The 72,089-nt window shown below is 37.6% G+C and overlaps 5 protein-coding genes across 5 annotated transcripts in view; 2 read left to right on the forward strand and 3 right to left on the reverse strand.

Annotated features, from left to right (window-relative positions):
* The window catches only part of LOC116145371 (probable ADP-ribosylation factor GTPase-activating protein AGD14), a 9,449-nt gene extending 4,855 nt beyond the window's left edge, over nucleotides 1–4,594 (forward strand). Inside the window, exons 7-13 of the mRNA XM_031430827.1 lie at nucleotides 1–64; nucleotides 231–347; nucleotides 437–553; nucleotides 643–729; nucleotides 3,185–3,314; nucleotides 3,491–3,536; nucleotides 4,453–4,594. The exon at nucleotides 1–64 is cut by the window's left edge and continues 605 nt beyond it. Of these exons, the coding sequence (XP_031286687.1) occupies nucleotides 1–64; nucleotides 231–347; nucleotides 437–553; nucleotides 643–729; nucleotides 3,185–3,314; nucleotides 3,491–3,536; nucleotides 4,453–4,507 (616 nt within the window). The 3' untranslated portion in view covers nucleotides 4,508–4,594. The remainder of the gene's footprint in view (nucleotides 65–230; nucleotides 348–436; nucleotides 554–642; nucleotides 730–3,184; nucleotides 3,315–3,490; nucleotides 3,537–4,452) is intronic.
* A 31,487-nt stretch (nucleotides 4,595–36,081) lies between these two features.
* On the forward strand, nucleotides 36,082–36,423 carry LOC116145444 (classical arabinogalactan protein 7-like). The gene has a single exon (XM_031430900.1). It carries the CDS (start codon nucleotides 36,082–36,084, stop codon nucleotides 36,421–36,423), a length of 342 nt encoding a protein of 113 aa, XP_031286760.1.
* An 877-nt stretch (nucleotides 36,424–37,300) lies between these two features.
* On the reverse strand, nucleotides 37,301–37,867 carry LOC116145314 (classical arabinogalactan protein 9-like). The gene has a single exon (XM_031430761.1). It carries the CDS (start codon nucleotides 37,850–37,852, stop codon nucleotides 37,514–37,516), a length of 339 nt encoding a protein of 112 aa, XP_031286621.1. The 5' UTR covers nucleotides 37,853–37,867; the 3' UTR covers nucleotides 37,301–37,513.
* Nucleotides 37,868–50,293: 12,426 nt separating this feature from the next.
* LOC116145315 (classical arabinogalactan protein 1-like) lies at nucleotides 50,294–50,771 on the reverse strand. Its single transcript, XM_031430762.1, has one exon. The coding sequence runs from the start codon at nucleotides 50,727–50,729 to the stop codon at nucleotides 50,358–50,360; it is 372 nt and encodes a 123-aa protein (XP_031286622.1). The 5' UTR covers nucleotides 50,730–50,771; the 3' UTR covers nucleotides 50,294–50,357.
* A 1,649-nt stretch (nucleotides 50,772–52,420) lies between these two features.
* On the reverse strand, nucleotides 52,421–57,556 carry LOC116145355 (bifunctional riboflavin biosynthesis protein RIBA 1, chloroplastic-like). Its single transcript, XM_031430808.1, has 7 exons — nucleotides 57,400–57,556; nucleotides 56,086–56,437; nucleotides 55,755–55,976; nucleotides 55,134–55,456; nucleotides 54,269–54,398; nucleotides 53,385–53,681; nucleotides 52,421–53,073 (listed from the first exon to the last, which is right to left on the reverse strand). Exons 1-7 carry the CDS (start codon nucleotides 57,438–57,440, stop codon nucleotides 52,798–52,800), a joined length of 1,641 nt encoding a protein of 546 aa, XP_031286668.1. The 5' UTR covers nucleotides 57,441–57,556; the 3' UTR covers nucleotides 52,421–52,797.
* Between the last annotated feature and the right edge of the window lie 14,533 nt (nucleotides 57,557–72,089).

Below are 72,089 nucleotides of genomic sequence, written 5' to 3' on the forward strand. Positions count from 1 at the left end.
ATCTGATCTGTGGTTTGATGGTTTAAACAATGTTCAAGCTCCCACTATGGCTACTAACACTCAGGTAAGCAACCTTTAATTTTCCAATATGCCTTTGTAAAATAGTTTAGGAATACTCTTTTTGTTTTAAGTTTTTTGTGCTCCACTAGTTTCAATTTGCTACTTTGTGCCATCTTTTGAAATTTATGATTTGGGGTATGTAATCAATTTTATCTATTATTTCTTAGCAGTCATGGAATGCTTTCAATGATTCTACCGGCCATCTTCCTTTGGAGGGAGTTGAGCAAAATTTTGAACCACAATTAGCAGCTAATCAGCCTTCATCAACTACAGATCAGCATTTCAACGTAATAATTTCAAGAGTTGCTGTCTCTGCCTTAGAATTTTTGTAAAAGCCCTGCTTTTCTGTTTCATTCTTACAGATTTTTATTTGCAGGACTCTAATCATGGTGGAAATCACAGCGCTGTCTCACTACATGGACCACAACCAATGAGTGTACCGTCACACATTGATGTGGGGCCACTATGTACACCATCAGTGCTTCCTCTAGTGGTTTGTACTACTATTTTTCTGTGTGATATTAGCCATTATATTATTACTGATTTATCTGTATGTTTATGAATATACATTTTTATATGCAGGGAGAGACACAAACACAGGCCACTGATCTTAAATCAACAAACCCGTTTGATTTTCCTTATGATTCTGATTTGGAGCAGAAGAATATGGTATGCCATAGATTTTCTTTTGTCAAGAAATAGTAGTACTGATCTCTCTTTTAACTGAAACTGGAAATATATTTACCTTTACGTTTAAATCCTATTACTCTCTTTGTTTAGCCTTGCTAGTTAAGAGCTTGAGTGACATTCTAGGTAAAAGTAAGGATTTGCTGACAGAGGAGGAAAAGTGTGATGTTAATATGTAGCATGGTTAGAGAAGAAATATATTCATTAGCTGTGGCTAAATCCCCGTGTCTTATTAACAGACAACTAAGAAGTCTATCAGCATTAGGGAAAGTAACTTGATGGTTATTGAATTCTCTGCTTGTTGCTGGTTCAGTAGTAGTTATGTTTATTTGTGCAGGGAGGTTTAATTATATACTATGTTTAGCTATTGTTAAAAGTTCCTAGATATTTTGCCATGCTGACCGGTGCTATGTTAATTTCTAAATTTGATGTCAAGACCACTAGATTCATAAAGTAAGGTGCAAACAATTGAATCTTCATTGGAGGAGATAAGAGGAAGCTAGGGAAGGTTGTTGACTTTTTTATTTTCTTTGTGTGCATAATTTGTTGGACTAGGTTGTTAGGATCCCACATTGAGAGGGAAAAGGGGTGGGCATGTGGTTTATAAGGGCTTGGGCACCCTCCCTTGACAAGCCGGTTTTTCAAAGAGATTTCTACCCAAGCCCACAAAAAGACTATTGTCCAGCCCAATTCTTATCAAAGGCTCACTGTCCAACCCAATTTCTATCAATTTAGGAATGAGTTTCTATCAAATGGTATCAGAGCAAGCCCCACCTTCCAAGCCCACGTAGCAGGGCCTAGTGGGCCCCCCAAGGGGCTGAGAAGGAGAGTTGCTGATAGGCTTCTAGGCGAAGTAAGACCTGAATGGAGGCAGTAAAGCCGATGAGGTCGGGGTAGCCGATGAGGGCGGGCACTCTTTGGAAAGAAGACCAACGAGGGCGTTGGGTCTTGAAGCGTGGGGGAATGTTAGGATCCCACATTGAGAGGGAAAAAGGGTGGACATGTGGTTTGTAAGGGCTTGGGCACCCTTTCTTAGCAAGCCGGTTTTCCAAGGATAATTCTACCCAAGCCCACAAAAAGACCACTGCCCAGCCCAATTCCTATGAATCTGGGAGTGGGTTCCTATCACAGGTCAAGTTTAACTTTTGAAGTCTTCCAGATCTGGTCCAAGTTCAGTCCCAATGCTTCAATCAAACATTTAAGTTATTTAATTTATATTCCTTTGACTTCAGGAATCAGTCATGATCTCTTTTATTTATTTTGAAGTCTTACTTTCATGAATCAGTTCCACTCTTATTATCCTCCAAAGCATGCATGTATCAAAAACTTTGCTATATACTGGATTCAATAAAGTTATTGATTTGGAGATTCCTGGTTTTTCTAAAAGATAAATAATTGTGAAATTGCTGAAGATTTGGTACAAATGTTTTAAAGGAGCATTCGGTAGTGTTTTGTGTCTTCTTGTTTTCAAAGAATGAACTCAAATTGAAAATAGAGAACTCAAAATGAAAACAGAATTTTAAGGGGGTTTTCTTATGAACTCAAACCCACTTTTCCACTTTTTTCGTTTTTTTGTCTTGTAGAAACTGAAGACTTTGTTTATCATTTATTTTTGCTATTTCCATAACACAAAATTCAAATACTAACTGTTATTTAAGTTAAATTTGTCGAACTTTTTTTTGTAGAAACAGAGCAGTATATTGTCAAATTTGTATAGACATACTTGATTTGTGTATCAGGGCAGGTTGGTATGATAGTTGTGCACTTTTGGGGCTATACAAAGCATTCATGTTTAGTAAGTCCAAGCATCATTTTGATTTATATCCCGGGCTTGTATGATACTAATGTTATTTTAATTTTCTCTTTCAATTCCCTTTCTGTTTCTGTCTATTGTAAGAGACTTAATGGTGTGAAGTAGGGGATTTTGGTGCAGTAGGCAGGAAGGTTCTTTGTGTCTGAGGTGTTAAGGATGGTTTAGGGAGGGACAGATGGCATTAAGGGAGTGGACGATTGAAGAATTCTGTTATGAGGAATAGAATAAAAGGGGAGACAGCTGGATATGGGGGATACTCTGGAAAAAGTAAAGGAAAGGGAAAGGGAGGTTGCTGGCCCTCGAAGTCTAGCATGTCTATGTCCATTTTTGTTATCCTTTTACTGTTCTTTTGGTTGTGTTAATTTTCATTTTTGGTTGTTCTTGTCTGATACAGTTCTCTTATATATCAATATACTTATCATCTTTCTGGGTTTTGGCTGTGCCTAATACTGTTTTGCTGGTTTTTGCTATTTTGGTTTGCTGTGGAATTGTTGCTTGGTTCAGTTGTGGAAGAGGGTTCCATCAGTGACCAGGCTGTTTTCAGTTTGTCTAGTTTCTTGCCAGAGAATTTTCAATTTTTGATTTGTCATACCTAATTTTGTCTTGCAATGTATCATTTTTCAGTTCTTGGACATGAGCTCCTTGCAAACTGCACTCCCAAATGCACAGTTAACATCCACCTTCCTTGGTGGTGCAACTCAATCATGGTTTTCTCAAGATCCAGTGACTCCTTTTATCCCTGCAGCATCACAGGGTAATTGTTCTTTGCCTCTTGCTACTGAAATATATTCTTACTTAATACAGGACTGCTGTTGTTAGTGTTGTGTTTGTTTCATAGTAGTTTGAAGCATTTTATTGGATAATGAGCAACTCTGTAGACATGAAACATCTTTGACAATGGCATTTTTCATCTTTCCATCCAATGTGCAGGTGGCTTTGCCTACATGTCTGGACAGGCACCAACCCCTCAATTACAGTAAGTTTGTAATTTGCTCTTGTTATTATTTGGGCAGTGGCTGTAATAATTGTTTTTGAAATGGTGAAATCACTTTTCTGGCAATTCTTTTGTCATCATTTTACTCAAAAGTTATGAATTGTGATTTTTTATCCCAACATTTGAATTTAGCAAGAAGTTTGGGCAGAGATTGCCTGAACACTAACATGCTTATTTGCTTGAATTGTGGTCTTATGTGATCTAGTCACTCGCTGTTCGCTGTAGTACAAACTTTTTTTAGTTGCTGTGGTGGGTATGAGGGTTTGCCTTACCTAAAACTCAAAGCAAGACTTCACATCTGTAGTGTATCCTAGTCCTGCTTATGCTTAAACCTTCATCCAAAACCTAAACATCTTACCTGTTAATAATTGAAGAACTTCAATTTATTATTCGGCTGTTGACAGCCTTTTGTGCCTCCAAACCTGGCCTTTCTAAATATTCAAACTAATTGTTACTTTTTGGTATACTTAATCACCTAATGAGCAACATGCAGAGTTTATAAGAGTCTCTCTTGCATAAGATGAGAAAATAAAATTGGGAAGGCTTCATATAAGGTGGCTATTCGATCATAATGTTCATTTAAGATGCCTCTGGATGTAAACTATTTGATTGGAGTTGAAGTTGCTTTATATCTTTGTATCTTTAACCAATGTGGGAATAGCTTTTTCTTTGGCTGCACTTTGTTGAAAGGTTTTCCGATTGTTATGAATCTACATATTATTTTCTAGAAATGTCATTTCTTAGAACATTTAACATTCTGGTTGGGATACTCTTTTTTCCAAAATATTTTCCGTGGTTCTATACTACTCAAGTTGATTAAATATGAACAGACCCTTAAGCTGTTACCATTTTGAGTATTATATCATGAAATAGCTAAACTTGGTTCCCTTATTTTCAGGAATGTCCCAGCACAAGGGCCTGTTGCTTCTGTTGGAGGAAATCCATTCGCTTAGAATTCCTCCGGCAAAACTTGTGTTCCGACTATGTCAAGTTGGTAGTGAAAATTTTCTTGTGACTAATTGTAGCGTGTTATTTATTACACTATTATGTCATTATTCTTGAGCGTATTGGATGTGAAAATAAAACCTTTATGTGAATAACTTGGCACCAAATTTGGAAGGCCGTGAAAGTATTTATTGCATCTTTTTCAGGCCTAATATTTGTATTTGAATCACGTTGTTAGAAGTTAGAACTAGTGATTGTAGCTACAAGAATTGGTTTTGTAAGGTTCTTTATATTGGATCAAAGATGTGAATACCTTTCTGGTTTTTATTACTATGATGCTCCCTTGTAAATTAAATGTCCAAGTATTTGTATTTTACTATGTGAAAGGTTTTTATTACTATGATGCTTCCTTGTAAATTAAATATCCAAGTATTTGTATTTGACTATTTTCATTCATTCAGTAGATTGAAATAATATTTTACAGATAAAAATCAAATTGTGATAAACTGTCATGTTTTACGGAAACCCCTATTTGGTTCATTTTCCTCAACTAAATTATCACAAAAAATCAATTAATACGTATAAGTATAACCAAAACAATATATATCTCGTAAAACAAGATATGGTGTGTCTTGTAATGAGCAAGCACATAACATGTTAGGGTGATTTTTGAAGATGTAATTGTCAGAATGTCTGTCTTCCCGACACACAGTGTGCAGGAATGTCTTTATTCTAGCGCTTTGTCTTGTACAAATGCAAGACATGCTCAATTATTTGCTTGACTAAATATATAGTTACAAAATCTTTAGATTTTACCATTTAAATGGAGTCCAATCCAAAACAGATGACCTCCAGTAGAAGAAACTACTATCTATTATAGGCTAAAATACAAGATAAAACAATAGTTAGACAGTACATAATGAGTACCAATTCGTCAAACACAGACTTTTCTGAACAATTGAAATGACTTATCTCTTCCATGGCCAACCAAGAGTAAAATACAATCAATGTTTAAGCGTGTTGAGAGAAATATTGAATTGTTAAGGGAGATATGTTTACTTCTTGATTTCATATAGAATCTTTTCCGAAATGGGCTAGTTTCAACATATGGGTTAAATCGGCTTTATTTAATATAATTTCCTGAAAATCATCTTACACCAACCATCTAAGAACAAAATACACAATTGAAAAATACAATTATTGATCAAAAACAAAAAAACTTCAATGATCAAACGATATTCTAAAAAAAAAATAATAATAATAAAAAAAAATTATAAATATAAGAAACCATGACATAGTTTTCTTGGTTAATGTCCAATTCCCCAAAGAAAATTTCAAATTGGATCCTAGAAAAACCATGAAAATGACATAAGAGTCATCTATATATTAGCTAAGAAGATTCAGTCAGCAGATAAATTTAGGTTATAATTTTATCTTTCAATGAAATTACTAAAGGATTAAATAAAATGAACTTATCTTCAACTCTAATTTATCTTTTGCACTCTTAATGCCTTTATCTTAGATCAGATTTTATCTAAATCTATTAGATGATAGAGAAAGAAAGTATCCCAAAGGACAAGGGACAATTCGGAAATATTAAGAAATAAATTGATATGGTTTTTTAAGAAATGGATGAATTCATATATGGTAATTACAAAAAGTAAACAATTAAAATTTCATTTCGTTTTTCCAAAAATAAAATACAAAGAGGAAAATAAATCCTGCTTTAAGCAACCTTATTCTCATCCTTGTGATTCTATGATTGTATGCATGGAATATCAATGATAAACCAAGAATGAAGAGAACTTGTATAAAGGAGAAATTTAATTCAATTATTTGAGGTAATTAAGTAGTAGCCTCTGTAGTCCCTCACATTTGCTACCCAAATCATAACAAAAGAAGCAACATATGGATATGGGATTGCCTTTAAGCTATAAAACGGTTTCAAGCCTTTACTTGCAAGCCACAATTCTCATGCTTAGCTTAGCTTAGCTTGCATTATTCCCCTCGGCGTGAAAATCTTATATACACAACTATACGACCATTTCTGGCATTTGGCCTTCGTGTGGAATGTTACGTATATAAACAATGCGGCACTTACCTCCAGCCATATTATTCAAGTGTTGTAGAAAACCAAACGTGGATTAAGCGTGTTTGAGAGATGTCTTCTAGCCTATGCCTCCAAAACTATTTTGTGTTGTGTTATATCATTTTAATGGAGAAGATAATATCTTTATAATGGTTAGACTAGAGACTAAGGTAACTCCTATAATCTGCTTTTAACCTCCCATCAAGGATAAAAAAAGCTAGTTAACTAACTCTTTTAAACCACCTTGAACTGCATAATTGTGGCATGTGGCCACATCAAGTCTTACACTTCAAGCTTTGCCACACGTTAAATCCTTTCCCCAAACTACAAAGCTTCCTAAATTATTAATAAACCTTCAATTCTCCAAATCCCGATCAAGATAACGCATATAAATACTCATTCAAACACATACTTAAAATATATTCAGTTAATTGTTCAATATGTCAACTAGAGGTTCTTGGCAAAGCTTTCTTCAACTACTTCATCGTTTACAGACACACCTCCACCTATAATTCTCCATGCCATCTTCCGGCCGGCCGTGTTACTGTCCCTAATCTTGGACATGGCTTCTCAATGCGTCAGACTCAGGGTCTCCTTTTGATCAGCAATGGCAACAATGGAGCATGTAGAAAACTTGATTCTAACATGTGATTGAATATTGCTACCAAAAATTTGTTATCACTCGTTTTCGACTACTCGAAAATAGAATATTCATGTCTAATAATTTTTCTCTTAATTTTATTGTAGGTTGAAGGATGATATAGACAAGGTTAAACCAGCACCAGTAACATCTCCACCTCCAAGGTTTAACTTCGCCCTCTGGTATGAATTTAATTAAGAAATTGTTTAATTGCATAATGCAGGGTTGATAATTCATTGTTTAGATGATTTGAATAGGCAAATAAAATACACTAAAATCAAATATGAAGAATCAACAGAATTAGTTGAATTACCATGCAGGGCAAGATGGATTTTGGGATCTATACTCTCTCTCTTGCTACCTTTCTGTAAACAAAAATGGGAGAAGCTACAAAAAGTAGAAGGTAAATTTTATGAAATTATAGATATCTTCAGAATAAGTTTTTTTTTTTTTTTTTGTCATACATGCAGCTTGTTACCACCAACTGAATTTTAAATTACCATAAACTGAGATTTCTTCATCTAATCCTTAATTTAGTGATTGGTCAAATGATATACGGATATCGTAGAGACTATGAAACGAAATGATTTAAATAATTAATATGGGCACAGTATGTAAAATGCATTTGTGCGTCTGGCCCGTCTGCCCTCTCGTATTTATAAAGACAATTAATCTTTTTGTATTTAAATATAAAAAACAATCTACAACAGAAATACCATAATTCGAGGTTAAATTTTTACAGGCAAAAGGATTTAATTAGTCCTAAAATTTTGTGGAATAAATGAAAAACATGATTATGTACATTAGAAACCTTACAGAGATTAATAAATTCGTGAAATTAATTAGTTTATAATTTGTAAATCTTAATAGGAGAGGCAGAAATGGTGGTTGAGGAGATAGAAAATGTAGCAGAGGTAGTAGAAAAGGTGGCAGAGAAAGTATCAACATAAATGGCAGATAAGCTTCACGATCATGCGAAACTCCAAGAAGCTGCATTGTAGGTTGAACGTGTTTCCCAAGCAACTGCTCAGGATGGTAAACTAACCATTAATTTCATTCACAAGGTAACCCTTTTTATTATTTATTCACCCAATTACTCAATCTAATATATAGTTATTGTCAACAAAATATTAATATATTATCAAATTGGGAAAAATAGAGCTTTATTTAATTTAACAGTTAGTCTTCAATAAAATAGAATGTTAAACTTGTTCAATTTTTATTTCATATTGCGTACAGAAACCGTGTTTCTTAACATAAGCCATAATTTTGAACTATGTTTTAAAGGACCCTAATTGAGTTCCAAACTAACCTTGCATTACTTAAACCTCCAGTACTACAGTTGTAGACTGTGTCTTGTACTAAATAAATTTCTTTGAAGAAGACGATTAAAAAATACAATATTTTAAGAAAGTTGAGATTTGACTCCTTATTTTCCCGAAAAACTTTTATAAAGGGTCACCAGGAAATGGTTGCTCAAAAGTTTATGACAATATATAAACCTAGGAGCATGAAACTGGCCACTGTACAAGATTATTACGGATTCAGGGTCAATAAAATGGTGCTTTTCAAGTAGTTTTAATTGAAGAAATTTAAATGTAGTTAATGGGGCCTGTTCAAGAATTTTGTGGTGACTAAATAACACCACTATTTTTTTTTTTTAAATTCATTCCAACGTGTAGAATAAAATTTGATATGATGGTTTCACACAATGGCGTTGCCAATAAGATTTAATAACATGAACCCCAAGAGGTTGGCCTGACGTTCAATAACGTTTGCTCACTTCCTTGAGTTTTTTGGTTCAAACCTTGGGGCCACCTACCATAATAATATTATGGTTTACCTGGTTATTTGAGTTTGTAGGATGTTCAATGGACTTTGGGGATTAATTGAGGTGCACGCAAGCTAACCTGAACACCCCAGTTACAAAAGAAAAAAAAAAAAAAAAAAGATTCAATAACATGTAAGATGTTGGATCGTCTAAATGTAAAATTTAGGATACATTTTGAATAAATATAGTATTACTTTTATTTTTCAGTTTTGATAAATATTGAAATGTATATATTGTGAAAAACAAAGAGATAATTCAAAGAATTTGAGAGAGAAAGGAAGTAATTATGTTATTGATTTTTTTGGGTTAAAGATGCAAGAAGAAGAATCATTTTCTTTATATAGTAGCAGAGGTAGTAAAGGTAAAGTAGTTCAGCTACTCAACTCAAGCAGATAACATAACTGAAAACGACAACATTTAACTTCTTAATCAAAACAACATCATTTTGAGTTTATTGAGCTCAATTGCAATGAAGTCAACAATCTTTTATTCTTGACACTCTGATCTACATTCCCCCTTAAGCTGAACCAGCTTCATTAGCTTCATTTCTTGTCACTTTGATCCACATTCCCCCTTAAGCTGAACTAGCGTTCATTTAGTGACATTATGATCCACATTCCCACTTAAACAACACTGAAGGATGTGAACCTTTCATTGAATTCCATAGGCAGATTATGGACTTTTCGGAAAAGCATACTAAGTTAGCAGAGGAGCAAGAGCCACTACAACAAGATCAAAGCAAATGCAACAGGGAATCAAGTTAAAAAAAAAAAAAAAAAAAAAAAAAAAAAAGGGCAGAACCAAGAGCAAATGCAGAGCCAAGAGTTAATTCAGAGTGGAATTTCGAGTAGTATTGTTGATGAATGTTGAGCGCTAAAATAGAAATCAAATTTTGTGCTATAGAACTAAATGCAACAACATGAAGTTTGATTTGGAAATGCTGAAACAGAACTTATTGCTGAAAAGCATTGAATGCAACAACATTAAGCTTGGCTTTTAAGTTCTGAAATTGAGTGATGGAGAGAGCCTTGGCGAGAATGTCAGCAATTTGGTGCTGCGAAGGGACATACTAAACACTCAATTTTTTTTGGAAATAACTTGATCTCTAACATAGTGAGTATCTAACTCAATATGCTTGGTTCTAGCATGAAAAACAAGGTTTGATGCTAATGCTCCTGCACTAAGATTGTCACACCAAATAACAAGAGAATTCTGCATTTTCAAACCCAATTCAGAGAACATGCTTTGAAGCCAAGCCACTTCAGTTGCTGTGTGTTCCAAGGCTCGGTATTCAGCTTCTATGGAAGAGAGAGCAACAACCTTTTGTTTTCGAGACATCCATTGAATAAGAGTGGGTCCCAAATAAACACAATAACCACTTGTTGAGCATCTATCATCCAAGTTACTACCCCAATCAACATCAGAATAACATTTAACACACAATGAGGCTGTTGGTTTGAAAAGAAGACCATGATGTTGTGTTCCTTTGAGATATCTCAGTACCCTTTTACAAGCTTGCCACTGAAGCTCAGTTGGTGCTTGAAGAAACTAACTAAGCTTGTTGACAATGAAGCTTATGTCAGGTATTGTTAAAGTCAATTATTGTTAAAGTCAAGTATTGTAAAGTCCCTATGGTGCTCCGGTAAAGAGTAGGATCCTGAAAAGTAGCACTATCAGTAGAAAAGAGCTTTGTCCCAACTGTCATTGGTGTGGGACAGGAGTGAACCTCTGACATTTTAGTCTTTGCAAGTAAATCTGAAATGTACTTAGTTTGCTTGAGATAAAGACCTTGAGTTGTTTGAGTAGCCTCAATACCAAGGAAATATCTGATTGTCCCAAGAGCTTTTAAAGAGAAATGCTCATTCAATTCTTGAATAAATTGATGGATAAATTGAGTGTGGCTACCCGTGATTAATATATCATCAACATAGATGAGAAAATAGATCATTTTACCATCATGGAGCAGCGTAAAGAAGCTAGTATCAAAGATAGAATTCTGAAATCCTTTAATTAGAAGTGTTTGTTTCAATTGATCAAATCAAGCCCTTGGTGCTTGTTTGAGGCCATAGAGAACTTTATTGAGTTTGCAAACAAAATTAGGAGCATGAGGATTGACAAAACCTTTTGGTTGCTTCATAAAAACAGTCACACTAAGAGTGCTATTGAGGAAGGCATTGTTGATGTCAATTTGTTGAATGTCTCAGCCATTGGAGACAACAAGAGTAATTCCTAATGGTAGATGGCTTGACTATAGGACTAAAAGTTTCAAAGTAGTCAAGTCCAGGAGTTTGTTGAAACCCTTTTGCCACAAGTTGAGCTTTATACTTTTGAAGTAAACCATCAGCATTGAATTTGGTTCGAAAAACCCACTTATTACCAACAATGTTCATATATGCAGTAGTTGGTACTAATGTCCAAGTATGGTTCTTTTCAAGGGTAGCATATTCAGCTTGCATGACTTCTTTGCACTTAGCACAAGCTAAGGCTTCTTGAACTGAAAGTGGTTTAGAGCGTATAGGTGTTTGGTTGGAAGAAAGTAAGGTAGTTTTTGGTTGATTGGTTGCATTGTGTTTTTGAAGTGTTTTAGCTCAGGTCATCATTGGATGAGTGTTTGTGGAAGGTTGGGAAGTGTTTGGTTTATCAAGAAACTGTGATGAAGATAAGTCAACTTCAAGATGGGAAATTGGTGGAGAGGTTTTAGTAATAGGAGAGGAGGAGGTAGACATCTGTGGTGTTGTTAAGTTTATTTCAAGGGAGTAATTTATGCAGGGTAATTTGGAAAGGTTTGGACTGTAAGAAGGATTAGAAGTTTGACTAGGTGATGAATAGGATATTGATGGCATGGTAGATAAAAAGGATTGTGAGGAAGAAGAGGAAGGAGTAACAGATGCAGTGGAGAAATTATGCTTACCAACTGTTGGAGTATGACTAATTACTGAATAAGGAATTGCAGGAGGAGCTTTACCAGGAGGTGATTCAATCGAAGAGTGAGGATTATGTGCAGGTGGTTGTCTTTTGTAAGGAAAAGAAATAAAAGGGAATTTGACTTGGTTGGCTGGACTAGGGTTTGAAACAGGAATTGGTTGGGAAGAAGAGGCTTGAGAACTAAAACTATTTGCATAAGGAAACTCAGTTTCATTGAACCTCACATTTGGGGTAATGTAAACCTTCCCATTAGAAGATAAACACTTATAGCCCTTATGGATCAAACTATAGCCTATGAACACACACTTAGAGGAGTGAAAACTGAACTTACGATGATTAAAATCCCGTAAATAAGGAAAACAAGCACATCCAAATATTTTTAATGAAGAATAAAGAGGAGATCTAGCAAGCAACACTTGATAAGGAGAGACAAAATTCAGTACAGAGGATGACATTCTATTAATTAAGAAAACTGCTGTATCAAAAGCACACCACCAAAGATGTATAATCATAGAAGCATGAGCTAATAAAGTCAGTTTTGTTTCAACAACATGTCTATGTTTTCTCTCACTCCTACGTTTTGTTGATGAACATTAGCACACAAGTGTTGAAATTTTATTCCAGTATTAGTTAGATAGGAATGCAAGCCTTTATATTCTCCTTGGTCAGATTGTAAATATTTAAGTTTATAATTAAACAGTCTTTCAACCAAGTGATGAAATTTAATAAAAACATAAGCAACTTCAGCTTTAGTTCTTAAAGGGAAAAGCCAAGTAAATCAACTAAAGTCATTTATGAATTGGACATAGTATCTAAAGCCTTCCAAAGACACTATAGGTGCTAGGCCCCAAACATCACTGTGAATGAGTTCAAGGGGATTCGTAGCTCGGGAATGTGAAATGGGAAAGGTATTTTTGTGAAGTTACCAAGTTGACAAGCATCACAAAAGGTTAAAGTTGATTTGAACTTAGATTGTGGGAGATTAGGTATTTGATCTAAATTTTTGTGAAGGACTTCAGCATAGGGATGCCCTAATCATTTGTGCCAAGTCATAGGACCATGATCATTATTATGACTAACTTGAGACACCAGAGCAAATGAGGGTGTTATAAAGGTAGGATGTGCTCGGGTCAGACTTGAAATATCTGAAATTGATGATCCTAAGGTTGCTGTATTAGGAATTAATGTAATACTATTGTCCATATGAGAGTACCAAATTTAGATGCATTATGATTATTATTATGTAGTGGAGGAAAAGTATCATGTGAACAAACAAAACAAAGGCAATTTTTATTCAATGAATGATGAGTACAATCACTAGAGTCATCCTTAGTATTAACACTATTGAAATTATTATAAGCATTAAAACAACCAGCGTTTGCATCAATACTAGCAACTGACTTATTTAAAGTAGTATCTAATAGTTGTGAATTAGTCTGTGGACATTTGGACTCAAATGTATGAACAAAATTTGTATCAATACAATTTGAATTATCAGCAACTGACTTATTTAAATTAGTATGTACTAATTGTGAACTTGACTATGGAAATTTGGACTCAGCTATATGAACATAAGACTTGTGAACAGAGGAAAGAGGCAACAGAGGAGAGATAGACAATGAGCAAATTGATGATGATTGAGATGGCAGAATAGAGGAAAGGTTCAATTGGTATAATCCAGCTTTAAGCTCTCCTTACAATAACACTATATTTGTAACTTTGTCCTTAACCAAGCAACAATTAGAAGAAAACTCAACCACAACATTATTATCCTTAGTAAACTTGGAAATACTGAGCAATTTTTTTGTAATTCTAAGGACACATAAAACATTCTTTAAGTAAAGGCATTTAGACTTAAGTGAACTAGGTAAACATGTAAGGCTAACATGAGAAATATGAAGGAACTTGCCACTGCCTACTTGAAGTTACTCAGCTGCATCATAGTTTTGACTGATATTAAGTTGATTTAGGTCTGCAGTAACATGGTCAGTTGCTCCTGAATCCATGTACCAAGCAGGGTCTTGCAATGTGGCTGGTGTGACAGTTATGGAGGCTCTATTGTTGGCAGATCTAGGGAATGGTTGATTAGCAAGCAAATAAGCTTGACAAGAGTCATTTGGTTGTTGGCTGGGAACTTTAAATCCTGGTGCAAGATTATTACCGTTCAATGGAGCAAGGTAGTGCTGAGGAACTGAATTACCACCATTCAATGGAGCAGGGTAGTGTTGTGGAACTGGATTACCACCTGACAGTACAACATCAGAATGTTGTTACTGCTGGTGACCATTGCTAAAGTCGTGTGGTTGATTAACTCTATAAGAAGAACTGTAATGATGAGGAGCTAAGTATTGAACTTGCTGAGGGTGAGGCTCTGACTGAGTAAATACAGCAAAGGGAGCAAAAGAAGTATTGGTTTGCTGAAATTGATTAGCAGAGCTGGGTTGCTAAAACTAATTAGCAGAAATGTTTGGTTGGACATTTGGACCTCCTGAAGAGGGAGGAATGCCATTGTATATTGAGTTGTAGCGATGACAACACTGTACTACAGTGTGTCCAACCTTGTTGCATACTTGACATATTGGCTTTCCTCTATTATTGTTTCCTTTACCTCTACCTCTTCCGAAAGAGTTAAATCCAGGCGATTAATTAGGTTAAAAAAGAGCTCTATACTAACCAATATGAGTTGAGTAATGATACTGATAAGTAGCTATAGGATATGAATGAGTTATTCTTGGATGAGGTACTGGATTTTGTGAGGGATAGTGTTGCTGTAAGAGTGGGCTATTTAAAGAGGTAATTCCAGAGGGATAAGTGTGCGGTATATTGAGTGAAGATGGTGAATTAGGTGGAGGTATTGAATTATAGGAGGCATTAGGTAAACTCAACTGTTCTCCTGAATTACTGATAGAAGCAACATGAACTGAACTATTTTGAAAGTCTACCAAATTAAATTTTTCAATCCTCATCTCATATTTTTGAAGAAGGTATTGTGCTTCTTGTAGAATTACTGAATCGATTTGGACTCAATCCTAGACATCAAATTAACAACTACAGTGTCAAATTCTGGACCGAGACCATCAAGAATGAGTTGAAGTAAATCCTCATCAGAGATTAACTGACCACTTGTTGACAAATTTTCAACTATTCCCTTCATCTCCTTAATGTACTCACTAACATTCAAATTTCCTTTTTGAGTATTTTGCAATAAACTTTTCAAATGAAGAGCTCTTGCCTTCGAATCATTCAGAAACTCACTTCAAGGGTTAACCAAATAGCAGTTGAAGACTGACATTTTGACACATTTCCAAACATGCATTTAGAAATGGAAGCTAACAGCCAGGTAATTAGGAACTTATTAGTTCATTTCCATGCAACATAATATAGATTCACTATTTCTTTAATTGAACAATCCTTTGAACTAACTTCTTTTGATTCAGTAACTACGTTATTTTCAGAACTGATTAAAGGAACAGGGCAAGGAATCAAACTTATTAGATGGTCTTCCAACTCATGAGCTCCAACAGCTAAAAGTACTTGAGATTTCTAGAAATGGTAGTTATCTTTGTAGTTGTCTCGAGTCAATTTGGGAGTAATGACTTGTAGACTTGATGGGAAAGCTGAGGCAAAATTGTTGCAGGAGCTATAGAGCATTTTCTCCATATTATCGCTGGACTGGTTTAATCTAGATGATTTAGCCATTGACGTGAGTCTAGGGCTTTAATACCATATGAAAAACAAAGAGATAATTCGAAGAATTTGAGAGAGAAAGGAAGTAATTCTATTATTGAATTTTTTTGGTTAATGATACAAGAAGAAGAATCATTTTCTTTATATAGTAGTAGAGGTAGTAAAGGTAAAGTAGTTCAGCTACTCAGCTTAAGCAGATAACATAACTGAAAACAGCAACATTTAACTTCTTAATCAAAACAACATCATTTTGAGTTTATTGAGCTCAATTGCAATGAAGTCAACAATCTTTTATTCTTGACACTCTGATCCACACTCCCCCTTAAGCTAAACCAGCCTTCATTAGCTTCATTTCTTGTCATTTTGATCCACATATATAAGATTTGTGTTTTGTGATTGATAATCATTAAATTAAATATTTATATAATAAGCATGCATTAATTTGTTGTATCACATTACTAATGTAGTATCATTATAATGCTAGAAATTTTCTCTCATATATAGATTACATCGTAGGTTTACTAATTTTGGTCTAGATTAAGTACAGGTTGATGCATTGAAGGAAGACCTTAATGACTTGGAGACAATGGTTGAGCCAATTGTTGATAAGATCATTAAGCAAGAATCCGAAGGAAAGTAATAGATATAGGTAATTCCTATATATTGTGCATGTAAAGCTGACAGAACATATGTTATCATGGAGTTCATTGATTTACTCAAGCCTATCAAATTTACATCTTGATGATAAACTTTCTAAAATTTATTTCATACATTTATTATTCATAATTTTAAAAGTTCAAACCCAATTATAGCAATATATGCCCGTTAATTTAAGTATAAATAATATAGTTTCAATGAAGAAGGAACTACATGTATCCAAGGACAGACTTAAGATTAATTTTAGACCGTCAAATTTAAAATAATATAACATAAAATAGGAGAAAAGTAAAGGAGTAGGGTCAAATCTAAGAATACTAGTAAAAATATAGAATGGCTAAAGTAAAAACCAAACAAAATTAATTAAAAAAAAAATCTAAGTGGGGTAACCAGCTCCACTCGTCGTTGAGTAGGTCTGCCCATGCATGTATCGCATTGCTGACTTCAAAACATGATGACAATACCACTACGAGACTGCCCTCAAACTTTTGAGTCCAATCGTAGTCTTATATCACAAATTTGAGTTATCTAGCTTGAGGAGTAAATTACACTTAAAGAACCCTAACATTTGTCAAAATAACTTTAAAAATGTCGTATCTTACAAACGGTAATATGCAATCAAGAATATAATATATCTTAGATTAGCTTGTGAGATGATGTATCCAAACATATGAGATTCGCATAATGAACTTGCATAGTGTCAAATTTATAAATAGTTAATTAAAGTGGATGGATTTTATGAATTAGGGTTTTTGATTCTCTCTTTTAAATGTAAGGAATTGCAAAACCAAAATTTAAGAACTCATCACATACCATTTTCTAAGAGCTTGGTTAGCAGATTTGCAGATTAAATTTGACATTGTATGGTCTCAAACAAGCACTAAGAGCTTAGTTTGAGAAGCTAAAATCAACTTTTCTATCCTAGAGATTCACTACTTCAATGGCTGATAAAAATCTCTTTGTTTATAAAGTGGATCAAAAAGTTATCTATATGTTTATTTATGTTGATGGCATACTTCTAATAGGCAATGATTGTTAGCTTATAAATGACTTGGTTCAACATCTTAATAAGAATTTTTTTTTTTTTTTTTTTTTTTTTTAATTATTTGGTACTCTATGTACTTGTTTTTTAGTCCACGTTGCAGCATGAAGTTAGTTAATCAATTTGAAGATTCTTGGTTACTTGCATTATATTTTTGGATTTAAGGTAATAAAAAATTCTACTAGTTTCATCAAAGACAAAAGTATGCAAAGGATCTCCTACTTAAAGCAGGCATGAATGAAGCAAAACCATGTGCTACTCCTTTTCTAACAAGTACTAATAAACTTGCCCTTAAAGATAGTGCAAAGTTTGATCAACCCCCTGTATATAGAAGCGTGATGGAAGAACTTTAATAACTCACTCTCACAAGGCCAAATGTTGCCTTCTCAATAAACAAGTTGAGCCAGTTTTTGTAAAATCCTACTTAACCACTACATTGGTAAGCTTGTAAAAGCTTTTTAAGATACATTAGAGGTACTCTTGATTTTGGGCTGATTTTTTTTTTTTTTTTCCCAACAAGTAACATATTGTATCTTGAGTGTTTTGCAGATGTAGATTGATACGTGCTTGAAAATACACTTATACTTAGTGGCTAATCATGATTATTTGTGGGAAATTAGGCTTAATTTGTGTGATTTGACTTAATTATTTCATAAATGTATTTTATAGGATAATGGGTATGTTTTGTTTGTTTTCATGTCATAAATGCTTAAAAATACTATTTAAGTGAAGATGTTGGTGACAAAATTTGAGATGACTGGGAACAAACGGTTCAGGAATCGGAGTTGAAATGAGGAAGTTATGCCATGTTGAGTACGAATTGCAAATCTTTGAACATGCTTGAGTCTAGAACATGCTTCAGTATTGTGATGATAACTTGAGATATAGACCTTAGATTCGGATGATTCTTGGCCAATTGGAAATCTTACTCGAAGGGCTACAACTCATATGCTTACTACTTTGCCAAATTCAGACTTTATCATTCTCAAATTTAGACATCTTCATCATGGCATTCAAATTCTTTAGCCATGACCTTGGAGTCTCGGGTCAAACTAGAAGTAATGCAATTTTGAGCACGCCATGGCATAATAAATTCTCTACCACAACACAATTCCTAAAGTCCAAATTCTAGATGAACTTTTTTAAGTTTTTAGCCTAATTTTCTTATCCTAGTTTGAATAGGATTATTTTAATTATGCTCCTAAAACCCTAGCACTATAAGATGTTGTAAAACCTAAATATGGATAACATTCCTAAGGGGGGTGAACATGAATTAATAAAAATTATCGTGAAACAAAAACTATCACCACAAGCATGACTAATGATGAGTTTAACAAATCAATGTTCAATAAATAAACTCAACAACCAAAGAACATAGACACTCTCAAAGATTTACACTATGAGTGTAAGTGACAGTATTTGATTTGGATTTTGAGCTCTAGGGATTATATGAGAATGTTCTCTAATTTTTTTTATAAGCCTCTTCTCTCTCTTTTACATAAAGAATTTGAGCTTTTATATCCCTTCAAATTTAAGTCGTTGCTTCATTTAATGTAATTCTGAAAAGTCTATAGAACTTAAAGGAATGGTCGTTCCATAATTGCAAACGGTCGTTCTTGACACAATAGATACTTTTTCTCAGATCTAGGGTTCATGGAATGATCATTCTATCACACCGTATGATCGTGCAAAAGCATCGCATGATCATTCTACCACGTGGAACGATCTGACCAAAGGCTTTTCCAAATCCATTAAATTTCTAGAGGCATGCATGGCTTCCTAGAATGTTGTCGTGCGATTAGACAAAAATATGTAGATAGGAATGGTTGTTCCACTTTTGATATTTGAGTTTTGACTTGATCTGCAAGATTGACTTTTGAAGAATAGTTAAGAGCGCAAAGGATTCTGAATTTGAAATATCTTGACTTTTGACTTGAGTGGAAAGGTCGTACCAGAGTGAGCAATGTAACTCATTTTGGCAGAGCATTGAACGACTACATGGAATGATGTCATGCAAAATGTTATGTTCATTTGGGCAGTTTTTATGATACTGAATGGTCGTGTCTTGATCGTGCATAGTCATACTACTTGAAAAATTTGCTCACGCACGGTCATGCCGCCTGACAAGTCTGGTTTGGTTATGACTTGTGTCATACCTTAGCATGTTTTGGTTAGTGATCAATCAACTTTTTGGTTAGTTTTGGCACATCAAAACACATGAGAGGCCAACAAATTTCTTTTGGTAGTTTTAATGGTGGGAGAGAGGAGAGAAAAGAGAGAAAATGAGCCATAATTTGGAAGATCAAAGCAACTATTGTTGTAGCTTTGGTTCATCAACTAGAGAAGTTTTCTTTATTTCTTTTCTTGAACCGATGTCTGTTATTTTTACAATGGTTGTTTCTTTTAATACAATTATGAACTAATTAAATTTTTTAGAGCTAAGGTGTAGCCTGATTTATGAATATGTGCTGATGGATATATGTTAGATTTTGTTACGCATATTTTTTCTAAGTTTTATTATTGTTCTTAATGTGTTCAATTCTTCTGGTACTAGTTAGTCTAAGTAATAAAAACATAGATTGAGCGAAAACTAGAGATAGGTAAACATGACTTATGTGACTCTAGTAAATTCCAAATGGCTTAATGATCCCTTAAGACCTAAATTCAATTTAGAGATATCTTGGGTTAGTAATAAATGGTTAATCCGATATTTGTTTAAGAGAAATTTATTGGAATTTCAGGGAATTTGGTCTTTAGAAAATATTTAACAATGTTAGTATAATTTGTTGAGACATAGGAGTAAATTGGTGTGAAATCTATGCCCTAGGTATAGTCATATTGTTTTACAACTAGTGTTTTATTTGATTTGCGATCTTATTTCTTTAGTTCTTAGTTTGTTTTCAATTTGATAGTTTAGTTATTTCATCCCATAAAGTTTTGTTAATCAAATAGTAATAGGATTAATTTATTTTGGTAATTGGTAGTAGTAATTCTCTAGGGTTCGATATCCGTTTACTCATACTACATTATTTGCATGATTTCTTACGCTTGCGAAACTCCTATCATAGATTGCGATAGTAGACTTCATGACTAAAGATCTAAAAGTGGGTATTGTTTATCCCCTGGCTCAAATTTGATACAATGATGTTCTAAGAAGCCAAAAATGGTTGTTTTATCTTCCACATAGCCTGAGTATAGAGCTTTAACACAAACTTACACTGAAATAGCTAGGTAGAAGTTTTTTTTTTTTTTTCTTTTTGAATTGGGATTGCATTTTGTTGTTGCTCGCATAATATAATGTGATAACCTCAGTGCTAGTTCCCTTGCTTCTAACCTAGTTTTTCCTGCCCGCACCAAACATATTGAAATTGATGCACACTATATCAAAGATCAAGTTACTGTCAAACAACTTGTTATTCAATATGTTCCATCTAAGTTTAAAATTGCTAATGTTCTTACAAAAGCCTTAGTAGCTAAGAAGTTTGAAGTTTTAAGGAGCAAGTTGAAAGTTGTTTCTCTTAGTGCTTTTGTGAAAGAGAATGGTAAGGTTTCAAATTGAGAGCTCTAAGGATTATAATTGCCTTAGTAATGGTTAGAGTAAAGGTTAATTGTGGAATTAGGTAAAGATTAAAACGATGTCGTTTACTCTTATTACTCATGTATTAAAATACACGTCAATCATATTCTATCAAGTTAGTTAGAAAATAAATCAATTTGACTTTTGCTTCTTCTCCATTCTTTCTGTATCGTTCGATTGTTCTTGCCTCCATTGGAGCAACTCTTCAATATTTTCATGGTATCAGAGCCATTGACACATGTCTTTGGCAAGAATTTAACAACTAGANGGGGAGTGAAAAGAGATAGAATTTCATGAAGAATGCAATAAAAATGAGGGCATTATGGTAATTGACTAAGGGACATAGATGGAATTTTAAAGAAAGTGCAAGGGCAAAATGGGAATATATATATATATATATATACACTTTTATGTTATATCAAATTGAAGAGTGAAACCCTAGTCACTCTTCATACATTTCACGCCACTTTCACCTCTATATTCTCTCAAGTTCTTCAATTTTTCTTCAAAGGAAATTCATAGATTTTGGGGTATTTTTGAGTGGATTTTCAACCCAAGCATTTTTAGATAAGATCCTTGCACGAATAAGTGAGTTTTAATTTTTAAAGAGTTGAATTTTGATGATTTATGTTCATAGGATTTAAGAGAAAGGGAAGTGGATCAAAGAAGATTTTTTAAAGTGTTAGATTGCTCTTATATAAGGTAAGTAAATCCTATCCTAAGTATGATTTAAGTTATGGTGTACATAATTTCTTTTATGTATACATATGTCTTATATGTAGAAATTATTGATGGATTTGGTGTTGAATGATGATTATAACTTATCTATGAGTATTTGTGTTGATGTATTGGATGTTTGATGAATGTTTGGATGAAATTTGGAAGAGTTGGAGTGGAAATTTTGGAGTGTCTATTTTGGGCATATTTGGTGTTGAATGTGGAGGGATTAATTCCCAATTTTTGGTGGCCTAGAAAAGAGATAGAAATCTAACCAAATTAGAGTTACTTTGTGCACACAAGTTGGTTGATAAAATGTCAAAGAGAAGTGCTTATATGAGTATGTTATGTGTTATAGTGAGACGAGTTTGTAGATGATAGAGAATGGCATGTTTGCACTCCATATTGCATAATTGCATTAAACATGTGAATTTAGAAAGAAGTATAAGCATGAAACCATCTACATGCATACATATTCATAAAAGCATGAAAATGCACTAAAGAATGTTAAAGATTAGATAGAAAGAAATGAGAATATTAAAAAGTTCCAAATCTGAATTTTAATTAAAGAAGTGTAAAAGATAAAAAGAAGAAAAGGTTGTTGCGATGGGGAATCGTGAGTGACAAGAAGAATTTTCCCCACATGCACGCCGCCTTTAGTGAGCGGCCTAAGAAGAAGAAAGAAGAATTGGTACAGTGCGTAAGAGTGCATGTGGATGAGGGTTGTACCCAAGAAAGAAGAATACACTCACACGGCCAAGATTCCAAATCCATGCCTCAACCGAGTCCGATCGACAAAAAAATAAAAAAATAAAAGAAGAGAAAAAAATAAGAAAGAAAAGAATGAAAAAGAATAAGAAAGAAGAGAAAGAAAGAAGCACAGAAAAGAAAGAAAGAAAAACAGAATAAGAACCGAGAAGAAGAAAAGGAAAATGCATCTTTTAGACAATTGTGCATTTGCATTTTATTTATGCATAATATCATGCCCATTATCTAAGTAGTGAGAAATGAGAATAGAAAAAGAATAGAGTAAGAGTAGAGAAAGAATAAAGAAGAATGGGGAAATGTAAAGTAAGGAAAGAAATTTAGAATTTAAGCAAAGAAAAGAGAAGGGTAACATAGCGGGTTTACTTACTGAGCAATTAGTGCTCATCCCGTTGTTTTCAATGTTTTTGCAGGTAACAGGTGAAATGCGGTCACTTGGATCATCGCGCAGTGGAAAGGGTTGGGCAAAACTGTCAAGTTAATATTTTGAGACTTATTTGTATTAGTAAAATTTTGTTCATAAAGAAAATTAAATATAGGCCCATACTTTGATACTCGTTATATATATTTCCTTATATATATTTAATGAGTTTTTACTGTTATTTTACGAGTATACTAGCTAGAAAGAGTGTCATTACATTTTTGGTATCAGAGCAAAGATTTTGAGATTTGACAGTGTCCCCCTCCCGCCGCGCTGATGTTCTGTAACCGACTGTTGTAATATTATTTCTTTCCTTACTTATAGTAGTAGATAAGTTATTTGAGTTGATTCAAGTGTGGTTATTTTGTAGATGAGACGTAGAACTCGAGCCAATAGGAAGAACGCAATGAGTGCGGGAGAAACTTCCAACCCGCCAGAACCTACTCCCCTTACCCTTGATGAGGAGAATTCATAGTATTGTACAGCAAGTGCTAGTAAAAAGTCAGGGGAAAGTTGTACCAAAAAGAGTTGAGACCCCTGTTCGAGTACCAACCACCAGGGAAGAAAGAGAAAGGTCGGTACCCCCAACAGTACAGAACCGTATCGAGCCTATTTATGGGCTTCCAAGCCAACACCAACCATCGGAGTTTAGGGGTTCCACGAACTCGTTAGAGGCTGAGGAATGGTTCAGGTCCGTGGAGCGCACAATGACACTTTTTCCCATGATAGACAGAGAAAAGATACGGTATGCAAGCTTTCTTTTTCGGGGTGATGCCCGAATTTGGTGGGAACTCATGGAAGATACCCACGATATGGTTGTGATGACTTGGGAAGAGTTTAGGAGACTGTTTGAGGCCGAATACAAAACAGTGGATCAGGTTCTTGAGAAGATCTAAGAGTTTATCAGTTTGAAGCGAGGGTCTAGTATAGTGAAAGAGTATTCTGTAAGATTTAACTCTCTCGCACAGTTTGCACCCGAGATAGTAAGTACACCGGAGTTGAGAAGAGATAAGTTTGTTCATGGGCTGAAACCAGAAATAGCTCGTGATGTGAAGGCAGGAGCTGAGCCCCCACATACTTATAGTGAGGCTTTGGAGCGAGCCTTACGGGCTGAGATCTTTTTGAACAAGCTCACCCTAGCCGATCCATCAACAGTAGGAACGAGTGAACCATCCCCCGCTCCACAGAGAGAGAGAGAGTTGATGTTTCAAGAAACAGGGAAGTGAGGAACAAGAAAAGATTCCAACCTAAGAAGAACAGAAGAGACTGGCAGAGTAAACGGCCAAGGACTGTTGAATTTCCCCCATGTCCCAAGTGTCGGAGAACTCACCCAGGGAGTGTTTAAGAGAGCTAGGCCGAAATGTTTGCTATAGGTGCCCACTGCTAGGGCACCTGATGAAAGATTGTAAAGCCCCTCTTCCACCCACAGCACAGACTCCCAGAGGTACAAATGTTAGGGTTTTTACTGTGGCACAAAGTGAAGCAGAGGCCAGTCCATCCGCAGTTACTGGTAAGTTATTATTTCATGCAGTTTCTCTTTATGCATTGATTGATTCTGGAGCTACTCATTCTTTTATTATGCATGGAATGATAGAAAGATTAGGCTTGAAACATGTGGTAGTAGATCAGCCTATTAAGATAGAGTTACCTGATGGGGTTAGTGTGGTGACCTATGAGATGCTTCTAGGGGAGTCCGTAGTGATCCATGGAAGAGAGTTACCAGTTGATTTGATAGTGTTCGATATGCCCGACTTTGATGTTATTTTGGGCATGGATTTCCTATGGAGGCATGAAGTAGAAATTGATTGTCGAAAGAAGAAAGCAAGATTTAATCTTGATGATGGAGATAAGTTTACTTTTGGAGAGGGTCATTAGTTGAGTATGTTAATCAGTAGTGTAAAGTCTAGAAAGATGTTAAGAAAAGGGTGGTCTGGGTACATTGCTCATGTGGTGCAAAGTAGAGACGTCCCACAACCAAGGATTCAGAATGTGCCAGTGGTCCGGGAGTTTTTAGATATATTTCCAGAAGATTTACTAGGTTTACCTTCGGAAAGAGAAGTAGAATTTAGTATTGAACTGGCACCAAGGACAGCACCGATTTCCAAAACCCCTTACCAGATGGCTCCAGCTGCGCTTCAAGAATTGAAGAAGCAACTCCAAGAACTCCTAGACGAAAGCTTTATCCGATCTAGTCATTCTCCTTGGGGAGCTCCAATTTTGTTTGTAAAGAAGAAAGATGGATCTTTGCAGATGTGTATAGACTACAGAGAATTGAATAAAGTGACAGTGAAGAATAAGTACATGTTGCCTCGAATAGATGACTTATTCAATCAGTTGAAAAACCGCCAATCACTACAACCGCAACGTCCGAATCAGAACTTTCAAGCCAGGCGACTGGGTTCTCCGCAAAGTCTTTCAAAACACTAGGGAGATCAACTCTGGCAAGCTCGGCCCTACCTAGGAGGGCCCCTACAAGATAGCCAAGGAAGTAGGGAAGGGCGCCTACCGACTCCAAACCCCTGAAGGCAAAGACATCAGCAACAATTGAAATGCAATTCACCTCAAACGTTACTACTTTTAGTCTAACTCTTTCAGCGACATTTCTACTTTCTTGTTTCTGCTTTTAAAAGGATGAGTGGGCCTATCCACTTCCTTCACTGTTAGTCAACCTCACGACCCGAATTCAATAAAAGTACTATTTAGCGATATAACAGTTTACACCTTCAATCGGCCCAGACCAATTTATAGATTTACACCTTCAATCGACCCAAACTGATTTATAGATTTACACCTTCAATCGGCCCAAATCGATTTATAGATTCACACCTTCAATCAGCCCAAACCGATTTATAGATTTACACCTTCAATCGGCCCAGACCAATGGAAGGACTTACACCTCCAATCGGTGATTCATCGACCCAACCCACTAAACGGCCTAGACCGACCTAACAACTCAACAGCTTACGCATTTGGTCGATCTTATCTATACACTGCCATGACACTGACGACTCAGCCACTCGGCCTTGTCAAAATTGTAGCACAAACAGTCGTTTTAACCCTTAATACATCTGCAAATAATCAAGCAACCAACTCATCCATCCACAAGGAAAGTAGCAAAACAGAAACACAAGTAGAAACACAAAAGCCACTAATGGATAAATGTAAGATAAAAGACCCTCAAGCAGCTAAGTATCAAGTACAAAAAAGGCACACACGTCATGGAAGGGCATCGTAGGCCCCAAAAATATATAAGTAAAAATAAACCTAAGGGGCATCATGGCCCACATCATCAGTGCGAGTCGTCTCACCCATCTCTGACTCAGTCACCCTATCACCGACCCTAGTGCCTTCCCCCGCAGCCTAGTCACCTACATCTTCTGTGATTGATCGCCCTGGCTAGCTAGCAAGGTTGAATATCTGATCATCGAACTGCTCCTCCGTGCGCCCAGCAACCTCCACCTCTTCCATCTCCCGCAGAAGCTAGATGCCCTCATCCGGGTTCCAATGGGAGGTGTTCCTAGCCTTGTACTCCAGCATCAGCTCTCCTTTAGCCCTGATGATGGCGTCGTCAGTGATACGGAAGCACTGTTCCCTCAGGGACTCGACCTCCGCATTCTTCTCAACCAACTCTCTCCTCAGTTGATCTAGCTTTGCCTCAACCTTTCTCAAACACTGTTGGCTCTCTCGCTCGGCTTTCTGGGCCGCCGCCTCTCTCTGTCACAGACTGGCATTTGATTTGGATACATCATGTATCCTCTTCTCCTACGACATGATGGACTTCCTCAGGTGCACGCTGTTGGTGAATGTCTGCATGACAAAACGACTTGATCAGTATACAACCACAATAAACACACTAAGGTAAAACTCTGGCTCATACCTAGAAAGCACAAGAAACCCCCCAATTAGCAGTCGCGACCGCACCTATCTAGTTCAGACAGCTCTCGTCCGTCAGAAACAGGAATAAATCAGCTAACTGGCTCATGGAAGCCGTGTCCAAATAAGTCGACACAGAAGCCATGATGCTAAAAGTAAGCATCTCAGTCTCCTCATCCAAGACCTTGGATGACCCAGCTTCGGCTGCAAGTTGATGACTTGGTGGAGTCGCCACCACATGCTTCGCTTTCCTCTCCTCTTTGGCCGAGGAGTCCCTCCTCTGTTTCTCACAACGTCTCGCAATGGACTCGCTCGCACTTGGGACGGTCAGCTTCTTCATTAGCTTTTCTGCAATTGCAAACTCTTCAACAGTTAGTGGGTTCAGCCTCGACTTACTGGACAAAATATGATTGCAGTAATGGATGAGCAGCACAATCCAGGTTTGCTTCTACGAAGGGAAGAGGATACCTTGCTAGATCGCACCTACTCCACCCCAAAGATGAATCATCTTAAGGTTAGCTTTCTCCAACACTACCCGCCAATTGCTTTGCGCTTTTGGAATGGCTAGAATCTTCTAGGTCTGCACGTCTAAGCCGTCCCCACTCTGCCCGGCTTGGTTGAATTCAAGATCTGCAAAGAAAAAACACAATAAGATTTTAGTAATAAAAATCCAAGGTAAAGACAAAGTTTCTCACTAGTTGCTTGCCAAGTGTAGGGAATCTCGCGCTAGCCTCTCTCCCTGAAGACCGCCTCACCCCTCATAAAAAAGTATTATTCCTTCCAATTCTTATCACTCGACCAGAGGTGAGCCCAATCATGACTAAGGTTGATCAGGTATCAACCTTTGTCCTCGTCGCTTTCCTTAAGGAGATACGAGTACAACAACTCGTGCAGCCCAAACATCACCTGGTTCCACACACAAAGGTCCTCCAGAGCCATTAGTAACCTCCACCCGTTCGGCATAATCTAGGTCGAGGCGATCATGAAATGGTTCAAGACCTCTCAGACAAGGCGAGGGATGGGAAGCCTCAGCCCGTCGTGAAACCATTTCTCATAGGCGCTCACCCAGCCTTTCGCCTCCTAGTCGACCCGCTCGTACGACCTCGGCGCCCTGATCTCAACGGACTCCGAAATGTGATACATCATCTGGATCTACCACACATCGTTGTCCTTCAACAAGGGCGGGTAATCCCGGCTCAATATCCCACTACCTGGATGACTCAGCTCGTCCTCGGAGCCATGTTGGTAGAGGGTGAACTCCCATAATCACCAACTCTATCGGAGTCTTCCCTACTCCTCCCCTGCCTCTCCCACTCATCATCACTCAGGGTGGCACCACTCGGTCCAAGGGCAGCCACGTTCACCCCAGTTGCTATACCGATTGGAACGCCTCCACCTTCAAGCATCATCACTATGGTTGGAGCATTCTCATACTCATCTCCGACCTCTGCCTCAGCCCCACTCGAACCGTTCCATCCTAACCTCAACATTGAGTGTTTTGTCCACTCGACCCAGGCGACCGATCGACTCCTTGTCCAAAATCCAACCCCACCTTGATGACTACTCGCCGTGAGCAATCGACCGATCGATCCTCAAATACCAAACTTCTCCAACTTCCATGCGACCTTCGGCTCGGTCCAGATAACCGAATACTAGCCTAGCTCAAACCTCTGACCACTCAGTCTAGAAGACCGATCGACCCAAAAAGGCAATACCAAAAACTCCCCCAACTGAACACTGCACTCAACTCGGTTAGGCAAACCGAGACGAGCCAAATGGAAAACTTGTATAAGTCGACTCCATCTTCTAAAAACCCAAAAAAATCCATAAAAAATACCGTAAACCCAAAACCCCAGATCCCAGACAAAATTTTTGTACCTACTTCGATTCACCTCAAATTTCAAACCCTTCTAGAATATAGCATAACACCTCCCAGCCTCTTTTGAAACCATTTCAAAAAACTAACGAAAATCCACCAGACCCACCAAAAACTTTCCAAACTCTACTCAATCTCTCCAAAAACGCTGCAAAAACAAAGAAAACAAGAAAGGGAACAGAAAAAAGCACAAAGGAACAAGTGTTTACCGTAGAAATGACCAAAATTCTTGGAATCCTTCAAAGCTACAAAGAAAACCCAAAGTATAAAGAAAAAAAGTGAATGTAGAAAATGGAAATGGGAAGATGAAACGAATAGTCGCCCCATACGTATTTATTGACGAAAAATTTCAGAGCCTACGCGTGGCAGCCTATGATTGGTCATTGAACCATGTGATTTTGATTTTCCCGCCCAAATTCAAAAGATGTCTCGATCGTACACGTGTTAGGAGATGGATTATCCAACTGCACTTCATTCTCATATAATAACCACTCGCTCAGTTCTCCCGACTGAGCGGAGTTATCATTGGACGTACTAATTGTCTAACCCCGATTCTCTAGCCTTATAACGAACATTGTTTTAGCGAAACACGAACTCCACCCCCTCAGTCATCCCAACCGAGTGAACCAGCAGCTCGATTGGAAGCACACATACACCCATTCGCTTGGATTCAACCAATTAGCCTAAGGCACCACCACAAAGTTGAGCCTAACGTATTCCACTTGGCGGGAAGTACCGAGCAAGCACACCTTCAACTGATAGCTCACACACCCACTCACCCAGCTCGTTACATCGACTGAAGACATCTTCATGGGATAGCCCATGCATCCACTCACTCGGTCTGTTACACCAACTGAAGACACCTTCATGAGACAGCTCACACATCCACTCGATTTATCTGTTACACCGAGTGAAGACACCTCTATGAGACTTCTCACACACCCACTCCTCGGTTCGATACACAGACTAATGACACCTTCATAGGACAACCCACACGCCTGACCATTTGTCTCGATACACCGAGTGAGAACACCTTCAGGGGAGGTTTTATTTACTCTCCCGCTCAGGAGGACATGCCAAATGAGGATATGTCGAGTAAATTCTTCATGCTCCCCCTCGACCCAGCATACCAGGCGATTCTAATAAGATCAACTCCACTCCCCCAGTCGGTTAGATACACCGAGCGCGTTCGTGACTATGCTTCACCTACATCCGTCCAGTCTGGTGTACCAAACGATGCACCGACAACAAAAGCTATACTATTCATTCTGGGGAATGTAGAAGCAACATGTTCACAAGTTCAGTCAGTCAGTCATGAAGGTCGACCAAATACACCTCCACGCAATGCCTACTCTCTAAGCTAAGCACTCCTTAACTCAAAGAGTTGGGGGCAAACTGTTAAGGCCAAAAAATGTTCTCGGCCCAAATAGGTCCAAAAACGAAGACACCTTCAACAAAGCGGGAAGCTTAGGCCCAATTCTGATTGGGCCCATAACAGAGTTCTGCAGATGAGGCCTATTTGGTATGCTTTCCTAGTTTCTCACCATCTGGACCCAGGCCTTCTGATCCTAGAACATCTTCTGGACTTACAGTCAACTTAGAGCCCATAGTCGCCTACGAACTATAGTACTACTTGAACTCTACTAAAGAAGTCAATCACTATCCTGATTCATCTAAGGTCCTTATCCTAGGCACGTTGAGACTCCCTTTCCTGCTGAGATAAGGGAGCCAATGGCTCTACTCTTTTAGAAAACCACCGCTGCAAGGACTCCCAATCCCACTAGGATTCGAAGACCCTACAGTTACTATTTAAATAGATGTCAACTATAATGACTCTCTTTCTAGCTAGTATACTCGTAAAATAACAGTAAAACTCATTAAATATATATAAGAAAATATATACATAAACGAATATAAAATTATGGACCCATATTTAATTTTCTTATACACAAAATTTTACTTTATATAATAAAGTCTCAAAATAGTAACTCGACAGTTTTGCCCAACCCTTCCGCTGGGTGATATTCCAAGTGACCGCATCTCACCTGTTTCCTGCAAAAACATTGAAAACAACGGGGTGAACACTAATTGCTCATTAAGTAAACCAGCTATACTACCCTTCTCTCTCCGTTGCTTAAATTCTGAATTTTTTTCCGTACTTCACACTTCCCGATTCTTCTTTATTCTTTCTCTACTCTTACTCTGTTTTTCTCTATGGTCTTTCTCTATATTTCTCTCTGTACTTTCTCTGTTCTAATTTCCCACTACTTAGATAATGGGCATGGTATTATGCATATATATAATGCAAATGCACAAATGTATAAAATATGCATTTTCTTTTCTATTTTTTTATTCTGTTTTCTATTTATTTTCTCTGTATTTCTTTCTTTGCTTCCTTTTCTAGTATTTCTTTCTTTCTTTCTATTCTGTCTTTTCTTTTCTCATCTTTCTTTTCTTTCTTTCTATTCTTTCTTTTCTTTCTTTTCTTTCTTATCCTTTTCTTTTCTTTCTCATTCTTTTCTTTTCTTTCTTATTCTTTTCTTTTCTTATTCTTTTGCCGATCGAACTCGGTTGAGGCATGGATTTGGAACCTTGGCCGTGTGAGTGTATTCTTATTTCTTGAGTACAAGCCTCATCCACATGTACTCTTACGGATTGTATCAATTCTTCTTTCTTATTCTTAGGCTGCTCACTAAAGGCGGCGTGCATGTGGGGAAAATTCTTCTTGTCACTCACGGGTTTCCCATCACAACAACCTTTTCTTCTTTTTATCTTTTTACACTTCTTTAAATAAAAATTCAGTTTTGAACTTCTTTAATATTCACATTTCTTTCTATTTACTCTTTAACATTCTTTAGTGTTTTTTCATGCTCTTATGAATCTGTATGCATGTAGATGGTTTCATGCTTATAATTCTTTCTAAATTCACATGTTTAAATGCAATTATACAATATGGAATGCAAACATGTCATTCTCTACCATCTACAAACTCATCTCAATATAACACATAATCATACTCATACAAACACTTCTCTTTGATATTTCATCAAACAACTTATGTGCACAAAGCAACTCTAATTTGGCTACACTTCTATCTCTTTTCTAAGCCACCAAAAATTGGGAATAAAACCCTCCATATTTAACGCCAAACCTGTCCAAAATATACACTCCAAAATTTCCACTCCAAATCTTCCAAATTTCATCCAAACATTCATCAAACATCAAATACACCAATACAACTTCTCATGGATAAGTTATAATCATCATCATTCAACACCAAATCCATCAACAATTCTTCATATAAAACACATATATGCATAAAATAAATTCTCTACACAATATTACTTAAATCATATTTAGGGTATGATTTACTTATCTTATATGCAATCTAACACTTTAAAAAATCTTCTTTGATCCAACTCTCTTTCTCTTAAATCCTATGAACATAAATCATCAAAATTCAACACTTTAAAAATTAAAACTCACTTCTTGGTGCAAGGATCTTACCTAAGGATGCTTGGGATTGAAAATCCACTAAAAAGTACCCAAAATCTATGAATTTCCCTTGAAAAAGAATTGAAGAAATTGAGAGAATATGAAGGTGAAGGTGGCGTGAAAATGGATGAAGAGTGGCTAGGGTTTCACTGTAATGATCGCTTTATACTATAGAAATATATCAAATAGAATAAATGTATAGTAGCAAAAGTAAATGGGCCCAAAGTTTTCTTTTATTACATATAAACATTATGTATACAAAACAGAGTATCATTTACAAAAAGGGTAATAAAACAGTGGACAGTGTAGCTATTACTCTTCGCTTGCCGACGCCCATCCAACCGCGTTCTCACCTAGATCCTGCAACCATAAAGAAAAACAGCGGGGTGAGCACGAAATAATGCTCAGTAAGTAAATCCTCTACTCGACTGTCCTCGTAACTCTCTCTCTAATTCTTTCCTTACAGTATTCATCTTTCACACAGCTCTCTTTACTTAACTACTGTTGTATGTCACGACCTCATCTTACCAGAGGCATGGCTGGGTGGAGTTCACACAGCACCATCCCACTCTTCGTGACTTCGTGACTTTCGGGTGGAGATCACAAAGCACCAACCTGCTTTTCACAACTTTCGGGTAGAGGTCATAAAGTACCAACCCATTCTCATATGTATCGGGTGGAGATCACAAAGCACCAACCCGTTCTGATACCTATCGGGTGGAGATCACAAAGCGTCAACCCTTTTCTCATACCTATCGGGTGGAGATCACAAAGCACCTACCCATTTTTAATGCTCTTCTCATTCACTCTCCTCTAGCACTAGCACTTCTCATTCTCTCTACTCTTTGAGTAGTTCATTCACAAATTTTTCTACTCTTTCTTAAGTCATTCCTCAATGCACAATTAATGCATATGGGTGGTTCATTTTCCCTAATGCACTTATGAGATGCCAACATGCAATATTGCAAGAATTTAGGTTTGCTACTCATACTCAAACCTCTCTTAGGCATTTCATCAAACAACTCAAGTGCATATAAAGACTTTATTATAACAATAGCTCTATTCCTTTCTCTAACCATCCCAAATGGGAGAATACTCCCTCACATAGCTATAAATCCTGCCAAGGAATAACACTTCTAAAAAGCTCCCTCAAGCTCCTCCAATTTCATCATAAACTACATTCTCATCGCACATCACACTTCTCAAGTGAAGTGTATTTAACAACCACAAAATAACTACTTATCTCAACCCAAGTTCTCACTAACATCACATATATCATGCATAAATAAATCTCTACACAATGGATTTATCAAATCTCAACTTGGATTGGGATTTACTTACCTTGTGAGGAAATAGCTTCTCTAATACTTCTCCTTTCCTTTGGTAGCTTGATTTCTCTCTACAACTTTAAATAACAACCACAACATAAGACCTTAACCAAAACATAATAAAACTCTCATCTAAAGCAAGAATCCTTACCTTGTGATGCCTTAGATTAATTCTCTACCAAGATCCAACTAAAAAAACTCTCAAAACTCCTTGAAAGATTGAAGGAAGAATTGAGAGGAAATGGTGGGAGAGAATGGCGGTGGAAGAAGAATGAATGAAGGGTTTACTAAGCTTCAACCCTTTTTAGCTCAAAATATATTCATTCATTCCCATTTTACCCTTACTCTTTCTTAGAAATTCCACTTTTGCCCTTTGGATTCTTTGCAAATGCACCCCCATTTAAACTATTCTTCATGCAATTTCCTTACATTTCACTCCCCACTTTTCCCGCTAATTAGGGGTAGAATGGTCATTGTGCTCCAAAGGAAGAATTCTCTAGAAACTTAATAAACCTTTTGTTATGCCCTTCACCGCGGCGAAGAATCTTTCTTTGCCCTGGCGAAAAATTCCAGAACCTACACCGTAGGTTGCAAGGCTTCATCGCCGCGGCGAAGCTTCTTCTCCGCCCCGGTGAAATCTGAAAAACAGAATTTCACCAAGTCTTTGCAAATTTCAGGGCAATCATTCAACCAACTCACAATATCCATTCAACCAAGGGCCAACCAAACAATATGAACAATATACCAACTCAGTTAAGAGCAAAACAATAAAGATTCAAGCAATGCAACATAAATTAGCTACATACCTCAAGTGGGGCGTTACATTCACTCTTCAATCCTTGATATAACATAATATTATATATAGTTTCTTATTTTGCCCTTGCACTTTCTTTAAAATTCCATCTTTGTCCCTTAGTCAATTACCATAATGCCCTCATTTTATTACATTCTCCATGAAATTCTATCTCTTTTCACTCCCCACAATTTCAACTAATTTTGAGTGTAAAGACCATTTTACCCCTAATGAAATTTTAAGGCATTTTCTTCACATTTTCTCAAAATAACTTTAACAAAAATCAACTACGGGTATAAGGGCATACGTTAAGCTACGTACCTCAATGTGGGTGTTACATCAACCCTCTCACAAAGGACAGAGACATTACACCTTCAGACCCTGGAGTTCCCACTCTTGAGAACTTCGCATTACAGTCGTAGTCACAGTCTCCGACTAGACTTCCAGTAACCTTTCATCTCCCTAACCCTCACTAAACTAGCCTCAATCAGCCTTGTTGACTTGAGCGTCGGAGTGTCTACGACAAATACCACCCCAGTTTTTTCCGTCCGCTTCACACTTGTTTTCTTGCGTGTGCAGGTGCAGCAGATCGCTAGTAGTCTTAACCTTACAAGATCAGTCCCTCTTTTTCGTAAAGGTAGATCTTTTCATCTACACTAAGTTATTTTTAAAATTATTTATTAAAATTTACAATTTTAGTAATTTATTTACTAATAAAATTTTTTATTAAAAACACCTAGTAAAAAATAAATACTTGACAAAACTGTTCCCAAGTTCTAAGCAAATAAAAGGAAGGAAATTGAAAAGCTTTCCAATTGGGCCCAAAAGAAAAAGGAAATAAAGACTTGTTCTTTAAAATTGTCAATTTTAAGAAAATTTTCCATTAACAAATTGCAGAATTTAATCTTTCCTCCCACAACAACCGTCAGATCTCCGCAATCTGCGGGCCTTTCCTTTTCTCGACCGTTGTAAGTATAAAAGTGAATCGGACGGTTCAAACCTTCAACTTCTTTGCCGAGGTGTACGTTCAGGATTAACAAACCACTGTAGCTAAGTGGTAAAGCACAAGTTCAAGATCCTGAATTGGTTAGTGGGCATTTTTAATGATGACAATTGACAAATTGGATCGAGGCTAAGTTCTATTTTCCTATTATTTTACCTTCCACATTAATATAATAATCTCCCCCTTTTTTAATGTCAAAATCTTCGATACATTTACCAATTGCCTAAATTTTTTACTTATTTGTTTGTTTATTTTATTTTTTAGCCAGGACATTATGATACATATATATTAATATTGTGTTATTTATAACTATTTCGATTGAGAAAAAAATATATTTTTTAATCTAATTTTTATGTAAATAAAAGTTATGAAAACAGTCATAATAATATCACAAAGAAAGTACATATTAATCATAAGTAATTTCTTATACAAACTCCTTATTTAAACATATTTAACAAATGTTGCATAATTTTTTTTTTTTTTAATCGAAATGTTTAAACTAATTTACGTGCACCTTAACTAATATTTCAAGATATTTTCACTAATTTCACTTAATACAAATATTGAAAGTCTCCAAGAAATAAATAAATATCTTCTATTAGACCTCATTCTTAATTCATTCATCCTTTTTTTTTAACTTTGATATTTGTTGTATTCATTATATTTGTATACAAAAAAGTGAATTATTATTCTCAAACATCAAGAAATTAAATTCAATGAACCTAATCAAGTTTACCTTAATCAAAACCACTTTACTCTAAGTTACTTTTAAGAGAAACACTCACCCTTGATCTCTATTTAAACACCCTCTAAACTTGTAATTTTCTCGTTCAATCCCATTTCATGTTAATCTCCAAAACAAAATGGCACATTCAACTTCAACAATTGTTGCATTATTCATCTCAGTTGCACTCTTGATCGTCTCCACAATGGCTCAATCTCCATCGTCTTCTCCAAAACAAGTGCCTGCAACAACTGGAGCTCCACCGGTGGCTTCACCTTCGCCACTCACTTTTAACACTCCGCCATTTTATATTCCGGGGCCAATGGTTTCTCCTTCATCCATTTCCATGCCACCGTCACAAGCTCAAGCTCCTGCCCCTGCCCCTGCTCCTTCAGAAAACGCAGCTGTTTCCAATACATTTTCTGTTGCCGGCTCATATGTGGCCTTTGGTCTATTTGTTGCTATTTTTATGATGGTTTAGGGTTTCACTGGGTTTACTTATGTTTTATTTGTAGTGGTTGAAAGATATTACGTGATTTTTATAGTTCATCTCCATTATTTCTGGTTAGTTTTATTATTATTATTATTATTTTGGTGTTTATGAAGTTGTGATGATGATTGCTTTTATAAATTTTGAATTTTGAAGTCAAAAAGAGGATTCAAATTCTTCCAATGCGTAACACGTTTTACACTTTTTTGCTTTACCTCATATTACTTTGCAATCTTTTTGGTGTTGGGCTATTTGTTGAATAAAATGACTGAAAATTCATGACAAGTTTTTGTAGATCAAGTGAAAATGAAATTGAGACAACATACTTGAGAAAGCTCTGATGGATAAACAGTCAAGTTCAAATACATTTCTGATATTTAAATTTAGCAATGGAAGGATGAAATATTCTAAAGCATGTTTGTTACTTTTTGAAATATTACATTTTATGGCACCTATGGGTAGTGGAAAACATGCTCCAATCGAATAACTAAAGCAACTTAACGACCCCGTTAATAAATCTTTCGGTCAATACTACATTCTTTTCATTGACAGGATTGCATATTTTCTGTTTCTAGTAACAATATTTTTAATTAAAGGAACTACGTGGTTATGCACTGCTATGAAGATTTTTGTTGAATTTTTAAATAAGATAATGGGTCAATAGTAGTCGAGTCAATCCTTCAATGTAACTTATGTGAGTAAAATTTTCATTTTAATTTCAACCATCTAAATGCATTAATTTAATTTAACAGTTCAAAAATTATGTTAGTATACCTATTTGTATTCATTGGTCGTCTAACAATGAGTATATTTGTTCATTGATATACAATAAACACATCTTTTGAAGACTAATGAAATCACATTCAGATGACAAATTTAACATTTTTATAATATTTTCTTCTTATTATCAACCCTAGTTTAGAAGACAATTAAAGATGCAACATTAATAATATATGATCAAATAAACATCGTACAGCCGGTGAAGAAATCCCTCAACCTCAAAATAAAATGAAACTACAACGACCACACCACAGTTAACAAAGAAGGAAAAAGTGGTCAAAAGTAACTGCAACCCAACACTCTACATGACCAAAACCGCCGCAAAGAGCCCGGCAGCCACCGATCCGCCGACAGAAAACCTGTTGAAAGCACCGGCATTGACAGAGGGGGCAGGAGCTCCGGCTGGTGGCGTGGAGATTACAGAGGGAGTAGAAGGAGCCAATGGAGGAGGCCCGGGAGGTGAGGTCATCACAGAGGACGGAGAAGGAACCGGAGGTGGCGCAGACGCCGGTGGTGGAGAAATCAAGGGTGGTGATCTCGTAGGAGAAGGTGAAGGTGAAGATGAAGGAGACTGAGCCATTGTTGAAAGGACCAAGAGAAGTGGCATGAGAGTGGAGAGGGCAGTGGTTGAGCGAACCATTGTTACAGTGAAAGCTTGCTCAGGAATAGGGAAACCGGAAATGAATTGAGACGACGAAGCAGCACAGCTTATCAAGGGAGGGGAAACAAGCATTTATATAGAGAAAAGTGAAGGATTTATTAATGTTTCCTCCTCAAGCTTGAGGAAATTCAAATGCACCCAAGGATTTTCGAAAGTAACAAATGCACCCAAACAATTGTCTGCTATATCATATAAAGACTATAATACCATTTGTTTAATCATATATTCTTTTCATTTATCGCGAAAATATTTTAATATCATTTATCTTATTATACTTCCCTTTCTTATTTTACATTATTCAATTTTTTAAGTATGTAATTTCTTTAAATTTAGGTTTTATTATATTTTCAAATTATTGTATAAAGTTAATTTAATTTAACTATTCATACATTTATTTTAATTATAATTTATTATATAAAATTGGTTAATACATACTATTATTTATATAGTTACAATAAAAATTGAAGAAATAATTTCTGAAAAATATATAATTTGACAAAAAGGTGTTAATTTATTATGGTAAAGCAAAGCTAAAAATTTTCCTTTGCATTTGTTGCTTTCTAAAAATCTTGGGTGTATGTTGTTCTTTCCTCAAACCATAAGGATTATTGCGTAGATTTAAAAGTATTTGGGCTGCGTTTGTTACACCAAATTAATTAAACCTAATGAAATAAACTGTTAATATTTATATTACAGTATTTGATTAATAAAAGTAAAATTATAATAACCAGATTGAATAAAAATTTAAATATCTAATTGATTTGAACTAGGGCTGGTTAACGAACCGAGCCACTCGCGAGCCGGATCAGCTCGGCTCGAGTTCGGCTCGTTAACGGCTCGGTTCGTCTGATAACGAGCCGGCTCGACTCGGCTCGTGAGACAAAACGAGCCAAGTTCGAGCCATACAAGGCTCGGCTCGTCCGGCTCGCAAGCTGCGTCTAGCTCGAAAAAGCGAGAGGGTTTTTGAGAATTTCTGAAACATTGGGACTTAATTGAAATAATGCAAACAAGTTTTGAAAAATAATATTGGCCCCCATTATTAAAATCCCCATATCGCGAAAAATCCGTCAGACTCAAACCCTTGCCGTAAAATTTGAATCAAATCCTCCCAAAGTGTTGATTTGCAGCTAGATCTTGTTCATCTTCGTTAGTTTCGCCGGATCTTCGCCGGATATTGTTCATCTTCATCGGACCTTCGGCAGCCATTGGATCTTCGTCAGCTTCATCGGATTTTCGTCAGATCTAAACTGGATATCGTCGGTTCATCATCAGTCCTGGCTGGTCGATTGAGATTTAATTGTTTGTTTGGGGTTTGGGGTTTCTTCATTTTTTGTCAAATTTTAACTTGTTTTTCGTGATTTGTTCGTCTGTAACAGGGGGCTTTTTCCGGTGAAAGATTTCAGGAAGAGCTGTCTGTGAAGAGTAGTGCCATGGTGGTGTTGTGCTGTAAAAGTTATCCCCAATCGTGATTTTCATCGCCGTCATCAAGACAACTCCCAGTAGAAATTTCGTCGGTTTTCGTCATCAAATTCTTCCACCGTGTTGTTCATCGGATTTTTTATCGCATTTGGAAGTTCGTCGCGATTTTTCTGTTCGCTGTGAAACGGATCTGGGAGGCAAAAAAAAAAAAAAGAAAAAGAAAGAGCTTCGCTTGGTGGGCCTTCCTACGCTGACAAATGCCTCCTTTCTCTTCTCTAAAGTCTACAATATTCAGAGTTTCAGACCTACCGCCTGCATGCTGCCAGGAAATTTATGAAAAAAAATTTGAATTTTGAAAAAAAAAAAAAAAACTGAATTTTTGGAGGTTGGCTCACGAGCCAACCTCCAAAAATTCAGTTAGCCGGCTCGAAATCAGCTCGATAAATCGGCTCGAAATATACTTAAATTTCTTTCAAGCCGAGCCGAGCCATAAAATCTAAGGCTCGACTCGGCTCAAACTCTGCTCGATATTTAATCTTCTTTCACGAGCCGAGCTCGTTAAGCCAAAAACTCGGCTCGGCTCGTTAACACCTCTAATTTGAACCGATATGATTTATGAAATTTAATTTATTCAATCCAATAATATATCTAATTAATGATGTTGCAATTAAATCTCAACAAATTTTGTGTAAATTGGCGTGGAAAAGTATGTGGTTAGAGTTAGATGTGGACTGTTGGACCAGGTGTGAGAATGAAAAGAAAAAGTGTTGACCTTGTCAAACCGGTGTTGGAATGTGAATCCACGTTTTTTTATATTGTGCTACTGGGACACCACTAAAGTACAGTTGTTGGTTAATCCTGTACGTACACGTGTATGGAATTTTAATTTTTTTAAAAAGTTAGTCGATCCGTTTATATTGAATTAAATTGGAACGATCTACTAATAATAAAAATAAGGAAACTGTACAAAAAAGATAGTAATTCAAGAGAGTATTTCGGAGAAGAAATTTTTTTTTTTTTTTTTTTAATGACTTGGAGTGTCCGAACAACTTACGCATACCTCAACTAATTATTTAAGACCTTAGAACTATCAGCTGTGTAAGAATTCTAATGACTATCTCTATTAGAAATTGAAGAGGAATTTAAACTTAAAATCTCTTAGATAATACACCTAACAGCCTTTATCGAACTACTCAATCACTCAGAAATAGTTTTGAAAAGAACTTTCATCTATATTCATTATCAATGTCTTTGGAAATTACATAGAGATAAGAAATTGGGATGAAACTCAGTTACTAATTTTGTTGATAACTATGTTCAGATTAGAATAACATAAAATTTTGATTTAAATTGTTGGCAATTTAAATATTTTTAATTATAATCTAAAGAATTTAAAATAATTATTTTTTATATCAACTCAAATATTTTTTTAATTTATAAATATTAAATTACCTAAACCTAACTTTAGGTCCTAAGCCTTCAGAAAAGAAAAAATATTAATTAATAATCAAGATTGTCCCTTTTCGATTTATTAATCTTACAATTAGAATTACAAAAAGTACAAAATGAATTTTCTAATTCACTCAAAACTGAATTATCATTGTTAATCTCAAAAATTTTATTTTTAATATCGAAATATATAAAATAACTTATCTAAAATCATTGTTGATACAGAAATCTATACCAATTAGAGAATTTCGATTGACCCTGCTAGAACTGGAATGGATGTGCGTGTGATTAAGAATAATCAACAATATATGTAAAAATGCAATAAAGTAAAGACATGAGAGTTTTAAAGTGGTTCGGCGAGGTTAACTCTAAAGCCTATGTCCACTATTTTTGTATTTGCTGTGAAAGCTTACAATATAATTCTTATGTAAAATTCGTAACCCCTTTCCTCATCGTTTAAGAGAGTTTATATACAAGATTTGTACAAAAAAAAAGAGTGAAATTAAAGAGATTACAATTGATCTGAATCGTAATTATGATATTCTCGCGATTGAGTGTTGTGATTGTGTAGTGATCATTGTTGATCTAGTCATTCCTGTAATATCTGGGATCTGAAGTAATCTGGAGATTGATTGAATGATTGTTCGGATTGCTCGCGACTAGCTTATACTGGGTCGAGCTATAGCTCGATGAGCTTATGCTGGGTCGATCAATCATCGTTGCCGAGCTAGTTCTAAGTCGAGTTATATCCTCGTGAAGGCTCGAGCTTGATGGAAAAATCACACACAACATTTGCCCCTTAGTGTTCGATGCTCGTTTCGGGCTTCGAAGACTATTGCTCGATTTGACGTCAAGCTCGGCCTCATTAGCAAGTCTCCGAGTGTAAGTTCGATCAAGCTTCCAAGGTCGACCTTATGTCTGGCCGACGTACTTCATACTTGGATCTAGTTAATGTCGAACAGAATTTCCTTCCGGCCGCGAGCTTACAAAGGCTCTAACGTTTTAGCGATCTTCCTGACGACCAACATAACGTCAACGAGCTTCTCACGCTTCCTCATTTGAAAGCGTACGGCTTTTGTCAAGACGAGGCCAAATTCCTTACGGTCCTAGAAGGTTCAATTGTTACTTGCTCGTTTTACTTTCCCACGCAAATAGGTCGCTAATTTGTTTGCCTCTTTCCTTGTAGAGATACGGGCTGAAAAACCCAATGGCCTTAAGAAGAAAACAGTGACCCTGACGGCCACCAAGAAAGCACCAGTTGCTTTGGCAACAAAACAGCTCGCAGACACTACCGGCTCAAAGCGCGCTGGTAGCGAGTCTGGGGGAGGCCCAAGCGCGAAGAAGCTCGCGACTGCCTCTAAGGCAGTTGGCAGGAATAGCGTTATTGAGCCCTAAAATGGGACAGCGAAGAAGATGCCTGAGCTAACTGGAGGCTCGGGAAAACATAAAGCATCCGAGCAACATGACGGCTCGGGGAAGAAGAAAGCAACCAAGACTTAGGCGAGCTCGGGCAAGCAGAAAATGGCCAAGCAGAAGGTTGGCTCGGGCAAAAAGGTCACCACGCATACTAGTGGCCTTCAGAGAGTAGCGGCCAAGGACTTGGCCAAGAAGAAGTCTGCTCCTGCGGGAGAGACAGGCACTGTCGAGGGGAGTAAGTCTGGATTGCCTCAGTCTAAAAATAAGAAGATGGACGTGGCAGCCCATGTTGCGGTCGACGAGATGATCGACCAACTCCCTGATCACATTAGCCTCGGGCCGCAGCGGCCAGGGATGCTATCACCCTGTGAACTTATGTGGCCATTAGGGACGCTTTGCCACAAGATATTGGGCTTGCTGTGCAGCTTCACGGCAAAGGTACTGGTAGCTTGCTTTTCTTCCTTTTTACTTGTATATTATCCTTGCTTTTTGCTGATTCTCTTTTTATTTTCTCTTTAGGCTGCCTTGGCGAGCAAGCTCCTTTATGATAAGTGTACGAAACTTTGGAGGGCACTCATCGAGGATAGCAGGTGACGGAGACAGTGAAGGAGGACGCTTTGGTTAGGGTCGAGCTTGCAGAGAAAGAGAGAGAGGCAAAGCAGGCTGAGCTTGAATGGCTCAAGAGAGAAGTTGCGACCCTCCAGGTCAAAAAAATGGAGTTCCTTGACAAACTCAATGTGAGCGAGGCTGCTCAGGCCAAAGCTGAAGCTAAGGTAGCAGAGGTCGAAAAGACTTTGGCACAATAGCGGAGTGCTAACAACAAGCTGAACTCCGAGCTATCCTTGGCTCAGAAGGCTTGTAATATTTTTTTTAGCTAGTATACTTGGAAGGTATAAAATAAAAACTCACTAAATATATCATAGAAAAACATATATGAATATATGTATAAGGTAGTGGGCCCAAAAATAGCATTACTTTTATATACAAATATCTATATCAAGTACCATAGTCACAAAAATAAACTCAAAAATACAGTCCGACAGTGTTGCATTACTTGACGTCCCATCTGACCGCATCTCATCTGCTACCTGCAAAAAGAGTGAAATCAACGAGGTGAGCACTAATTGCTCAGTAAGTAAACCCACGACACTTCTATTCTTTCTCCGTTTCTCAAATTCTGAATTTTCTTTCCAGCTTCTCTATTCTTCTCTGTTTTCTACGATTATAGTTTCTCACTTACCGTTATATAAGCACAAATAGGGAAACTAACTCGGGATAGTAAAAATGGCGTGATGCACATGCACAGATGCATAAACGTTTCTATGCAATACATTTTCTTTTCTGCTTTTCTGTTTTCTGTTTTCTATTTTTCTTTCTTTTTCTGCGTTTCTTTCTTTTTCTATTTCTCTTCTTTCTCTTCTGTTTCTATTCTTTCTTTCTTTCTTTCTTTTCTATTCTTTCTTTCTTTTCTTTTCTTTTCTTTTCTTTCTTTTCTATTCTTTTCTTTTCTTTCTTTTCTTTTCTTTCTTTTCTTTTCTATTCTTTTTTGCCAATCGGACTCAGTTGAGGTATGGATTCGGAACCCTGGCAATGTGAGTGGGTACAGTCCTCATCTACATGCACTTTTAACGGGCTGTACAAATTCTTTTTTCTTATTCTGAGATCGCTCACTAAAGGCGGCGTGCATGTAGGAATGCTCTGCTGGGTATAGTCCTCATCCACATGCACTTCTAACGGACTGTACAAATTCTTCTTTCTTATTCTGAGGCCGCTCACTAAAGGTGGCGTGCATGTGGGCTATTCTTTAATTATGTTTCTTAAAATAATAATTCTACATTTAATTTCTTTTCTTTCTTTCTTTTTATTATTTAATATTCTCATACATGTATATGTGCATGTAAATATGTTCATTCTTTGCTATTCTTTCTAAATGCAAATGCTCAAATATAAGAATGCATTATGGCATATAAAGATATCATTATGGAACTAATATTCTCTACCAACAACATATTTCCATAACAAGGTAATAATCTAACATACTCATATATATATATATGTGAGTGTGTGTGTGTGTGTGTGTGTGTGTGTGTGTGTGCACTTCACTTTGACATTTCATCAAACACTTTACATGCACAAGAAAAACTCTAAGTTGTCTACACTTCTCCATCTATCTCAAGCCACCATAATTGGAGTAAAAACTCCCTAAGGCCAACAACCACCCTAGCCGAAATTCATCTTCCACTATTCCACATCCATTTTTTCATATTTCATCCAAAATCCCATCAACCCCACATATAATTCCATCACCTCTCAACACATACTAACGAATCAATTCTCATCACATACTAACGAATCAATTCTCATCACATATTAATAATTCACTTCTCATCACATACTAATGAATCAATTCTCTTCACATATTAATAATTCACTTCTCATCACATGCTAATGAATCAATTCTCATCACATACTAATGAATCAATTCTCATCACATATTAATAATTCACTTCTCATCACATACTAATGAATCAATTCTCATCACATATTAATAATTCACTTCTCATGGCCATGAGATTCACATATCAAACAACCTCAATTTCAATCCATAATTCTCATCATCCAAACATACATACAACATAAAATAAATTTCTCTACGCAAGTATTTATCCAATCAAAGCTAAAGTTGGATTTACTTACCTTGAATTTGAGCAACTCCAACACTATAATCTCTCTTTGGTAGAATTCCCTTTCCTCTTAAACCCTAAGCATATACAACCATAAGAATTCAAAACTTTAAAATTTAATCTCACTTTTTAGTGCAAGAATCTTACCTTTGGATGCTTAGGATTGAAAATCTATCAAAATCTAGCCAAAATACTATGGGAATTTTCTTGGAAATCTAGTGAAGAAATTTGAGAGAATTTGGGTAGAGAATGGGGTGATGGAGGGTAGAGTGGCTAGGGTTTCTCCTCTTGAACTATAATATATATATATATATAATATATATTATATATATATATATATATATATATATATATATATATAATATATATATCTATATATATATATATATCTATATGTATATATACATATATCTATATGTATATTATATATATATATATACTATATCTATAGTATATATACATATAGATATATATACATATATCTATATGATATATCTATAGATAATCTATATATTATATATTGTATAATATATAATGTATATTATATGTATATATATAATATAATTATATATATATGTATATATATATATATATGTATATGTATATATATAGATAGAATATATATGTATATATAATATAATATTAATATATTATATATAGTATGTATATATGTAGTTTCCCATTTTACCCTTGCACTTTCTAAAAATTCCATCCATGTCCCTTAGTCAATTACAAGAATGCCCTCATTTTTATTATCTTCTCCATGTTATTCTATTTCTTTTCACTCCTCACTCTTTCATCTAAATATGAGTGAGATGATCATTTTACCCCTAATAACATTTTAAAGAACACTTGTTCAAGATAACTCTAACTAGATTTAACTAAGGGTATTAGGGCATAAATAAAGCTAAGTACCTTGATGTGGGCGTTACAAGGCTACTGCGAGCTGGGAGACTAAGTTCAAGTAGTCCTCACTCGACCTAGCTTAGGAGGCGGTAGCTCACCAAAAGGCTGAAGCTGATGTCAGGCAGCTCGGACTTCGAATTAAGGAGTTGAACGAGGCCATTGTTGCTCGGGCCTAGGAGACATCCCTCTTCCTTGTCTAGAAGTTATGGGAAGTTCATCCTTCAATCGACTTCTCTTTCCTTTCACGAGCTTACGAGAAGGAAGTCGAGAGGATAAAGGTCGAAGCCCGAGGAGAGACCTATGCTCGGACGACTATGAGGAAGGGGGCGAGGGTCAAGAAGAAATCAGGGAAGGCGAGGAGGAGACCAAGCCCTGGATCGAAGTCAAGGATCTGACTCTCCTGACCACGCTTCCCCCAAACGAGGCTCCCAACCTTGGAAAGGAAGTCGTCATTCCTCCTGTCGACGAGCCATCTCTCCCCCTTAACGACGACCTTCCCGGACAGGTCGAGGATGACACTTCCAACCCCCCCCCCCCCCTTTTCCTTTTTCCTAGTTGGACTTGCAATATAAAATCTGAATTTGCTCTAAGTCATGCGTGGCTCGCTTCTTGAGGAGCTTTTTCAGATTTATGCGAGGAAATCTTATGTGCCGATCAACTACAATTTTGGACGTATCATCCTTTTCAAGTTTTTTGCTCGCTGGCCTGAGGCCGATTTCCCTCGACGTGTCTTTTCTTGAATTTTTTTCAATATTAACTTTGTCGATTTAAGATGTTTCATCCTTAAAGAGTTAGATTTTGGCATGGCCTTTTCTAGATAAGCTGCCTTTCCTGGACTCTTGACTCCAAGTTTTCTTTTTTGCCTTATCAACCGAGCTTTAGGATGAGGTTCAACCTGTGGCACATTACCTCGAGGCTGATCCTTACCATGTTTGCATGCACCCACGTGAACACATTGAGGTTTTTCTTTAGGAAGCTCTCTAGATTATCAACCACCTCGCTGCTCAAGCTGTTGCCGACCTATAGTACACGAGTTGGGTCTTCCTCGCTGACCCTTATCTCTCACAATTCTTCTATCGGCCCTGCTGCAGGCTCTTCTCTATGGAAGAGAAGATCTATGGTATCCTCGAGCGGTTTGGGGTTCGGCTTAGATTCCGCGATGATCATTATCCTTGGGTGTGGCCATTTCTACATTTATAACTCAGTTATAACATTCTTGAGATTCCCTGGTGCAGCTCTTGATCGTTGCGACTCCCACAGTAGTCGAAAATCTCATTGCTTGGCAGCGCACTGACATGACCATGCTTAAATCATCCAAGATTGGCCTTCCGAGGATGACGTTGTATGTGGTTGGGCAGTCTACCACTAAAAATTCAGCCATCACTATTCTAACCTTTGGCTCTACCCCCAGGGTTATAGGAAGGTCAATTGTGCCCTTGGGAACCAAGTTGTCCCTGGAAAACTCATACAGCGGCGAAGGACACGCTCGCAGGTCCCTTTCTGTGAACCTCATTCCTCAGATGGCTCTCAAGAAAATAATGTTCGCCGCGCTGCCATTGTCGACCATCACCCTTAATACTCTTGCATTGCCGATTCTAGCCGTGATTACGATCGCATCATGATTGTGGCAAGGGAATGCTTTGCACTTGTCCATTGTGAATCCTACTACCTCGCTTTCTTGTTTGAGCCACTAAGGCGGCTTCTATTCGCAGCTCATTACCTGGGGAACCGAGTCCGTTTTGGCTTTCCCAGCATATTGCTCGCGAGCACGTCTTAAGTTCCCTGCTATGTTGGGTCCTTCCTAGATCATTCCCATGAAGACCTCGTTGGGGTTTGGCGGAGCTTGTTGTGTCGGGTTCTGAGCCTAACTTAGGGTTTGGTTACTTTGCTCGCCAGGATTTTCGCGAGCTAATTCCGCCTTAACAAATTCTTTTAGATAACCTCTTCTTATCAAGCCTTCAATGGCGTCCTTCAGAGCTCGGCAATCATTTGTGTTGTGCACGACGTCCCTGTGGTATTGGCAGTATTTTTGTTGATCTCTTCTGCTTGGAGCCCCCCTCATCCTTTCTAGAGCGGGCAATCTCTTCGCCTCTCGAGATACTTCGTAGATATGGGCGACATCTTGAGTGAAGGGGGTATATTCTGCATACCGAGGGAAAGGTTGTCTGTCCCCACGGTTATCTATTCTCTGTTTCTTTGGGAACCTGTTGTGATCCCTGTCATTGTGGTCTCGGCCCCCATGCTTATCCGATGGGCGATCTTGTTGCTTAGTCAGGGTCCCCCGCGTCGAGCTTCTAGCCAACGCTACCAGCAAGCTTTCTACTTGCTGGTATTTTGCAGCCATCTGGTAGAATTTGGCTAGACTTACATGATGTTCGCGAGCCTGCGATGATCAATCTTTTCTTGGACGTGGGTTAATACCGGCACGCTGACGCTGGGGGTACTGTTGAGCTTCTTGGTGGTGCCTATCACCTTCGCTTTCTCTCTGCGGTTGCTTTCCTGGCTGCCTCCAGAGGTTTGTTTGCCCGTGGGACTCTCGCTCATGGGCAGAGTGTTGTCTGCGAGGTTAGGGGTGTTGATCGCCCCCCGGCGCTGATGAAACAGACAGTTCACCTAAAGAATTCATACTTGTTGGGGTTGCATTGGTGAAGTGCAGCTAGTCGAGGTTTCGAGCACCTAGTTGCTGGTTCCGTAACTCGACCATGTTCTATTGCACCACCTATGCAGCCATCGTTCTGATCATCTCCATCAGCTAGCCGTTCTCAAGGTTTGACGTCCCTACCCCCTGATTGTTCATGGTGTGTTGGGTTGGCAGCACAGGTGGTCAGTGTCCAACGATCTCCTGTTGCACCTCTTGATGGGCGGCTTCCACGTTTTTGAGGTTTTCGGTGGTGGTTTTTGATCTGGTGTACACCATTTTGGGCTTGGAATATGCAGGTTGCTATGAATGTTTGCCGGAATCCTTGAGATGTTGGTGGAGGCCCTTCCTCTAACGCCAAAATGTTGATACATAAATCTATACCAACCAGAGAATTCCGATTGACCCTACCAAAACCGGAATGGATGTGCGTGTGATTAAGAATAATCAGCAATGTATGTAAAAATGCAATAAAGTAAAGACAATGAGAGTTTTAAAGTGGTTCGGCGAGGTTAACTCTGAAGCCTACGTCCACTGTTTTTGTATTTGCTATGAGAGCTTACAATATAATTCCTATGTGAAATTTGTAACCCCTTCCTCATCGTTACAAGTTTTTTACAAAGAAAAGAGCGAAATTAATGGGATTACAATTTATCTAAATCGCAATTATGATATTCTCGCAATTGAGTGTTGTGATTGCGCAGTGATCACTGTTGATCTAGTCATTCCCATAATATCTAGAATCTGAAGTAATCTGGGGATTGATTGAATGATTGTTCAGATTGCTTGCGACTAGCTTATGCTGGGTCGAGCTATAGCTTGACGAGTTTATGCTAGGTCGATCAATCATCGCTGCCAAGCTAGTTCTGGGTCGAGTTATATCTCGTGAAGGCCCGAGCTTGATGGAAAAATCACGCACAACAATCATATTCAAATCAAATTTAACGTAATAAATATATTGAATCGATTCTTTTTTAATTAAACATTATAGCTTCAAATATGGAATTGAAAGAGATGAAAGCCCTCTCTACCAATGGATCACAATTTGAAGGTTTTTTTTTTTTTTTTTTTTTTTGGTGGTTGGGGGTATCTGGGCCAGTTTACATACACTTCAACTAATCTCTGGGGCGTTGAAGTTGACAGCAGGATAAATCCCCTCAATAATCACCCTATTAACAACCAAAATAGATTGAACTATGGACTCTTCAGTAATACACCGAAGTGTTTCTTTTTCTTCTCCTTTTTTTTCTTTTAATATTTATATTCTTGATTAATCAGGTTTAGTTATAGAAAATTATACATTTATACTTAGGTTGCGAGCCCACATATAGTCTTTTCGCAAGCCTAATTAGGCTTGGTTGAGTAGACTCTATTTACTTGGCATCAATTTTAATTTTTTGTTCCGTTTGCCAGAACCAAGGGGTCTTTCTATGGAAACCTGCACAAACAATCGTTGTTTTTTGATGGTTTTTCCGCTTCTCACAGCTGCTCTTTCCACACCTCTAGATATCTGGTGCCAAATCGTCGCCCGTTTCCTTATTTCTTTGATAATAGAGTTGACTATCTTTGTCGCATCAATTGTACAAGTTCGTGAAGAGGGCTGGACGAGTGGAATGAGGGAGAAGACTCTATGTACTTGTATCAATTTTAATTTTTTGTTTTTTCAAATTCTTTTTTTTTTTAATTAAACAGATATTTGTAATCAAATATTAATTGAATATTCCCACCAAATTGAAATACTAAATAGACTAAACTTTGTCCTAAAAATAGTTCATCACCCCTTTAACACAATCAAATAATATTATAATTTATAACAACATGAATTCTTCCTTTAAAATATCAATTACTAAAAGAACGGTAATATATTATTAAATGAATAATGAAATAATATGAAATACAATGGTACAAATAATATAAATAAACAAATAAATAAATAGATCCTAACTTCACACTGCACTCATTTCACATCTCTCTACATAATCAAAACGGCAGCAAACAACCCAACCGCCAAAGATCCAGTACCGGCAAATCTGTTAAAAACGGCAGCGTTCTCTGCTGAAGCAGGAGCTTGAGACGGTGGGAAGTCGATCGACGAGGGAGAAGTCGCTGGAGCCGGAGAAGAAATCGACGGAGGAGGGGACGGCGGTGAGGTGACGACGACAGGAGAAGGAGCAGCCGCCGGTGTAATCTTCGAAGGAGACGGCGCAGCCACTGGTCGAGTCTTGGAAGGGGAAGGAGGCAAAGATGTCGGAGCCGGAGCAGGAGCTGGAGACTGAGCCATTGAGGAGGCAAAGAGGAGTGAGATTAGAAGGAAAGAGATGAGAGTTGTTCTTGAGAAAGCCATTACAGTTGCAGAGAGATGATGAATTTTGAGGAGTTGTGCTTTGTGTTTGTTTGTTTGTACATAGCGAAGTGGAGAGGAGAGTATTTATAGAGTGAAGGCGCAACGGCTATAATTGTTGTTGAACGAGTCGGTTACTTTCAAAAGGAAATATTAGTGGGGACCTCCAAAAGAAATAAGCTTTTAAAATGCAAAATCTAGAAAATTCATGGGAAATTACTGGAATTGATTTTAAAATTTAATAAAAACTTCGTTAAATATAATAATTAACAAAAAAAAAAAAAAAGAGTGTGAACGTGGGTGGATGAATGATGAGTAGCCAACTAAGAAACAGACACGCTTCGCTTGCTTTTATGTAAAGGTAAAGTTGTCTTATAATAAGAATGAATCCCAGCCGTCAGATACTTGTGGTGATTAGCTGTAATGTATTTGTAACGGAAAGTGTGAGTGTATGTTTACCGCGTCATACTTACCTGTCAAGTCAAAGGAGTAGGTTGTGAATTCAGATTAGACTAGTCAACCGGTCAAACTTAAACATTCGTGCCTCGCTCTTTGCTGTGCTTGGTTCTCGTAATCTAACTATCATGTTTAGTTATTAAATAATATAACATTCATTCCAAATTAATAGTAATTATTTTAGTTATATAAGTGGTGGTATGATTATATATATTTTTTTAAGTATTTTAAAATTATTTGATAATCTTGATTTTGTTATAATTCCTTGATTATTAAAATTTTTGGATAATAATACTCTATTTTAAAATTAATTTACATGAACTTGCCATTACAATTTTACCTCTAATTAATTAAGTTTTTTTTTTTTACAATAACGTCTTTATATTTAAAACAAATTACAGGCTATCTAGGACCTCCGTTGCCTACCAACTACCACCGACGGTCGTTGGAACAACACATGACCTGATGAATATAGTCGACATGTGCCGATCTTGCCGTTTCTAGCCAAATCGATGGCTAGAAATGGCCATAGATTTGGCAATTAACAGTCAGATCCATGACACACAATTGTCACTATCGACCAAATCCGACTGGTCATACACCGTTACGGGACTACCGGCAGTGGTCGACAGTGCTTAGAATGCATGGGGATGATTTTGTTAGAATCAAACTTTTATATGGTTGCGGTGTTTTAGCAAAACCTCAAATGTAGGAAGTTAAAAGAAATGATTCAAAAAATAATAATATATGTATATTTAAAAATGAGAGTAATTAAGTAATTTATATAACATATCCACTAATTTGTTTCTCCCAATCAAACATATATATATAATATATCCACTAATTTATTTCAACCTAACTAAACACATTTTTCTAAACATTCTAAATAATCTTTAAGGTAATCTATTTTTTCATTAATATAAGAATGTTACTCTAATACATATTGAAAACTCTCTTTTATGGTTATTCAATAGTTTTGAATAAGAGTTTCTTATTATATAATGTAGAAGAATAAATGATATAAATCCTATTATGAAATACATAAAAACTTCATAATTATATAATACCAAACCATAATTAGACTATAGCAAAATGATATACAATATTAAGAGCAATAAATGATTTTGGGGAAATTAATATTGACATTTTGAACAACACTTGATAGAATCCTGATAACACACTAGTGTTCCAACATAGAATGCACAACAAAATCCATATAATAATGTACATAACTTCCAAATCAAATCATATCATGTACACAACTTCTTCTTCAAGTTTAAATCACCTATCAGAATTATGAAGATTTAAAGAGAAATAGAATAATTGTAAGTATGCCCCCGTCAAGGATAACTCAAATTCAATAAATTTGATTTCTTATATCCGGCTTACAATAACAATAATGGAGAAAATGAATGAATCGCTCTTCCTCAACAACACTATTACAGTATTAGCACAAATTTTGCTTCTGCACGTCAAATACAAAATATTGAATCTGGACTAAGTATAACAGAGAGAAATTAAACCTTGTATCTTTAACCGTTTAGGTGATAACACTATTCTGCCTTTTCTTCATGTCGGAGTTCATCCTCATTCACAGTCAAACAAGCAGATTGGTCTATGAGTCGGACTTAGCGTCAGTTGATGAAGCAACGCTTGGTTTTCCATTACCGCCACTGCTAATGAGACTGTTTAAGCGGCCATTTAATTCTAACCCATAAACGTGGCCCATTTTAGCACGTTTAGTCTCCAAATATCTCTTATTCTCTGATGTGATGGGAGTTATCAGGGGAACTCTTCCCACAACAGCCAACCCATAGCCCTTGAGTCCAATGTACTTAGCAGGGTTGTTCGTCATCAACTTCATTGTTCGAACACCCAGATCCCTTAGTATCTGCAAGGGTAAGCAAACATATTCAACAGTTTTCATAAGATATATTGAGTTTTCATTGCTCTAATTCATTATGGCAGGCTCAGCTGTAAGATTACTGGATAGAAATTAAAATATTAAAACCATGTAGAGAAAATCTCTCTCCTCACAACCTGACGTAAATTTTAGAGCATTTGGAGGTTGCACGAAAAATGCAACACCCCAGAAAAAAAAAAAAAAAAATGTGATATCAAATGCTTGACAAAGCATAACGAAAGCTTTCATCTTACTGCAACTTTCAAACAATTCAAGACATTAATCCAACTTAAAATTACCTGTGCACCAATGCCATATTCCCGTGAATCAACAGGCAACCCCAGTTCCTCATTTGCTTCCACTGTATCACGCCCATCATCCTGTAAGTTATAAGCACGAAGCTTATGACCTAAACCAATGCCCCTTCCCTCATGCCCACGGAGGTAAACTAATACACCCCGACCAGCAGCCTCAATCTGCTTCATTGCAAGTGCAAGTTGATTACCACAATCGCATCTGGCTGACCCAAATATATCTCCAGTGAGGCATTCAGAATGTACCCTTACAAGAATATCTTGACCATCCCCAATATCACCCTGTTGAAATCACATGCTTCAGTTACTCCTTATAAGAGAAAGGATTAAAAAACAAATCTAAGTTCAGAAAAAACATCATATTCAATAGTGGCAATGAGTTATTATTCTATTGATATGACTTTTAAATCCCAGACAGACCTCCACAAATGGAAAATACAAGTAGCTATCATATTATTCATCTTGTACTCAAAAGTTTAGGCATAAGTAAATAGCAGAATGAGGGACTAACAATATCAATAATATAAAATGTATTTTCAACCGTGTGTATGTCTAAAGATGTAAGAGTTTCATTCTTTTCGTAAGTTTAACAAGAGAGAGAGAATGTGAAAGAGTTAATTGGAATATCATATTCATTCTAATTAACCGTCTAAAACACATTTCACCAAATATATTTGCAATCTCAGTCCTTTAAAGCAGAAGGCAAACAAAACTAAACAGTCCCCAGTTTAAGATCAGGCAAACATGGGATCCTGACACTGAGTCGCCCCACAGATTTTCAAGCTCTACTTAAACAGCCTTGCCTACGGGAACACAGCTACATCAATCTTGGTAGCTGGTTGTTGAGTATAAATCTAAATATTCCTTACCTTAACCATTGCAATATGCTCAATCCCATCTAAGATTGATCTATAACAGTAAGCTGTAAACGGCCCCCACATTGTAGGTATCCTTGCAGCTGAAGAACGATCAACTAATTTGTCTCTCTTCCTCCTATATCTGCCAACCATCAACCATATTGGAACAGTCAGTAGAAGATAAAAAATTCAAATTGAAAAAATAAGAAATGTATGAGTTACACCTTAAAATAAATAAAAATGAAAATGATCACTTCATAAGTTTAGATTTCTCTTTAATCGTGTTTCATCACGTACTGGACTACATCAAATGGAAGGTAACAAATAGTTATTGGCAACAACAGAAAAAAAAAAAAATGAGCTAAACTTAGTTGGTGCCCAGGAACAAATACATTCAGATGGTCAAGACCATCATTAATCCCCCTGATTGGACTATCAGCTACCATCCTCCATACTAACAACTTATATTGGACAAAGACACTAGTTAGCTCAGAATTTTATAAGTAGCCCATGCATATTTAAGCAATCTGGTCAAACCAACCTAAGGGAGTTGAGCTTCCAATGAATATTAGTAGTTGAAAACTTAATATTCAAACGTTAAAAAAAAAAATTAATAGCTTTTACATAGTTTGTAGAGAAAAGAAAATGAGCACATTTGCATTCAATTATACAAATGGATGCAACATTTTGAGGCAATTAGATTCAATTTTATGTGCCACTAACTAAAATAATAACAATAACAAAACAAACAGGATTAGCACAAAAACTAGATCCCTTCACTATACATTTAGATTAGATTTATTTAAAAAAAAAAAAAAATACAACCAACCTCATAGGGTCTTGGTAAGATAAAGAAATGCAAGGCTCTCCAAGTTACCTTATTAAATCAGCAATGGATATAATTTTCAAGTTTTCCCGCCTTGCAAATTCAAGAAGCTTCGGTAATCTAGCCATGGAACCATCATCATCCACAACCTCACACAGAACTGCTACAGGGTCCAACCCAGCTAGCATGGCAAGATCAACAGAAGCTTCTGTATGTCCAGCTCTTTTTAAAACACCACCCTCCCTGTATTTCAGAGGGAAAATATGGCCTGGGCGGTTAAAATCCTCAGGTTTTGAATCCCCAGAAGCAAGAGCTAATACAGTTGTTGCCCTATCACGAGCTGACACCCCTGTGGTTGTTCCATGTTTGGCATCCTTCAAAATTAATTTACAGGTTGATGACATCAAAATTATTGGAATAGACTAAGAAATAACAATATCAAGTAACAAATACAAGAGCCAAGTAGAAAGAGGCATGATCTTCCTAAAACTTAATTATACAGCCATTAAGTATAAAAAATGATAAGTTCTCAAATAGTATAATAATTTTTTTAAAAAGAGTTAATAGGAACAGCATGATTAGTTCCAACAACGATATTCATACAATACAGTAAGGTGCAAAGATTAATTATTTATTCCAAAGTTATAAACCTTAAGTGAAAAGCATACATACCACAGTGACAGTGAACGCAGTACAAAGTTTCTCCTCATTTTCCTTTTGTGATACCATCAGAGGAAGGTCCAACCTCTCCAAATCTTCCCCTTTCATGCTGACACAAACTATTCCAGTTCCATGTTTTACAATGAATGCCATAGCTTCAGGTGTTGCCAATTGAGCTGCCATTATTAGATCTCCTTCATTTTCTCTATCTTCATCGTCCACAACAACAACAAGCTGTAATGCTAGTTCAAATTAGTAAACGAAAAATGAATATAAAAGAGGTATGGAAGAAAAACAAACCTAAATATCTTTAGGTTCACCATTTCAAACTCAAACAACCAACCTTTCCTTGGCGAATGTCTTCAATGGCCTCAGGTATAGAAGAAAAACCTTCTGTGGGGGAATCCAAATCAAATTCATCACTATCAATGGGAAACCCAATAGTTGTGGGAGCAGTATCTGCTGCAAGGGCTTCCAATGCTATCGCATCAGGCGGTACCTCAATCCCAACTGATTGTTCATCAACAAGAGCACTTTTCGTTGCAAGGTTATGACCATTGGGATATGACAAGAGGTCACCTTCTCCTGACACCAGCATAGCTCTATTCTTGCCAACACCCTTGAAACTAACGGATGATTTACCCGTTAGCTGTATCAAGGGCGTTGCATTGAAAAGTTTAAAGTTTTTGCATGCTCTGCACAGAAGTAAAAGTCAATAAGATCTTCATATACTCGGAAAAGAGAATGCACCCAGTAGGAAATACTGCATGCTCATCCAGAAGAGTTTTCACACTACATATTAACAAATATCTCTGAAGTCTCAGCGCGAGAAGTAACAAATTTCATAATTCAATGCTGGAACAAGCTAAAAGTAGATGTGTAAGCTATCAAGCCCAAGGCAGTAAGGACAGTTGGACTAAGAATACAGTAAGTTCAAAACATTCTACAAATTTTGGAAGATGAAGAGAAGTTGGCAAGTGATATTTACAAGAATAAGATCATATATGCATAACTAAGCAGTCCACCAACATATTATTGACCTTTTTAAACTTGGAAAGTTTAATTCCGTAAGTCAAAATGGGATCAGAAACTGAAACAGGAACTCATATATCCAATCAACACAAAGTTTCTCACACATAATCAATTGCGTCAGCCAAACTTGAGTGACAACTTTTTCATATAACAAAAACATAATTTGAAAACCAAAAAGAGCCGACCAATCTTTCCACATATACACATTTATTCACTCCAATGGGTTGCTAAGAAAATGAAGAAAAGAATAATCAAAACCACAAGCAACCAACTTTAGTCTTCGCAGAATTGCAGTTACCAACTTTTGTAACGGAAGCTTGAAACACAATAATGACTTAAAATTATATTTGACTACTTTTATAAAAAAATCAAACAAAAGGGTATTCATTTGATAAATAAAAATCGAACAAATCTCTTCTAAGAAAGTTTGATCCAATCAAAATTTCAAGAACCCATCTCCCAAATCCAACATTAAACACACAAAAGGTTTCATTCTGGTGATCCAAGCAACACAAAACATAACAAAGAGAACCCATTGACTACAACCCAAAAAACAGAGCCTAAAGCCAAAGAAGAAGAACAGGGCAGTTGTACAACAATGAAAAGAACGCGTAAGGGGACTTACAGAGGAGGAGAGAGAGCTGAAGAGAGATTGATGGAAGCCATTGTTGTTAAGTTTTGAATGGTGTTATGGTGTTGAATTGTTAAGAGAATGAGAGATGAAGCAAAATGAAGGAGGGTGGGCGTTATTTTTTATACTAGTTTAAGAAGTATGAGAGGAGGCAAATTGGAAGAAGAAAAGAAAGAGATGACGAAGTAACGGCGAATTGATGCAACGAGAAATTAAAGTAACGGGCCGGCCACGTAGGCTTTTTCTCGTCACCAAATTGTGACTGAGTTAATAACATTTTCATCCCTAGGGATAGGAGAAAGTTCTCTTTGATCCAATAAAATATGAAAGAGAATTATGGAGTATGCTAATCTTTTAAAACTGAAATGTCTACTATAAACCCATTAGTTTTATTAGGAATAATATATATAAACTAAAAAATTAGAGATTTAAAATAAAATCCCTACCTTCAAAAACAAAATTAAAAAAAAAAAAAAAAAAAAATCTCCCATCAAATTTTATTTTCTTTTATTGTTTTTCTTTATTAAATTTTATGAATTAATTTTTTTTTCTCTAAATTTCATTTTATTATTCTTAAAAAGTGTTAAAGGACAATCATACTTTATACTATTTTATTTTATTTTAACTGCTATAATCAGACAGGGGACTATAATAACAATTTCAGATTTTACGAGATGAAATACTTTGTCCAAACCTTAGGGACGAAAATGTTATTAGCTCATTCATGACTTGAGCAGCCATGTCCCTCAAGAGACAATTTGGTCGGTTGACCCGATTAACAAATCGGCAAATCCTGATGGACGGTGTTTTAACTAAAAATATATATCATGACTAGGGGTGTAAACGAGCCGAGCCGAGTCGAGCTTTTGGCTTATCGAGCTCGGCTCGTTTACAACAGTGTCGAGCTCGTCGAGCTCGAGCTCGAGCCTGGCGAGCCTCAAAATTGAGACTCGAGCTCGAGCTCGAGCTCGGTCGAGCTTGAGTCGAGCTCGAGCCGGCTCGCGAGCCGGTTCGATATCGAGCTCTCGAGCCTTGTCGAGCTCGAGCTCGAAAAGGGCTCGCGAGCTCGTTATCGAGCTCGATAAGGCTCGATCAAACCACCATTTATCTGGGTTTGATTGAGCCAAGTTCCCTTTTTTTATAGCAATCTGTCTGCGTACAGCATTTCATATTTACATCCAATGTTGAATTAACTATGATAGTTTTGAACATTACAAAATGTCTATTACCATACAAAATCAAAAAACAGTTCTGAATATATACAAATAACATTCCTAGGAGATTACCGATTTCAGAGTGTTTGGTTCGCGATTTGGGATTTAAGGGTCTTTGATTGCGATTTGGGATTTAGGGCAACTGGGATGGGGAACTGAAATTGAGTAATTGACGCTCTGTTTTGGTATATTGTGTTATTTCAAATTTGCACTTTGGGGGGGAAACTGTCATTTTTTTAAACTTTTTTCACTGAAAAATATCAGTTTAAATACCTAATAGTTTAAAAAATCACCAAAACACCCTATTAAGTGTACAGTGCTTAATCGAGCCGAGCCGAGCCAGGCTCGCGAGCCCACGAGTCGAGCCAGGCTCACGAGCCCACGAGCCGAGCCAAGCTCGCGAGCCCACGAGCCGAGCTTTACTGTGTTCGAACTCGACTCGGTTAACGAACCGAGTTCGAGTCGAGTCGAACCGAGCCTTATCGAGCCGAGCTCTAAACGAGCTTTTAGGCTCGGCTCGGCTCGTTTACACATGACTTACCAATTTTCAGAAACATTTAATGAAATAAATTACCATATTTTTTATGATACAGATGGATATAAGTTGTAATCTATAAATTGTATGATATTTATTCAGTTACTTATTTCAAGAATATAATTACTTGTTTTAATTGGTATGTGTTTAATTTCTTTCTATAATAAGATAAATTTTATCATTCTTTTTTTTTTTTTTTATAGGTTTTTAGAATGCTGTTGTCTAAATACGTAAATATAATTTAATGTAACTTTATTTTTAGAATAATATTATCCATACATCTAATCACAATTGGGTAGTTTAATTGGTAAAAGATCAAAGGGGTTCAACACAGGCTCTTGAGTTCGAATCCTCAGAGGTTCTAATAGAGGTGGTTACTGAGAGAATTTACCCAATCATCAACTACAGAGCCTCAAAAAATTAGTTGAGGTATGTATAAACTGGTCCAGACACCTCCCATTAACAAAAAAATATACATATCTTATCCATATAAAACATTCATTATAAATTAACATGACAATACACTTTAATGTAAATATTTTTATATTATTTTATAAAACTTTTGAGGCTGAATTTTTCATTTTATATTTGATCAATTAAGGAATTTTATTTATATAAAAAAAAAAATAGATTAAACTTATTGATGAATTCACAACTTTTCGAATGCAAATAATATCTATTTAGACTCTCTTTATTTGTAATAATACATCTTAGATATGTGAATTATGTTGTTGGTCGAAGTGTTACTCACGGTGATTTAGTTGAATTGAAAGAAGTTATAAGTTTTATTTCGGGTCAATCAATTGGAAGAATCGATGATTCAACTAACATTGAACGGAAAAATAAAATTCAATGAGGATTTAGTTCATTCCACACATACACATCAAGAGCATTATATGGATTTGTATGTAATTATTATATTGAATTATAATGTTTTTCTCTATTACATCTATTACATATATATATCAATGGTATAAGTTATCAATTTACGTTATTATAAGTTATTGTCTAAAAAAATATGGTTATTGGTTAACCCTAGCCCTCTATTTGAAATTATATTAGGGTTAGTATTAGCTAAATAATGAATTTGACTTTTATATAACATTGTATAAGTATATTTTATTATAAATTTTATGTTTTTAGTTTACAATTTTTTTTTTTTTTTTTTTTTAATTGTAAACCCCTATGTGTTTGGCCTTTTGTAGTGAGCACTTGGTAGTTTTATACGTGTGGTTTAGTTCCTGTTGATTTAGAAAATGCGGCCCTAAGCACTTTGTGTTTGACCTTTTTTTGTAGTGAACATCCGTTGGTTTCTAATCTGTCATCGATTCATCTTTCAAAATTATCAATAGTTTCATCAATTTAACCTCTAAAAAATATATTAACCTCTTAAGAAAGTTGACAGATTCTAGTAAAAACTTCATTTATTTAAAACTTAAACAGAATAACCTAATGGTCTTTAAAAAATGGGAGTTATGATCGCATTTCTGAAACCATCAAATGCTCATTACAAAAAGGGCCAAACACATAGAGGTTATAATGACTTTTAAAACTAATAGATACTCAGTACAACAAAACCAAATACATAGGGTTTACTATGTATAAAAAAATAAAAATAAAACCCATATATTTTGTAACAAGACCCACTTAATAATATAAGAATTAGATTGGCCAATTAATTGATTAAGAAGATACAATAAAAATCCAGATGTGTATGAGATAAGTAGTCATACCCAGCTATAACCGAGACAAGCAACAATCAGATTCAAAAATTAGAAACTACATACACAATCCCTAATAAATTCCAATGTTCCGAAAACCGGACCGAACTATGACCCGTTGAAGGGTCCTGTTTCTTGTTTGACTGGTTAGATCGGTCGGTTGTACCGTATTCTGTAAAATTATTTTTAGTCCTTGAATGTTTGAAATTCATCAAAAATACTCCTATAATACTCCCTTAAGGTTTGAAATCTATCCAAAACACCCTTGTCGCGCGAAGAGACTGGTGATGGTGGCGACAACGACGATCGACGATCAATCGAGGTTTGGAATCATGTGGCTTTTGATGTATAGGTGCTAGCCTATCTGATAGTGGTGCTAGGGAGTTCCATCGGCGCCGAAACTCGTCGGAATCAACAAAAGAAGTCCGACGGTCGCGTGAACTTTAGGTGGATGGCGAGTGACGAAGGCTGGACGACGGGCACTGAAAATGGCTGGGTTTTATCGTGGAGATGTCGTCAAGTCTAATGGTAGTGTTTTCTCTCTCGAACGATGCCGAAATCCGGCGAGATTGAGCTGCGATTGGACCGCGATTCGGCACTATTCCGATGGTCTAGTCTGGTTTGAATGAAATTAACAGTTTTTTAAGGATACCGAACCGGATATGCCGTCGGTTACCGGTCTAACCAGTCCGACTGGACGGTCCAGTCTGATTTTCAGAACATTGCATTAAATTCTCTTAAGAGTTGCAACTATACACAATTCCCAAGAGTTACAACTGAAACCATCTATAGGTATTTGATAATGCCATGTCATCATACTCTCAAATTGATTGGCCTCCATTCCCCCAATTGAAGAAACTACCATTTCACATGACCCCCACATAATTATTATTATTATTTTTATTTTTTTCTGTTCTCACTCACGTATTATAGTTTACAAATGAGTAAACGACTTTTTCCCACTCAAGCTTTGCTTTAATAATATTTTCTCACTTAAAAAGTTTTAAAATATCAATTTCCCATTCCAAATTTATATTCTGTTAATATATAAAATATAATTCATTTTCTCAACTGCCATTCAACAAGTTATCAAGAGCTAAGATAATAGAGATTTTGTAGAATGAAAGTTGATGGATCCAATGGTGGTAACTGATGAAATATTCGTCGTCGCTATTAGTCGAAAATCAACTAAGAACAGAAAACTGTAACTTTGCGGTGGCCGATAATCGACAAAAAATTAGATGTTGAAGTGAGAGGAGTTTTATAGAGAGAAAACCGAAAGTTCAAATGATGGTGACAAAGATAATTTTTGCTGCTGGATAGATTTTGGATAGTACCAGAATAATAACTTTAGATGAGAAAGTAGTATTTTGAAACTTTTTTAGTAGAAAAAATGTCATTAAGCAAACCTTGGGTGTGAAAAAGTCGTTTACTCTTTACAAATTCATTATAGAGTATAAATTCAATCATATAATACCTCCAAGTTCGTATCAATATAATGTAACCAAGATTTTATTTATTTATTTATTTTTTTACCATCCCAATTGATGAATACAGAATTTAAATTCCTTACTAAATCCTTGTACATTTACCTGCATTATTTTAGGTATCAAGGCACTTTTTTTATATATTTAAATATAAATTTTAAAAACATTATTGACAAGTATAATATTAAACGATAAATTAAATGTTCAATTTATAATAATATAAGTTATTTATAAAACATCATACTTATAATATGCTATACACTATTGTTTGACGTGTGTGTCGTGATCTATTTATTAAAAAGAATATTAATAATATTATATATTCTGGAATGTTATCTCAAATTCTTAACATCGAGTGATTTCTTCTTATTTAATACCTTGACATTAACATACATTACTTATAATGAAAGTTTGTTTAATATAAAATTTAAATTCAAAATTTGATCTCTAAAAATAAGAGATACAAGAAATCTTACAAATAGGTATTTGATTAAAATGTTTTCAGAAATAATTTTTGGTTATGCTCTTAAAAATTAATGTAAAAATAGGAAAAATAAAATTATTTAATCCGATTTTTAGCTTGAAAATTATTTTTGAATATTAGATGAAATACATTTATTGATATTAAAAGCATAAAAGACCATTTTAGATAATTGATAATAATATTTGTGAAAATAAATAGTAATATAAAATAATAATAATAGCATCGGCAATGAAGGCATGCGGGTGATGGAGGGAAAAGAAAGCGTGGGCTGGGATGGGAGTAGGATGGCATGGTCCATTGTGACTCCTTTCATTGAACCATCACCATCAACATCGTTTTGTAATTTCATTTCTTTTTGCCTTGCACCATTTTCTTGACTTTGACCAACATCTAGAACATCATTTGGATCAAATCCTTATTTCTTATCAAACAAAATTTATCATCAAATATTAACCTAAATTCATCCATCCATCATCACCCAAAACAAACGCTAAATCTTTCCCTCTTACCAAACAATGTTAATCTCAAATAAATCTTGAAACAAAATTCATTTAATTTGAATTTAAGAAAATAAATTGTAACACCCAACTTATAAAAATAAAATTTGTTGTTTTAAATGAAACTTGATAGCGCTCTATAGATCTAGATTAAAAAATTAATTAACTAAATTAAATCTACATACACCATCATTCAATAATGTTGGATTAAACTTATAAATGAATTCATAAGGTTTTTGAATACAAATAATATCTATTCAAATCGCCTTGTAATAGTAAATCTTATATATGTTGATTATGTTATGGTCGGAGTCTTAGTCATGGTGATTCAATTGAAGTACCGAAAGAAGTTGTAAGTATTATTTCAGTCAATCTATTGGAAAGTCAAAGACTCAAGTAACATTCATGCCCCTAATAGAAAATTTAAAATCAATGAGGATTATGTATATAGATCACGAGCCCGCATTATTATTATTATTAAATTGAATTATTGTGTCATCGTTTATATTCTTTAAACAAGTCATGTATATAATAATAATTTCTTATTTGATAAAGTTATCTTAGGGATATCCTTTAATATAGGAAATATAAATTTATAATTAAATATAGAATCTAAATGGAAAAAGAATGTGGACAAGATATGGTCCAAATAAAAATAAAAATCCCAAATTCCGCGACAAGAAAAGTAACTCTTTTGAAACATGTTATGCCTAAAAAATACAAGGGCTGACGTCAGGTCCACTCAGCCCACAAAAGTCAGATCATTGGAACAATCACCGCCTGTTTTCGTCAGGATAGTGGGTGCGCGTCAGGCTAGTCAAGAGCTGTGGTGCTCCCACGTGTTCAATCCCTGCTCTAAATCACGCAAATCACTCTGGAAGGTGGGCAACGTGACATAAAGAAGGATTTGCACGGATAATCCCACCAACTTACAAATTTAGTGATCATTACCTCACTACATCTCACTATAAATTGGAAGCTCATCTCTCATTGAAAGGGATTTTTGGCCCATTTTACGCTTGATTAATTATCCTCTCTTTTCTAAAATTCTTAGCATTCAATACCCTGTAATATTCCTATAAAGTCAGTCAGCTAAAAGCGACCTGACCTTTATCATCAATATAAACATCAGTGGATGTAGGACTTGCTACCTTAGCATCCGAACCACTTTAAAAACTGTCCCCATTGCATTTACTATCTTTGGATCCATTACATTCATGTGTGTCTTCAGAGTCAGCACAGCGTTCCACACGTGCATTTCGTTGGTGCAAAAATAACGCATCAACAGTTTGGCTCTAGAAGGAGGGCCCTGATTTAGTGTTCATCCTTCATCAGGAGAATCTCCAACTTACCGGTCCTACAGCAACAAATGGCCCGCCAACCAGAACATGAGCAAACCAATCAGGGCGCTGAGGACCCCCCCCCCCCCCCCCCCCCCCAAGTTCAGGGGGATACCTCTTCTAAAAAACCTTCGGCCCCGCAAAATACTGTGGGAGATATCCCATCAAGCTCACAACTTGACCTCGTTATAAGAAGCTACCTGGAGAGGTTTGATAATACTCTCCAGACGGTCAACCAAAGGTTGAACCGTTTGGACCAAGGCGCGCCATCTAAGTCAGCTGCGACGGTACAACCGCCAAAAATGCCTGCAGGTCGCGCGAAAGCACGGCAAATGGAGATAGCCAGTGCCGCGAGCACTGCAGCGCGTAGATGAAAGGGTAAGCAAGTGGCAAAAAGCAAGCCCACGGGCTCCAAAGGGCCAGCAAACACCGACCGCGTCCCAAACAGAATACCAGTCTCGTTGAGACTCGGTGAAAAGATGCAGCCCGAGCTGTCCCATGCCACGTCGCAGGTACACACCCATAAAAGTGCTGGACGGGGCGATTCTTATCATCGTCAGCAGAGCAATCTTGGTCGCCATCGTGCGAGAGGGTCCCACACTTTGCGGGGCGGTTCTTACCATTGCGAAGGTCGTGAGAATATCCCACACCTTTCATCACCATCACACGCCTCTAATCAACGTGTGTCGAGAGTGGCTAGAACCGCCGACCAAGGCGAAGAGGAACCCAACCTCCGAACATTCCTCAACCGTAACCGCGAGAATCGAATCGCATGGGTGAAAGCAACCCCTAAGCGGCTCCATTACCGCAAATTGAGGAGCTGCAATGAGCCCTAGACAGGCTAAGGGCTCAGCAAAATGATCAGGGACAGGTTGCATCCGCGTCCCCCTTCGCTCCTGAAGTGTTAGCCGCTCCACTCCCACCGGGATTCAGGATGCCCGACATGCGGGCGTTTGATGGAAATTTCGATCCGCAAGATCATCTGTATGAATTCAACGACTTGATGGAGCTTCACCAGGTCTCAGACGTGGCAAAATGCCGCTGTTTGGCAGTGACATTGACCTCCCATGCCAAGCGATGGTTCAGGTCGCTCCCAGCAGGATCGATCAGTTCGTGGCCTCAGATGAGCACGACGTTCCTAAGGCATTTTCAAGCGAATCGGAAATTTTCGATGCCTTTGAGCTACCTCAGCAATATAAGACAAGAAAGGGATGAATCCCTCTAGTCTTACATTGACCGTTTTCATAGAGAACTCAACAAGGTGGCTCATACTCCCGAAGAGTCTGTTCGGACTCTCATCATAGTTGGGGTTCGCCTACAGACTGACCTATGGAAAGAATTACAAGCTGAGGATGATGTTTCCCTCACAGGATTCTACAACCTTGCGGAGAAATATCTCCGAATAGAAAAATTCATTAGCGGCACTCCGCTATCGCGACCCCGACACTTCGAGCAGTATGTCTGGTCGGGGGGAAAGTAGAAGAGCTGATCGCAAAGGAGACGCTGATGATCAGCGAAAAGGGAAGAAACCCCGCTACGAGCACAAAAAGTCATATGCCCATATTCCTCGTCGCGATCGCGACAGGATTCAATATACTCCACTAAATGTGTCAGTATCTACCATACTTGATAAATCCGAAGAGGCCAGTCTACTCGGTGAGCCAGAACCCGTGAAGACTCCTGCAACGGCCAGAAACAACAAAAAATACTGTCGCTTCCATTGAGACAATGGGCATCATACCGATGAGTGCTGAGCTCTAAAACAAGCAATCGAAGAGCTCATCAAGAAAGGGCACTTCAAGAAGTATATTGATGACTCCGCTCCCGCCAAAGGGAAAGGCCAAGAGGAACAAGGGAAAAAGCGTCGTGATCGCAGAGGGTATAGTAGCGTTAACATAATTTTTGGAGGACCGCACCTCGCAGGAAACACGCGAGGTACGCAGGAAAGGTACGCTCGTGAAGCTCATCACGACCCAATCAAGGTGATGAACACATCGCAGCAACCACAAAAGGCTCGAAAGGAGGAGCCGATCGCCTTTTCGAGAAGGAGGCAGCTCGTTTGCATCATTCTCACGACGACGCCCTTGTCACGCCCCTCATAGGGCACCATAACGTCCGCAGAATGCTTGTGGACAACGGAAGCGCGGTGAACATTCTGTTCCAGACCGCTTTCGAAAGAATGAACCTGGACGAGGCTGACCTAAAGCCCGCCTCGATCCCTCTTTACGGCTTCACAAGGGACCACCTGATCCCCAAAGGAACGATCCAACTCCCAGTCACGCTGGGTGACTACGATGAGGTGACAAAGGTAACTGAATTCTTAGTTGTGGATTGCCCATCGGCCTTTAATGGAATCCTGGGGCGACTTCTATTGAGGAGCTTCAAGGCAGTCACTTCCATATACCATCTCAAGATGAAGTTCCCCACCCCAACTGGGATAGGGGAAGTGAGCAGGTCACAAAGTGCATCTTGCGATTGCTACATAAAAGCAATGCAGATGGCATGTAAAGGAAAGGGCGTTTTGCGAAATGCGCCCCGACAGGTTATGGCGATCAGCCGGATCGAGCAGTAGCCTGGTCTAGCAGAGGATAATGTGGATCCTCGGATTCAGGAAATCCCTTCCAGCGGCCTAGTTGGGGATTTGTCCGAGGTATCGGTCGATCTGAAAAAGCCGAGCCGAGTGTTAAGGATTGGGAGCGGTCTCAACCCTCAGCTCGCGTCTGAACTGATAGGTTTCCTAAGAGAAAACATCGATGTATTTTCCTGGTCGCACGCAGATATGGTCGGGATCAGCCCGGACATCATTTGCCATGTGTTAAACATCGACCGCGAAGCCAAGCCAGTTCGCCAGAAAAGAAGAGCAATGGATCCGGAGCGGTATGCCGCCTTGAAATTAGAAGTGGAAAATCTCCTCCGAAATGGGTCCATCAGAGAGGCACTCTACCCGACCTGGGTTGCTAACCCGATTCTGGTAAAGAAGCCAAATGGCAAGTGGCGAACCTGCGTCGACTTTAGCGACCTCAACAAAGCTTGCCCTAAAGACAGCTTCCCTCTGCCAAGAATTGACCAGCTCGTGGATGCCACCTCGGGGCATGAGCTGTTAAGTTTCATGGACGCATATTCGGGGTACAATCAAATTCTAATGTATGGGCCAGATGAGGAACATACGTCCTTCATTACAGACCGGGGGCTGTATTGTTACAAAGTTATGCCTTTTGGCCTCAAGAATGCTGGCTCGACCTACCAGCGGTTGGTTAATCGAATGTTCTCCGATTAGATCGGAAAGACAATGAAAGTCTATGTGGATGACATGCTGGTCAAATCCCAGGTCACCTCAGAGCACATTGCGCATCTCGCTGAGATGTTTGACATCCTCCGGCTGTATAGAATGAAACTGAACCCTCTCAAATATTCGTTCGGAGTATCATTAGGAAAATTCCTAGGGTACATGGTTAATCAGCAAGGGATAGAGATAAACCCCGAGAAGATTCAAGCTCTACTCGATATGGAGAGCCCGACCAGCAAAAAACAGGTCATGTGTCTTAATGGGTGAATAGCGGCACTTAGTCGCTTCATATCGAGACTAACAGATCGCTGCTTACCATTCTTCGATGTCCTAAAAGCCAACAAGAAGTTCGAGTGGACACCCGAGTGCGAACAGGCGTTCCAAAGCATAAAAGAACACCTCGGGAAACCACTCCTCCTATCCAAGCCTTTTCCACGAGAAATCCTACTTCTGTACCTGTCCGTCTCCCAATTCATGGTCAGTGCAGCTCTAATTCAGGAAGAGGAAAAGGTGTAATGGCCAGTGTATTATGCGAGCAAGCGTCTGACGGATGCCGAGATGTGGTATCCAGAGATTGAGCGATTAGCTTATGCCCTGCTGATCGCTTTCAGAAAGCTGCAACCTTACTTCCATGCCCATACTATACATGTGATGACCAGTTACCCACTCAGGCAGGTTCTCCAGAAGCCAGAAGCCTCAGGTAAACTGCTTAAATGGGCCATGGAACTGAGTCAGTTCGATCTGAAGTACAAGTCAAGATCGACTATCAAGGGGCAGGCAGTTGTTGACTTCATCTCAGAATTTTCCTATCTTCTGAATGAGCAACAGTCTGGCGAAGCCATTCAGGAAAATATTCAGAACCTGTTGACCTGGAGCCTCTACGTCAACGAGTTATCAAACAGAAAAAGGGCTGGCGAAGGTCTTCTCCTTGTGAGCCCCGAAGGGGCTCGCGTTCATGGCATTCTTCGGTTCTGATTTAAAGCAACCAACAATGAGGCTGAATATGAAGCTTTGCTCGCCGAATTGCGGTTGGCCAGAGAAATGGGTGCGACCGCGATCAGTGTCTACAGCGACTCCATGCTGGTCATCAACCAAATTTTGGGGGAATATCAAGCCAAGGAAGAAAACATAGTCCGTTATCTGAAAGAAGCTAAGGCCGTATTTGAGCCGTTTAAACACTTTGAAATCACTCAGATTCCGAGAGATAACAACTTTGTGGCGGACGCCCTGGCAAGAATAGCCTCGTCGTTGGATTCAGAAACTCAAGATAGCATTCCTGTTCGGTTCGTCGAGGCGCCAAGTATCAGCCCGACTGAACTGGCCATGAATGTGGCGCAGTTAGATTCCTGGATGACTCCCATCTTCCAGTACCTCAAGGATGGGATCTTGCCAGACGACAAGGTCGAGGCAAGGGTTTTGCGAACAAGATCTGCTCGTTACACCCTCATCGGGGACCAACTATATAGGAGAGGAGTTAGTGCCCCTCTCCTTCGATGTGTAACCAGCGAAGAAGTAGACTACATCATGAGGGAAATTCATGAAGGGATCTGCGGTAATCATATTGCCGCTCGATCTCTCACAAACAAGGTTGTTCGTCAAGGGTACTATTGGCCCCAAATTCAAGATGACGCTTACAACTTTGTAAAGAGGTGCAACAAGTGTCAACGGTTCGCCAACATTCTACGAGCTCCTTCCCACAAACTGATTACTATGACTAGCCCGTGGCCTTTTTCTATGTGGGTGATCGATCTCATCGGTCCCATGCCAGTTGGAAAAGGGGGAGTCAAATATGTTGTGTTCGCGGTAGATTACTTCACCAAATAGGTAGAGGCCGAACCGCTAGCTGCAATCACGACCAGAAAGCTCAAAGACTTCGTTTTTAAGAACATTGTGTGCCGCTTTGGAATTCCTCACACCCTCATTTCAGATAATGGAAAACAATTTGACAACGAGGAATTCAAACAGTTTTGCCACGAGCTGGGCATTCATAAGAAGTTCACCTCTGTTGCAAGACCACAAGCAAATGGCCAAGTTGAAGCTGTCAACAAAACCATCAAGCACACTCTGAAGGCCAAACTTGGCGCAGCCAAGGGAAATTGGGCCGACGACCTCCCCGAAGTCCTATGGGCGTACAGAACAACTCCGAGGACCTCCACCTCAGAAACACCCTTTTCGCTAGCATATGGCTGCAAAGCAATGATTCTCATTGAGGTAGGAACTGGTTCACTTCGGAGAGACTCATACAATGAGACCGACAACGAAGCACTGATAAGGGTGAGCCTAGACCTTGTTGAAGAACACCACAGCAAGGCTTCGCTAAGAATAGCGGCCTATCAGCAACGTACGAAGAAGTTCTTCTATTCAAAGGTTAGGCGAAGAGACTTCCAGGTCGGTGACCTGGTGTTGAAGGAAGTTCTTCTCGGAACCAGGGAACCAAGTGCGGGAGTTTTAGGGCCGAACTGGGAAGGTCCATACCGCATCGATAAAGTAATCAAACCGGGGACTTACCATCTCAAAAGGCTAAACGGTTCCAAGGTACCCCGAGCCTGGAATGCTGAGTACCTTCGGCCATACTATCAGTAATTACAAACTCAGCTTCCCTTGTAAATTACTTTCTAATTTTTGTAAGTCATTTCTTTGTAAAAATTTTATCTTGGGCATTTGTAACGATCTTTGTATGTGATCCTTTTCGTGCGAATGAGTTATGTTATCTTTGACTCAATGAATGTAAGCAATCAGAAAGCACTCATGTACAATGAAACGAACAGAAACTGTATAAGTAAAAAATGTGAATTTTATTAATAAGGAGTACAGATATGGCTGGGAATCCTAAATTGACTCCTAAAGAGGCGACCTCGACATCCTAAGGCTGGTCGGTTGAAGGTTTGTCCGAAACATGTCCCGAACCACCCGCTTGGGAGGTCGCTGCTTTATCGTCCTCCCGTGCCATTGTCATAAGTGTTTCGCGCCAGTCCTCCGGGAGGTCGGACATGTTGAGTCGCGGATTCCTCGACCTCAGGGCATAAATAGACTCGATTGCCCATTCGGCAGCCCTTTCCTCGACCTCCGTAGCCTGCTTCTGCATTCCCTTTGTCAAGGAAGCAACTTTCCCATGACTTTCCTGAAGTTCAACTTCAAGAGCCTGCCTTAGCTTCTCAGGAGCCTCTCTCTTCGTCTCTGCTCGCGTGACCTACAGAGAGGTCGCTTTCAGTTCCTGGTCCTTCTCCCCGACCTGCTTGGAGAGTCTGGCTATGGTCCTTTGTAGCTCCTTCATCTCTTCTCCTTGCTTCTCGAGCTGCGTCTTCTAGAAGTTAACTGTGCGAAGAGCCGCGTCCCTTTCATTCTGGAACTTGTTCACCGATTCAGAAGATGAGTTTCTCTCCGTTTCGACGGCTTCCAGGCTTCACCTGAGTGTTGCGTTCTCTTCCTTCAACACAACCTCCCCCTTTGCGGCTCCTAGTTGAGCCTTCTCTAGAGACATTCGTATGGAGAGAAGGGCCTGCGAACAAAGAAAGATAGAGTTAGTCAATCGAAAGAAGCTAAGGATAGTCCTCATCGAGGACAGTTCGCTCACCTTGCTTAAGTGCTGGACCGACGTGGACATCAAGTCGACGTCGTTAAAATTTGCGAACTGCTCGAATGATTCCGAAAGTCCGCATTCTAGTAAGGTATAAACCACCGGTTGCAGGTACTCTGGCAAGTTCCCCAGCCAGTCCAACACTGGGGTATCCTTCGTCGAGCCTTCAGCAGCAGCCGCGTCGACCATCGGTTCCTTACCCGACCTCCTTCCAACATCCTTCTTCGACTTCTTTAGCTGCTCGCCCTCAGATTCGGTCTTTGACTCCTCGACCTGAATCTGCCTCCTCTTCTTTCGTTGGGCCATTATTTTCATCCTCGGGTGAGCAGGCGACGGCTAGGAGACCTTTGTGGTTTGCATTGGCCCGTCTTCCACAGGCGGCTGCTGAGAAGCTCCGGAAGGTCGCGGTGGTTGGCTCGAGGTCACGCCCTTAGCCAAGGGGACGGTTTGAGCAGCTTCGGCCGCCTTAGCTTTCTTTGTTCGAGGAAAAATAAGAGGCCTTCGCCGGGGCTGCTTTGACTCTTTCGGTGGCATGGTTGTTGC

This window comes from Pistacia vera, unplaced genomic scaffold, assembly GCF_008641045.1.
Source record: "Pistacia vera cultivar Batoury unplaced genomic scaffold, PisVer_v2 Contig461, whole genome shotgun sequence".
NCBI classification, from domain to species: Eukaryota; Viridiplantae; Streptophyta; class Magnoliopsida; order Sapindales; family Anacardiaceae; genus Pistacia; species Pistacia vera.

What these genes read in the sequence shown, in the direction of transcription:
- LOC116145444 (XM_031430900.1), top strand. Translation starts at nt 36,082, where the DNA reads ATGGCACATTCAACTTCAACAATTGTTGCATTATTCATCTCAGTTGCA.
- LOC116145314 (XM_031430761.1), bottom strand. Translation starts at nt 37,852, where the DNA reads ATGGTTCGCTCAACCACTGCCCTCTCCACTCTCATGCCACTTCTCTTG.
- LOC116145315 (XM_031430762.1), bottom strand. Translation starts at nt 50,729, where the DNA reads ATGGCTTTCTCAAGAACAACTCTCATCTCTTTCCTTCTAATCTCACTC.
- LOC116145355 (XM_031430808.1), bottom strand. Translation starts at nt 57,440, where the DNA reads ATGGCTTCCATCAATCTCTCTTCAGCTCTCTCTCCTCCTCT. An exon ending in TCAGCTCTCTCTCCTCCTCT is followed by an intron (nt 56,438 to 57,399) that starts GTAAGTCCCCTT and finishes ACTTCTGTGCAG; the next exon opens with AGCATGCAAAAACTTTAAAC. An exon ending in AAGACATTCGCCAAGGAAAG is followed by an intron (nt 55,977 to 56,085) that starts GTTGGTTGTTTG and finishes CTAGCATTACAG; the next exon opens with CTTGTTGTTGTTGTGGACGA.